Raw genomic sequence first — 72089 nt, forward strand, 5'->3', positions numbered from 1 at the left:
ATTTATTTATTTATTTTAGTGTGGCAAACACTGAGAATTGCCTACCCAATTGCCATCCTCCCCTTCTTTACTAACAACTTGAGCAATATGCGCAGTTGCAAAACTACATTTCCCAGCTACCCTTGAAAATGGTAGAGATCAGTGAAATGTAAGGTGAAGCCTGGACCTTCCCTTTTTACCTTCCTTCTTGTTTTTGCTTTCTGCCTTGAACTCAGTTGTGAAGATGTCTGGGTTTCCAGAAAACATTTTGGGTTAAACACGGCGTTGAAAATTATGTGCTAATTACAGGAAACCAGAAATCTGGAAGGAGTTAGACGTCCTTGAATGACCTATTGCGGAATTTGCTCTATGTTAGAGCTACTTTTAAAACCCAAATAAAATTTACAAAATATTCAGTTTTACAAAACTATAACATTGGTTATCATAAAAATGAAACACAACCATATGAAAGGCAAATTGAAAATTATATAAATTATATAAAAATTATTTTTTACAGACGGTTAACTTGAATTCTATTTAGTAAATTGTAAGTTTGAAGAAATACAATTAGAAATTTTAAAATAAAATCTAAAATATCAAAATAAACTCAAGAAGAGATTGAAACTAAATAGAACAAAACCATGAGAAAATAAGAAACAGTCTCAAAGAATAAACTCCGAGGGCAATGTAGGACTCAGAAATATTTATAGAGAAATTTTCCCAAATTTTTAAGAAACAGGTTATCCCTATTCTATATGAATGCTTCACAACATATAAAAAATATGAAATATTATTGAATTTGTTTTACAAAACTAGTATTATGCTATAGTAAACCTAACAAAATAAACACTCTTTAAAACACATAAAAATATTTTCTTTTTTTTTTTTTTTTTTTTTTTGAGACGGAGTCTTGCTCTGTCGCCCAGGCTGGAGTGCAGTGGCCGGATCTCCACTCACTGCAAGCTCCGCCTCCCGGGTTCCCGCCATTCTCCTGCCTCAGCCTCCCGAGTAGCTGGGACTACAGGCGCCAGCCACCTCGCCCGGCTAGTTTTTTGTATTTTTTAGTAGAGACGGGGTTTCACCGTGTTAGCCAGGATGGTCTCGATCTCCTGACCTCGTGATCCGCCCGTCTCGGCCTCCCAAAGTGCTGGGATTACAGGCTTGAGCCACCGCGCCCGGCCAAAAATATTTTCAATAAATGCATGAATAAATGTCCTATCTATTATTATTCAAGGTGTCAGAGTCTAGCTACTGAACTTAGACTCAAGGTCCAGTAGGTGGGCTAAGATCATCAAAGTAGAGAAACGAGTTCAAAAGCCTTTTCTGAAACCAAGACATTTTCCAATTTACTCACTATTTGTTTTCCATAGTATGGATCCCTTAGGAAACAACAAACTTTATTGGCTAGTGTAAGCCAATAAAACTATGTTGTGAATATAGTAATTCAGATATTACTATAAATTAAGTCTAGTTGTATTAGGAAAAGAATCATGCTGCAAGCATAATTAAAATAACTAACAAAGGTTTAAATCCACTAAATGGTTTTTATGTGTTTGCTTTGTTTTGGTTTTCTCGCTTAAAAAGTCTGGAAGGTAAACAATCCAGAACTGGTAACGTCAAGGGGCTTCAACTGATTCTCTTCGTGACATAGATATTGTCCTATTGTTATACATGTTCCAAGCATTCTAATGCCAGAAGAGAAAGATGTGTTAAATTTCCAAACACAATAGATCATATGCAATTTTTTTCCTAGAGGTGGTAAATCAATTGTGATACACATTAATGAAATGGAAAATGTATTAGAAGCTCAATCACAAATACGGGTGGTGAGGACAAATGCGCTCAGTTGTAGTGTATTATTCTTATTATAAGCTCAGAAAATAAAATAAAATAGCATCTGATTTAGGAATATTAACAAAGCAGCATCAAAACCAACACCAATATAATATGTAAATATGTATTTAATATTTTTAACTATTATTGTTGAAATCTTTATTTCCTGATATACATCATATCGGAAACAAATTATGAATTATATTCAAACCTAACTATTAAGCAGTTATCAATTAACATGAAAGGAAAATATCTACTATCAATATAAATAGCAAACATTTTTTGAGAATTCAGATGTTTCACACTCTAGACTAAGTATTTTAATTCAGATACATAAAAATCCAAGACTATGTTTTTAACTACCATTGCACTGCCTTCAATTATCTCATGTCCTCATTGCTACATTCTAACAACAACAAATAAAGAAATAAAATAATGGGACAAATGTCTGGTCATTCTCTGCAATAGTGGGCACTAACTAAAAGGTCATTGTGTGGCAGACAATGAATTCATAATAGGAATCTATTTGCCATTGGCTTGTTTCCATTTATTTAACTGGATATTCACTGGGCCTTCAGTCCACAACTTACTGTTCTGCTTACTGTTTGGGGAAATTTCTTTAAAATCTTGGAATTTTTCTTTAATAACTTTCTCATTCATTTTCTGGAAATCTTACCATTTGGATTTTGAATCCTCTTCCCTTTGCTTTTTATTTTCTGGAAAACATTTTCAGAGAAACTGCTATTGTATTTTTGCTGTTAGATTTAACTTTTCTAAGCATTTTATTCCTAAAAAAAATTTTTATTGACTATTTATTTTAATAGTATCCTCTTCCACATTTTTATATTCCACATATTCTCTTTTCATTCCAAGAATATTAGTTACAGGTGTCTTTGCATTTTTTTTCAGGTGCTTGTATTCAACCTGTCTTCTCTGAATTTCTTTTGTCATTTGTTTGTTTTGTCTGATTTTATTATTGTTGTTATGGTTAGACAATTGCCCAAATTATAAAGTAATATTTTGTCATCCTGTGATATTTAGAAGGAAATTCTTATCCAAGCTTACTAGAAGCAATATGTAATTAAACGGGCTTGTGGTGCACTACATATTGGAGAGATCAATAAGAAATCTTGTCCTTTGTTGGGACATCCTCAAAATAGTCATATTCATAGATCTCATCAGCTTCTTTAAGAAAGACTTATTGGCCAGGTGTGGTGGATCACATCTGTAATCCCACATATTGGAAGGCTGAGGTAAAATCACTTGAGGTCAGGAGTTGGAGATCAACCTGAGTGACACAGTGAAACTCTGTCTCTACAAAAAATAAAGCACAGCCAGATATGATGGCACATTCCTGCACTCCCAGATACTTGAGGGACTTAGACAGGAGTATCACTTGAGCCCAGTTTAAGGTCACAGTAAGCCATGATGTGCCACTGTGTTCCAGTCTGGCAATAGAGTGAGACCTTGTCTCAATAAAAAATAATAATAATAATTCTCAATTGTTCCCTGGATTGAAAGCTGTGGTGCTGGGATCATCATACTTAGAGTGAAACAGGGAAACATAACAAAGGTATCAATGTTTAATACATACATCTTTATTTAAATATCTGTTTTCAGTATATACCCGAGGTCTCTAAAATGTTCATTATTTTCAACCTCTGTCTTCTAGGCATCACCTAGGAGAAATGCCATTCTGCAAATGCCTTAATCATTCATTCTCCCAGTTATCCAAGCTTCAGCAAAATATATCACCATCATCAACTGCCTGTCTCTTTTGAATGCAAATAATTGCTTGTCAAATAATTCCTCAGAAATAATATGTCTAGTGATATGATTTGGCTGAGTCCCCACCCAAATATTATCTGGAATTGTAGTACCCATAATGCCCACATGTCATGGAAGGAACCCAGTGGGAGGTAATTGAGTCATGGGAGCAGTTACCCCCATGCTGTTGCTCTCATGATACTGAGTGAGTTGCCATGAGATCTGATGGTTTTATAAGAGTTTTTTTTCCCCTTTTGCTCAGCACTTTTCCTTCCTGCCATCATGTGAAGAAGGATGTATTTGCTCCCTCTTTCACCATGATTGTAAATTTCCTGAGGACTCCCCAGCCATACTGAACTATAAGTCAATTAAACTTCTTTAATTTATAAATTACCCAGTCTCAGATGTGTCTTTATTAGCACCATGTGAGTGGACTTACACAGTAAATTGGTAGCAAGTAGTGGAGAGCTGCTGTAAAGATACCTGAAAATGTGAAAGTGATTTTGGAACTGGGTAACAGGCAGAGGTTGAAACAGTTTGGAAGTCTCAGAAGATAGGAAAATATGAAAGTTTGGAACTTCCTAAAGATTTGCTTAATGGCTTTGACCAAAATGCTGATAGTGATATGAACAATAAAGTCCAGGCTGAGGTGGTCTCAGTTGGAACTTGTTAGGAACTGGACTAAAGGTCACTCTTGTTATGCAAAGAGAATGGCAGCATTCTGCTCCTGACCAAGATATCTGTGGAACTTTGAACTTGAGAGAGATGATTTAGGGTATCTGGTGGAAGAAATTTCTAAATGACAAAGCATTCAAGAGGAAGCAGAGGTTAAACGTTTGGAAAATTTGCAGCCTAATGATGTGATAGAAAAGAAAAACTGTTTTTTTTCTGGGAAGAAATTCAAGCTGGCTGCAGAAATTTGAATAAATAACAAGAAGCCAAATGTTAATCACCAAGACAATGGGGAAAATGTCACAGACCCTCATGGCAGCCCTTCCCATCACAGGTCTGGAGGCCTACGAGGAAAAAATGATTTTCTGGCAGGGTCCAGGACTCCCTACTCTGTGCACCCTCAGGACTACATCCCAGCTGCTCTAACCATGGCTAAAAGGAGCCAATATATAGCTTGGACTATTGCTTCAGAAGTTAAAAGCCTGAAGCCTTGGTAGGTTCCATGTAGTGTTGGACCTTTGGGTGCACAGAAGTCAAGAACTGAGGTGTATCCCAGCACTTTGGGAGGCCGAGACGGGCGGATCACGAGGTCAGGAGATCAAGACCACCCTGGCTAACACGGTGAAACCCCGTCTCTACTAAAAAAAATACAGAAAACTAGCCGGGCGAGGTGGCGGGCGCCTGTAGTCCCAGCTACTCGGGAGGCTGAGGCAGGAGAATGGCATAAACCCGGGAGGCGGAGCTTGCAGTGAGCTGAGATCCGGCCACTGCACTCCAGCCTGGGCGACAGAGCGAAACTCCGTCTCAACAAAAAAAAAATAAAAAAAAAAAAAAAAGAACTGAGGTGTGGGAACCTCTACCTAGATTTCAGAGGATGTATGGAAAGGCCTGAATGTCCAGGCAAAAGTTTGCTGTAGGGGCAGAGTCCTCATGGAGAATCTCTGCTATGCCCATGAAGAAGGGAAATGTAGGGTCGAAGCCCCCACAGAGCCCCCACTGGGGCACTGCCTAATGGAGCTGTGAGAAGAGGGCCACTGTCCTCTACATCCTAGAATGGTAGGTCCACCAAGAGCTTATAGTGTGCACCTGGAAAAGCCACAAGCACCTAATACCAGCCCTTTAAAGCAGCCAGAAGGGGAGCTGTACCCTGCAAAACCACAGGGGTGGAGCAGCCCAAGACCATGGGAGCCCACCTTTTGCGTCAGCATGACCTGGATGTGAGACCTGGAGTCAAAGGAGTTCATTTTGGAGCTTTAAGATCTGACTGCCCTGCTGGATTTCTGACTCACATGGGGCCTGTAGCCCCTTCGTTTTGGCCAGTTTCTCCCATATGGAATGGGGTGTATTTACTCAATGCCTACACCCACATGTTTACCTATTTAACAGACTTGTACATTCTGCACATGTACCCCAGAATTTAAAATAAAAGTTGAAAAACAAAACAAAATTAAAAAAAAAAAACTTTGGAACCAGTCATACAGCCTATCTGATAGCATCTCCATTAGCCATTCATGAAAAATAATTCTAGGATCAGAAAGGAAACTCTCTTCTGCCCTTTACCATGGAAATGGTACTCTCAACACTATGTTAGAAGAAAATTAAACATGTAAATATCTTTGACATTTAAAAGCTTCTAAAAATGAATTAAATTATAAATGGCAATAACTTATGCTTATGTAGCACTTCATGTTTTTCAGCATCCTTCTAACTACATTATGCCCCCACCCTTGGTAGAGCAGTCATGAATACTTAAAGTGACTTGCCTAAAGGAACACAGCTGACTAGCTATAACACTTATAACAAAGATCCAAGATTCACGTTTGCTTTTCTTTTCTGTGAATTTGACCTTACTAAAGGAAGCCATTACCACAAGTAGACAAATACTGTATTAGCTGTACTCACATGGGATTCCTGTTGTGGCTCTCACTGTCATTTTATCACATAGGCTCCCCCATAACAAAATCCATGGCATTTTTCAGGTCCCTCACCTGCCTTATGACTCCCCGTGAAGTGTAGAGTGGGCTATCCTCTCCATAGATGATTCTGCTACTTTGCTGTAGCCTAATCAGCACTGTAATAGTCATCCAAAGTTTGCAAGCTAAAGCTATAACTGCATGTACACACATATTTTGAAGACTTTTTTTTTCTTCTTTGGGAACTATTACAAATGTGGCCCAGGGATGAAAAATTCTCATAATTGCTACCAAATCATTTATTTTCCATGCCACACCAGTTTTAAAGTATTAGAAAATTAAGATATATGAATCTCTGTTGCTCCAAGCTAATGCATTTGTCATATATTTCAAGGTGGTCTTTTTGGCATTATGCCACATCTAAGATTTAGTTCAGATCTGTGACTAGCGTGACAACATAAAAGTGCACCAAGGTCTTTCCCTGGTATTTACTACAAATGACATTCTAGAAAATATCTCAAAACTCCCAAGGTAGGAAGATCACTAAAAAAAAAAACCTATTTTTTCATCTGGCACCTTCAAAGTGAACTGAGCCTCACTTTTGGTCTACATTGAAGCGTTTGGTCTAGATCCATCTTAGGTATATTCAAGATAGCTTTTCTCTATGTGAAAACTCAAACAAAGTATTAGTTGATGTAGAAGTCAGAAAAATGTATGAACTACAATTCTCTTACAGGTTTATTTTGATCAAAGCTATGTTCAATAATTTTTCTATTTTATTTTGATTGTTTTACTATTCAATACATAGACACAGACATACATAGAAATGGTTCACTTCTCTGTGACCAGTTTAGAACAATTTTTTAGAAAAGTTTGCCTTCCTTGGAAACGGATAAACATTGTAAGACCCATGCTATTATAACTCAAGCAGACCAATAATTTTAACAATAGAATAAAATGCTTACTTAGAACAAGAAATATTCAGGGATTGGCATCCAAGATGGCCGAATAGGAACAGCACCAGCCTCCAGCTCCCAGGGTGAGTGACACAGAAGATGGGTGGTTTCTGCATTTTCAACTGAGCCTCCGCTGCTGATACCCAGGCAAACAGGGTCTGGAGTGGACCTCAAGCAAACTGCAACAGACCTACAGCTGAGGGTCCTGACTGTTAGAAGAAAAACTGACAAACAGAAAGGACACCCACACCAAAACCCCATCAGTACATCACCATCATCAAAGACTAAAGGCAGATAAAACCACAAAGATGGGGAAAAAGCAGTGCAGAAAAGCTGGAAATTAAAAATATCAGAGCGCATCTCCCCCTCCAAAGGAATGCAGCTCATCGCCAGCAACGGAACAAAGCTGGACAGAGAATGACTTTGACAAGCTGAGAGAAGAAGGCTTCAGTCGATCAAAACTTCTCAGAGCTAAAGGAGGAACTACGTAATCAGTGCAAAGAAACTAAAAACCTTGAAAAGAGAATGGATGAATGGATAACTAGAATAATCAATGCAGAGAAGACCTTAAAAGAACTGATAGAGATGAAAACAATAACACGAGAACTACGTGACAAATGCACAAGCTTCAGTAACCAACTCAATCAACTGGAAGAAAGAGTATCAGCGATTGAAGATCAAGTGAATGAAATGAAGAGAGAAGAGAAGTGTGGAGAAAAAAGGGTAAAAAGAAATGAACAAAGCCTCCAAGAAGTATGGGATTATGTGAAAACACCAAATCTATGTCTGACTGGTGTGCCTGAAAGTGATGGGGAAAATGGAACCAAGTTGGAAAGCACTCTGCAGGATATCATTCAGGAGAATTTCCCCAACCTAGTAAGGCAGGCCATCTTTCAAATTCAGGAAACACAGAGAATTCCACAAAGATATTCCTCGAGAAGAGCAACTCCAAGACATATAATCGTCAGATTCAACAAAGTTGAAATGAAGGAAAAAATGTTAAGGGTAGCCAGGGAGAAAGATCGAGTTACACACAAAGGGAAGCCCTTCAGACTAACAGTGGACCACTCAGCAGAAACTCTACAAGCCAGAAGAAGGTGGAGGCCAATACTCAACACTCTTAAAGAAAAGAATTTTAAACCCAGAATCTCATATCCAGGCAAACTAAGTTTCATAAGTGAAGGAGAAATAAAATTCTTTACAGACAAGCAAATGCTTAGAGATTTTGTCACTACCAGGCCCGCCTTACAAGAGATCCTGAAGGAAGCACTAAACATGGAAATGAACAACAGGTACCAGCCATTGCAAAAACATGTCAAAATGTAAAGTCCATCGATGTTAGGAAAAAACTGCATCAACTAGCGAGCAAAACAACCAGCTAATATCATAATGACAGGATCAAGTTCACACATAACAATATTAACCTTAAATGTAAATGAACTAAATGGTCCAATTAAAAGACACAAACTGGAAAATTGGATAAAGAGTCAAGACCCATCAGTTGCTGTATTCAGGAGATCCATCTCACATGTAGAGACATAGGCTCAAAATAAAGGGATGGAGGAAGAACTACCAAGCAAATGGAAAACAAAAAAAGGCAGGGGTTGCAATCCTAATCTCTGATAAAACAGACTTTAAACCATCAAAGATCAAAAGAGACAAAGAAAGCCATTACATAATGGTAGAAGGATCGATTCATCAGGAAGAGCTAATTATCATAAATATATATGCACCCAATACAGGAGCACCCAGATTCATAAAGCAAGTCCTTAGACACTTACAAAGAGACTTAGACTCCCATACAATAATAATGGGAGACTTCAACACCCCACTGTCAACATTAGACAGATCAACAAGACAGAAAGTTAGCAAGGATATCCAGGAACTGAACTCAACTCTGCACCAAGCGGACCTAATAGACATCGACAGAACTCTCCAACCCAAATCAACAGAATATACATTCTTCTCAGCACCACATCGCACTTACTTGAAAACTAACCACAGAGTTGGAAATAAAGCACTCCTCAGCAAATGTAAAAGAATAGAAATTGTAACAAACTGTCTCTCAGACCATACTGCAATCAAACTGGAACTCAGGACTAAGAAACTCAATCAAAACTGCTCAACTACATGGAAACTGAACAACCTGCTCCTCAATGACAACTGGGTACATAACAAAATGAAGGCAGAAATAAAGATGTTCTTTGAAACCAATGAGAACAAAGATACAACATACCAGAATCTCTGGGACACATTTAAAGCAGTGTGTAGAGGGAGATTTATAGCACTAAATGCCCACAAGAGAAAGCTGGAAAGATCTAAAATTGACACTCTCACATCACAATTAAAAGAACTAGAGAAGCAAGAGCAAACACATTCAAAAACTAGCAGAAGGCAAGAAATAACTAAGATCAGAGCAGAACTGAAGGAGACAGAGACACAAAAAACCCTCCAAAAAATCAGTGAATCCAGGAGCTGGTTTTTGAAAAGATCAACACAATTGATAGACCGCTAGCAAGACTAATAAAGAAGAAAAGAGAAGAATCAGATAGATGCAATAAAAAAAAGATAAAGGTGATAACACCACCGACCCCACAGAAATACAAACGACCATCAGAGAATACTATAAACACCTCTACGCAAATCAACTAGAAAACCTAGAAGAAATGGATAATTTCCTGGACACTTACACTCTCTCAAGACTAAACCAGGAAGAAGTTGAATCCCTGAATAGACCAATAGCACACTCTGAAATTGAGGCAATAATTAATAGCCTATCAACCAAAACAAGTCCAGGACCAGACGGATTGACAGCCAAATTCTACCAGAGGTACAAGGAGGAGTTGGTACCATTCCTTCTGAAACTATTCCAACCAATAGAAAAAGAGGGAATCCTCCCTAACTCATTTTATGAGGCCCACATCATCCTGATGACAAAGCGTGACAGAGATACAACCAAAAAAGAGAACTTTAGACCAATATCCCTGATGAACATCGATGCAAAAATCCTCAACAAAATACTGACAACCGAATCCAGCAGCACATCAAAAAGCTTATCCACCATGATCAAGTGGGCTTCATCCCTGGGATGCAAGGCTGGTTCAACATACACAAATCGATAAACATAATCCAGCATATAAACAGAACCAAAGACAAAAACCACGATTATCTCAATAGATGCAGAAAAGGCCTTTGACAAAATTTAACAGTCCTTCATGTTAAAAACTCTGAATAAATTCGGTATTGATGGAACATATCTCAAAAATAATGAGATATTTATGACAAACCCACAGCCAATATCATACTGAATGGGCAAAAACTGGAAGCATTTCCTTTGAAAACTGGCACAAGACAAGGATGCCCTCTCTCACCACTCCTATTCAACATAGTGTTGGAAGTTCTGGCTATGGCAATCAGGCAAGAGAAAGAAATCAAGGGTATTCAGTTAGGAAAAGAAGAAGTCAAATTGTCCCTGTTTGCAGATGACATGACTGTATATTTGGAAAACCCCATCGTCTCAGCCCAAAATCTCCTTAAGCTGATAAGCAACTTCAGCAAAGTCTCAGGATACAAAATCAATGTGTAAAAATCACAAGCATTCTTATACACCAATAACAGACAGAGAGCCAAATCATGAATGAACTCCCATTCACAATAGCTTCAAAGAGAATACAATACCTAGGAATCCAGCTTACAAGTGATGTAAAGGACTTCTTCAAGGAGAACTACAAACCACTGCTCAGTGAAATCAAAGAGGACACAAACAAATGGAAGAACATACCATGCTCATGGGTAGGAAGAATCAATATTGTGAAAATGGCCATACTGCCCAAGGTCATTTATAGATTCAATGCCATCCCCATTAAGCTACTAATGACTTTCTTCACAGAATTGGAAAAAACTGCTTTAAAGCTCATATGGAACCAAAAAAGACCCCCACATTGCCAAGACAATCCTAAGCCAAAAGAACAAAGCTGGAGGCATCACGCTACCTGACTTCAAACTATTCTACAAGGCTACAGTAACCAAAACAGCATTGTACTGGTACCAAAACAGAAATACAGACCAACGCAACAGAACAGAGGCCTCAGAAATAATACCACACATCTACAGCCATCTGATCTTTCACAAACCTGACAAAAACAAGAAATGGGGAAAGGATTCCCTATTTAATAAATGGTGCTGGAAAAATTATCTAGTCATAAGTAGAAAGCTGAAACTGGATCCTTTCCTTACTCCTTATAGGAAAATTATTTCAAGGTGGATTAGAGACTTAAATTTTAGACCTAAAACCATAAAAATCCTAGAAGAAAACCTAGGGAATACCATTCAAGATATAGGCATGGGCAGGGACTTCATGTCTAAAATATCAAAAGCAACGGCAACAAAAGCCAAAATTGACAAATGGGATCTAATTAAACTAAAGAGCTGCTGCACAGCAAAAGAAACTACCATCATAGTTAATAGGCAACCTACAGAATGGGAGAAAATTTTTGCAATCTACTCATCTGACAAAGGGCTAATAACCAGAACCTATAAAGAACTCAATCGAATTTACAAGAAAAAAACAAACAACTCCATCAAAAAGTGGACAAAGGATATGAACAGATACTTCTCAAAAGAAGACATTCACACAGCCAACAGACACGTGAAAAATGCTCATCATCACTCACCATCAGAGAAATGCAAATCAAAACCACAATGAGATACCATCTCACACCAGTTAGAATTGCAATCATTAAAAAATCAGGAAACAACAGGTGCTGGAGAGGATGTGGAGAAATAGGAACACTTTTACACTGTTGATGAGAGTGTAAACTAGTTCTACCATTGTGGAAGACAGTGTGGCAATTCCTCAAGGATCTAGAACTAGAAATACCATTTGACCCAGCCATCCCATTACTGGGTATATACCCAAAGGATTATAAGTCATGCTGCTATAAAGACATATGCACACGTATGTTTATTGCAGCACTATTCACAATAGCAAAGACTTGGAATCAACCCAAATGTCTATCAGTGACAGACTGGATTAAGAAAATGTGGCACATATACACCATGGACTACTATGCAGCCATATAAAAGGATGAGTTCGTGTCCTTTGTAGGGACATGGATGCAGCTGGAAACCATTCTCAGCAAACTATCGCAAGAACAGAAAACCAAATACCGCATATTCTCTCTCATAGGTGGGAATTGAACAATGAGATCACTTGGACACAGGAAGGGGAGCATCACACACCAGGTCCTATTGTGGGGAGGGGGTACAGGGAAGGGATAGCATTAGGAGATATACCTAATATAAATGATGAGCACACCAACATGGCACATGTATACATATGGAACAAACCTGTACGTTGTGCACATGTACCCTAGAACTTAAAGTATAATTTTTTAAAAAAAGAAAAAAACCAGAAATTAAAAAAAAAGAAATATTCAAGCCACTATGTGTTTAACAAACTACTATTTAAAGGATATACTCATTAACTAGTATAAAAACCTGACTTGGGCATGTGCTTATATCAACTCATATAATCCTCACAATATTGAATTAGTTGGTCTACATGAGAATTTTCTGTTATGTGACCTCTCAAATGATCACTTGGGAATCCTGAATTCCCAGGTATTAGTAATGCATTTAATTGTGTAATGAAGTTTATCACATGATCAGCATCATATATGAACAAGTTACTATTATAATAACACTAATTATCGCTATTCATTGAATTCTTTTTTTTTTTTTTTTTTTTTTTTTTTTTTGAGACGGAGTCTCGCTCTGTCGCCCAGGCTGGAGTGCAGTGGCCGGATCTCAGCTCACTGCAAGCTCCGCCTCCTGGGTTTACGCCATTCTCCTGCCTCAGCCTCCCAAGTAGCTGGGACTACAGGCGCCCGCCAACTCGCCCGGCTAGTTTTTTGTATATTTTAGTAGAGACGGGGTTTCGCCGTGTTAGCCAGGATGGTCTCGATCTCCTGACCTCGCGATCCACCCGTCTCGGCCTCCCAAAGTGCTGGGATTACAGGCTTGAGCCACCGCGCCCGGCCCATTGAATTCTTTTAAAGAGACATTGTGCTTTCTACATGTATGCTTTTGTTTAATTATCTTAAAACTCTACTGAGTAGGTAATAGTATCCTCATTTAACTTATGAGAAAGCCAAGTCTCAAACAACATGGCATTTTCCTCAAGGTCGCAATTATAAAATGGTAAAGGAATTCAGCCCCAAATCTTTTTTACACTAAAACTCATGTTCTCATTTCACCCTGCTGCCTCTAATTTTACAGCATAAAACAGTTCCCATTTAGAAAAACATGCTTTCAAATAAAATGAAATAGGAGAAAAGATATAATGAACAGCCTGAGAATAAAATCATACATAATTTGAGAATAACCTCATAATTCACAAAAGTTTGCATCTGTTATTCTAATGTACTGCCTGTGTTATAATTGCATATTTTCATAATTTATTCATGCTGTTACATTTTTTCTCAATATAAATCAAACGTATATTTCTTTTACTTAGCAAATGTTTTCTAGTAAACCTGACAGAAAGTTTCCTACTAGCTGACACATAATAGACAATCAGCAATTCTCACTGCTGTCAACATGTTAGAATGCTTTGTCCCTATTTAAGAGTAGTTCCTCATTCTAGTTAGAAAAGACACATTTAAGAAAACTGAAAAAGATGCACTTGACATGTAGCAGGTTGTCAACAAAGAGAAGTGAGTATTGAATGAACGAGTGGTTGACACTAACATTTGACGTTCACATAAGCCAGCAGGGGGAGAAATTACAGCATTCTTCAAGTCACACGCTCATGGGTGAACGCCCTGGACACAGACTCTTGAGACAGATTTGATTATAGGACGTTTCTTGGGGAATATCCTCAAAAGCAGCACTCATGAGAGAGAGAAGAAAGAAAGATTGGGCAAAGGGAGAAGTAGAACTGCAATGCAGTTGCATCAGAGGCCTCAACCAACCACATAGGGATATCTGGAGTTAGGACAGCCCTCCAAGATGCCACACTAAGGCAGGGGGGCTGGGACTTTGAAATCCTTATCAATCAGTCACTAGTTTTAGCTCCGATCTGTCATCAGCCAAAAGTCCCTGCAGCTAGAAGAAAGAGTTCCACCATCACCAAGCAGGGAAGTTGGATAGCACATTACAACATCCAATACATACAGCCACTTTTCTTATGAGTAGAAGTGTTCCTTTTACCACATTCCACCAAATAATAATTACCACTTAAAAATATGCTATATGTTTTATAATAAATTATTGTTTTTATAATCTTCAACATAACTTTATGTGAAATATTCTTCTCAGTCCTGTTTTACAGATAAGAGTGAGATTCAGTAACATTAAATAACATATTAAAAAAATTTTTTTTCATAAGTTATTGGGGTACAGGTGGTATTTGGTTACATGAGTAAGCTCTTTAGTGGTGATTTGTGAGATTTTGATACACCCATAACCCCAGCAGTATACACTGGAAAATATTTGTAGTCTTTTCCCCTCACCCCCCTCCCACTCTTCCCTACAAGTCTCCAAAGTCCATTGCATGATCCTTATGCCTTTGTGTCCTCATAGCTTAGGCCCTACATATCAGTGACAACATTTGATGTTTATGATGTTTGGTTTTCTATTCCTGAATTACATCACTTAGAGTAATAGTCTCCAATTGCATCCAGGTCACTGCAAATGTTCTTAATTCATTATTTGTATGGCTGTGTAGTATTATATATATATATAATATAAACATATAGTATATTATATGTTATAAACATATAGTATATTATATACATAATATAAACACATAGTATATTATATATATATAAACATACACACACACACAAACACCACAGTTTCTTTATTCATTTGTTGATTGATGGGTTGTTTTTTGGGTTGGTTCATGATTTTTGCAGTTGTGAAATGTGCTGCTATAAACATCCGTGTGCAAGTATCTTTTTCAAATAATGACTTCTTTTTATCTGGGTAGATACCCAGTAGTGGGATTGCTGGATCAAATGGTAGTTCCACTTTTAGTTATTTATGATTATTAGTGATTTTGAGCATTTTTTCTTATGTTTGTTGTTCATTTGTATATCTTCTTCTGAGAATTGTCTATTCACGTCCTTACCCCCTTCAAGCTTTGAATTTCTCTCTTCTACTTGTTCAACTATATTGCTGAGACTTTCCAGAGCATTTTGGATTTCTAAAAGTGTGCCCAAAACTTTCTGAATTTTTTACTGTTTTTTCTTTAAGCTATTTCCATAAATAGTTTTCCCTTCACTTCTTGTATCATTTTTTTGCATTTCCTTGCATTGGGCTTTGCCTTTCTCTGTTCCCTCCCTGATTAGCTTGATAAGTAACCTCCCGAATTATTTTTCAGGCAATCAGGGATTTTTTCTTGCTTTTTATCCTTTGCTGGTGAACTAGTGTGATTTTTAGAGGTGTTGAAGAGACTTGTTTTGTCATATTACCGGCGGTGGTTTTCTGTTTCCTTCTCATTTGGGTAATCTCTGTCACAGGGAAGGTTGGGCTGAAGGCTGTTGTTCAGATTCTTTTGTCCCATGGGGTGTTCCCTTGAGGTAGTACTCTCCCCCTTTTCCTATGAATGTGGCTTCCTGTGAACTGAATTGCAGTGACTGTTGTCACTCTTCTGCGTCTAGCCACTTAGTGAGTCTACCCGACTCCATACTGGTACTGTACAGAGTCCTGTGATGTGAATTATCTATGGTGTCTCAGCCACCTACCAGTGCCTGTTTCCATGGAGGTGGCAAAGAGTGCAATGGACCCCGTGAGAGTCCTTAGCTTTGGTGGTCTAATGGTCTATTTTTGTGCTGGCTGGACTCCTACAAGGAGGTGGCACTTTCCAGAAAGCATCAGCTATAGTAATGTGGAGACGGGCCACCAGTGAGTGGGACCCTAGAACTCCCATGATTATATGCCCTTTGTCTTCTGTCTATTCTGGGTGAATAGGGAAGGATCATCAGGTGGGGGTGGGGCTAAGTGTATCTGAGCTCAGACTCTCCTTGGGTGGGTCTTGCTGCCGCTGCTGTGGGAGATGAGGTGAAATTCCCAGGTCACTGGAGTTGTGTATGTAGGAGGATTACAGCTGCCTCTGCTGAGTCATGCAGGTTGTCAGGGAAGTGGGGGAAAGTCGGCATTCACAGGCCTCATCCAGGTCCCACACAAACAAAAGAGCCAGTCTCACTCCCACAATGCCCGCCACCCCCCACAACAGCACGAGTCTGTTCCCAGGCAGAGGATGAGACAGGCTTGAAAACTTGCCCAAGACTATCCACTTCCCAGCTGTGAGAGAGAAGGGTTTTAGTTCTCCCTGGCCTGTGAGGTCTGTAAGCCTCATTCGCACCCTCCCCTGAGTTCTGGCGAGGAGGCTTCTTCTTCACTTCAAATTGTTACAAAGTTCAGCTACAGAATTCCTCTCCCTGTGCAGTTTTACCCCCTGCTCCTCTGGCCACTCTCCTGATGGATCCCTGTGATGCCAGGCAGGAATGGACTGCTTGGGGACCCAGTGAGCTCCCAGGGCCTTTCTACTACTTCCTCTACCCCTATATGTCACTTGGCTTGGCTCTCTAACTTGACTTGGCTCCAGCTAAAGTCGGAAACTTCTCCCGCAAATGGACTTTCAGCTTCTCCAGTGAAGGTGTGTGGTTGGGAGAGGAGGGTCTCCTTTTCCCACTTCCGCAGTTGGGACACTGACAGAATTTGGGGTGTCTCTCAAGTTCTGCAGGAGCAGTCCACTTCCTTCAGAGGATCTGTGGGTCCTCTCGGGATTGATGGTTTGTTCTTGCAGTCAATTTGAAGCTAAAATTAACAATGCAAGCCTCCGTATGCTGCTCTCTCCAGAGCTGCAATCTAGTGCTGCCTCCCGCCTGCCATGATCCCATCTAAATAACATCTTTATGATTACACAACTAGTAAATTTTTTCTCTACCATAGCAGGCCACCACCCTTTGGGGTTTCATAAAGTGATAGGAGCTTATGGAAGATCTGTTCTTTCTTGCAGAAGAAATTATAATTGCTAAAATACAGTGAATCCCAAGAGATCTCTTAAAATTTACATCTTGCATTATAACCCCCATTCATGCTGTGGTCCCTGATAATCATGCAGGACAGACACATAAGTTAATGTCTTGACTTTTCCTTTCCATTAAAAAGAAAAAAAAAAGACGAGATTTATATGTCTTTTCAAAGTTAATACTCTTTTACAACTTAATCCCTCAGGAACAGTATATCAATATATATTTTCTGAAATACTTTTGTTAATTAACTGAGGTTAGAAATACAAGATTTTGCAGATGTAATGTTTAACTCAAAACAACAGAAATTTCATGAACAGGGATGACTCTAATTTCTTCTACAGGAAAAGTTGCATGTTAAAAGTTAGCTTACTGTAAATCATATGAAGATAATGAAGAATAAGCATTGTGAATTGGAAGAAGTTCTATGTTGCATAGGAATAACAGCAGAAATTAATGGAGTATTTAGATGTAACAGTTTTAAAGGCATAATCATTTCTTTATCACCAAGAAAGTAGCTAAGAAGAGTTGCTAATTCTAAGGAATATTTTGAGTAAATTGAAAAACATTCCAGGCAACATGGAAAATAAAAATGTCTCACACACATGCACTCCATTCTCTATTTATTTATGTATGTATTTATTTATTTATTATACTTTAAGTTCTAGGGTACATGTGCACAACGTGCAGGTTTGTTACATATATATACATTTTCCATGTTGGTGTGCTGCAACCATTAACTCGTCTTTTGCATTAGGTATTTCTCCTAATGCTATCCCTGCCCTCTTCCCTCACCCCAAAACAGGCCCTGGTGTGTGATGTTCCCCACCCTGTGTCCAAGTATGCTCATTGTTCAATGCCCACCTCTGAGTCGGAATATGGGGTGTTTAATTTTCTGTCCTTGTGATAGTTTGCTGAGAATGATGGTTTCCAGCTTCATCCATGTCCCTAAAAGGGACATGAACTCATCCTTTCTTATGGCTGCATAGTATTCCATGGTGTATATGTGCCAGATTTTCTTAATCCAGTATATCACTGATGGACATTTGGGTTGGTTCCAAGTCTTTGCTATTGTGAATAGTGCCGCAATAAATATATGTGTGCATGTAACTTTATAGTAGCATGATTTATAATCCTTTGGGTATATACCCAGTAAAGGGAGCGCTGGGTCAAATGGTATTTCTAGTTCCAGATCCTTGAGGAATTGCCACACTGTCTTCCACAATGGTAGAACTAGTTTACACTCTTACCAACAGTGTAAAAGTGTGCCTATTTCTCCACATCCTCTCCAGCATCTATTGTTTCCTGACTTTGTAATGATTGCCATTCTAACTGGTGTGAGATGGTATCTCATTGTGGTTTTGATTTGCATTTCTCTAATGGCCAGTGATGATGAGCATTTTTTCATGTGTCTGTTGGTTGCATAAATGTCTTCTTTTGAGAACTGTCTGTTCCTATCCTTTGTCCACTTTTTGATGGGTTTGTTTTTTTCTTGTAAATTTGTTTAAGTTCTTTGTAGATTCTGGATATTAGCCCTTTGTCAAATAGGTAGATTGCAAAAATTTTCTCCCATTCTGTAGGTTGCCTTTCACTCTGATGGTAGTTTCTTTAGCTGTGCAGCAGCTCTTTAGTTTAATTGGATCCCATTTGTCTATTTTGGCTTTTGTTGCCATTGCTTTTGGTGTTTTAGTCATGAAGTCCTTGCCCATGCCTATGTCCGGATTGTTATTGCCCGGGTTTTCTTCTAGGGTTTTTATGGTTTTAGGTCTGATTTAAGTCTTTAATCCATCTTGAATTAATTTTTTTACAAGGTGTAAGGAAGGGATAAAATTTCAGCTTTCTGCATATGGCTAGCCAGATAAGCTTTCTGCATATGGTGGATAAGCTTTTTGGTGCGCTGCTGGATTCAGATTGCCCATATTTTCTTGAGGATTTTTGTATCGATGTTCATCAGGGATGTTGGTCTAAAATTCCATTTTTTTGTGTGTTTCTGCCAGGCTTTGGTATCAGGATGATGCTAGACTCATAAAATGAGTTAGGGAGGATTCCTTATTTTTCTATTGATTGGAATAGTTTCAGAAGGAGTGGCATCAGCTCCTCATTGTACCTCTGGTAGAATTCGGCTATGAAACTGTCTGGTCCCAGATGTTTTCTTGTTGCTAGGCTATTAATTATTGCCTCAATTTCAGAACCTGTGATTGGTCTATTCAGAGATTCTACTTGTTCCTGGTTTAGTCTTGGGAGGGTGTATGTGTCCAGGAATTGATCCATTTCTTCTAGATTTTATAGTTTATTTGCATAGAGGTGTTTATTGTATTCTCTGAAGGTAGTTTGTATTTCTGTGGGATTGATGGTGATATCCCCTTTATCATTTTTTGTTACATCTATTTGATTCTTCTTTCTTTTCTTCTTTATTAGAATTGCTAGAAGTCTATCAATTTTTTTCATCTTTTCAACAAAACAGCTCCTGATTCATAGATTTTTTGAAGCGTTTTTTTGTGTCTCTATCTCCTTCAGTTCTGCTCTGATCTTAGTTATTTCTTGCCTTCTGCTAGCTTTTGAATATGCTTGCTCTTGTTTCTCTAGTTCTTTTCATTGTGATGTAAGGGTGTCAATTTTAGATCTTTCCAGCTTTCTCTTGTGGGCATTTAGTGCTATAAATTTCCCTTTACATAGTGCTTTAAATGTGTCCCAGAGATTCTGGTATATTGTGTCTTTCTTCCCATTGGTTTCAAAGAACATCTCTATTTCTGCGTTAATTTTGTTATTTACCCAGTAGTCATTCAGGAGCAAGTTGTTCAGTTTCCATGTAGTTTTGCAGTTTTGAGTGAGTTTCTTAGTCCTGAGTTCTAATTTGATTGCACTGTGGTCTGAGAGACAGTTTGTCATGATTTCTGTTCTTTTACATTTGCTCAGGAGTGCTTTACTTCCAACTATGTGGTCAATTTTGGCATAAGCGTGATGTGGTGCTGAGAAGAATGTATATTCTGTTGATTTGGGGTGGAAAGTTCTGTAAATGACTATTAGGTCTCCTTGGTGCAGAGCTGAGTTCAAGTCCTGGATATCCTTGCTAACTTTCTGCCTCGATGACCTGTCTAATGTTGACAGTGGGGTGTTAAATTCTCCCATTATTATTGTGTGGGAGTCTAAGTCTCTTTCTAGATCTCTAAGGACTTGCTTTATGAATCTGGGTGCTCACGTATTGGGTGCATATATATTTAGGATAGTTAGCTCTTCCTGATGAATTGATCCTTCTAGTATTATGTAATGGCCTTCTTTGTCTCTTTTGATCTTTGATGGTTTAAAGACTGTTTTATCAGAGACTAGGACTGCAACCCCTGCTTTTATTTGTTTGTTCGTTTCCATTTACTTGGTAGATCTTCCTCCATCCCTTTATTTTGAGCCTATCTGTGTCTTTGCATATAAGATGGGTCTCCTGAAGACAGTACACTGATAGGTTTTGACTCTTTAACCAATTTGCCAGTCTGTGTCTTTCAATTGGGGCATTTAGGCCATTTACATTTAAGGTTAACATTGTTATGTGTGAATTTGATCCTGTCATTATGATATTAGCTGGTTATTTTGCTCATTAGCTTGATGCAGTTTCATCCTAGCATCAGTGGTCCTTACAATTTGGCATGTTTTTGCAGTGACTGGTACCAGTTTTTCCTTTCCATGTTTACTGCTTCCTTCAGGAGCTCTTATAAGGCAGGCCTGGTGGTGCCAATATCTCACAGCATTTGCTTATCTGTGAAGGATTTTATTTCTCCTTCACTTATGAAGCTTAGTTTGGCTGGATATGAAATTCTGGGTTGAAAATTCTTTTCTTTAAGAATGTTGAATATTGGCCTCCACCTTCTTCTGGCTTGTAGAGTTTCTGCTGAGCTATCCACTGTTAGTCTGAAGGGCTTCCCTTTGTAGGTAACCCGACCTTTCTCTCCGGCTGCACTTAACATTTTTTCCTTTATTTCAACTTTGGTGAATCTGACAATTATGTGTCTTGTAGTTGCTCTTCTCGAGGAGTATCTTTGTGGCTTTCTCTGTATTTCCTGAATTTGAATGTTGGCCTGCCTGCCTTGCTATGTTGGGGAAGTTCTCCTGGATAATATCCTGAAGAGTGTTTTCCAACTTGGTTCCATTCTCCCCATCATCTCAGGTACACCAATAAGACGTATATTTGGTCTTTTCATATAGTCCCATATTTCTTGGAGGCCTTGTTTATTTCTTTTTATTCCTTTTTCTCTAAACTTCTCTTCTTGCTTCATTTCATTCATTTGATCTTCAGTCACTGATACTCTTTCTTCCACTTGATCAAATTGGCTACTGAAGCTTGTGCATGCATCATGTAGTTCTTGTGCCATGGTTTTCAGCTCCATCAGGTCATTTAAGGTCTTCTCTATGCTGTTTATTCTAGTTAGCCATTCGTCTAATCTTTTTTTCAAGGCTTTTAGTTTCTTTGCAATGGGTTCGAACATATTCCTTTAGCTTGGAGAAGTTTGTTATTACCAATGTTCTGAAACCTACTTCTGACAACTCGTCAAAGTCATTCTCCTTCTAGCTTTGTTCTGTTGTTGGTGAGGAGCTGTGATTCTTTGGAGGAGAAGAGGTGCTCTGGTGTTTAGAGTTTTCAGCTTTTCTGTTCTGGTTTCTCCCCATCTGTGTGGTTTTCTTTACATTTGGTCTTTGACGATGGTGACCTACAGATGGGGTTTTGATGTGGATGTCCTTTTTGTTGATGTTGATGCTATTCTTTTCTGTTTGTTAGTTTTCCTTCTAACAGTCAGAACCCTCAGCTGCGGTCTGTTGGAGTTTGCTGGAGGTCCACTCCAGACCCTGTTTGCCTGGGTATAACCAGTGGAGGCTGCAGAACAGCAAATATTGCAGAACTGAAAACGTTGCTGCCTGATCCTTCCTCTGGAAGCTTCATCTCAGAGGGGCACCGGGTGTATTACGTATCAGTTGGCCCCTACTGTGAGGTGTCTTAGTTAGGCTACTTGGGGTTCCAGGACCCACTTGAGGAGTCAGTCTGTCCATTCTCAGATCTCAAATTCCATGCTGGGAGAACCACTGCTCTCTTCAAAGCTGTCAGATAGGGATGTTTAAGTCTGCAGAAGTTGTCTGCTGCCTTTTGTTCAGCTATGTCCTGCCCCAAGAGGTGGAGTCTAGAGGCAGGAGGTCTTGTTGACCTGTGGTGGGCTCCACCCAGTTTGAGCTTTCTGGCCACTTTGTTTACCTAGTCAAGCCTCAGCAATGGTGGGTGCCCCTCCCCCAGCCTCGCTGCCACCTCACAGTTCAATCTTGGACTGCTGTGCTAGCAGTAAGCAAGGCTCTGTGGGTATGGGACCCCCTGAGCCAGCACAGGATATAATCTCCTGGTGTGCTGTTTGCTAAGACTGTGGGAAAAGTGCAGTATTAGGGCAGGGGTGCCAATTTTCCAGGTACCATCTGTCACAGCTTCCCTTGACTAGGAAAGGGAATTCCCCAACCCCTTGTGCTTCCTGGGTGAGGCTATGCTCCACCCTGCTACAGCTCACTCTCCATGGGCTGCACCCACTGTCCAACCTGTCCCAATTAGATGAACCCAGCACCTCAGTTGGAAATGCAGACATCACCAGTCTTCTGCTTCGCTCATGCTGGGAGCTGCAGAGCAGAGATGTTCCTATTCTTCCATCTTGGAATGATCCTACACACTCCATTTTCAATGAAATTAAGAGAAAGGGAAAATCTTCCAAATCCAAAATACACATAAAGCTCTCAGAAAGATATGAGAACTGGCAAAAGACATATGGAAAATGCCATTAGAAATGTCAAGGGACTTGAGCATGACAGATTTCCAAAGGTGGCAACTTTATTCTGACAATAAAGCCCAATACTCCTCTACTATAACTTTGGTGGGATATGCTGTGAGCAAGGCTGAGCTCAGACAGAGCTGAATCTAAGCACTGTTGAGAGCTTGGGGGTTACAGGCAGAGAGATGCCAGCAGCAGATCTCAGAATTCATTAGCAATTAATTACTTGTCGAAAATGAGGAGCCTACCTTGGAACAGAGCCCATGTTCCTTAATTGCAGTAGTCAGCAGGGGAATGGGTAAAACATGGCTGGCAGCAGAGATCCTTCTAGATATTGTTTGGTTTGGGGAAACAGATGAGTTCAACTGGCTCAGGGGAATACAGCAAAGTACCATATGTGAGAAGAGTCTGTAGCAACAGAACAGAGAACTTGTGATTACAATGTCTGGAAGTTACATTTTTCCCCTCAGCCAAAAGAATGTCCTGAAAAATGGTCTTCCAAGAAAATACAACTTTCCTACCATAAGAAATAAAAAAGAAACAACACAACACCAATAAAATATGAGTAAGTTTTTATGGAAGAAGACATAAAACATATCCTTGGACACAAAGCAGATGGAAATTGCTGCAAACATTCCACCGTGTGTGTGTGTGTGTGTGTGTGTGTGTGTGTGTGTATGATTAATATATATTAAAGTTTACCTACTATGAAGGAATAACAAAGCAGAAATATAAAACTAAGGGAAGAGATATTTTCATCTATTAAGTAAATGATGGCAGCTTAATTCTGAATCATCCTACTGGAAAACATACAAAGCAAGCCCTGAAAGATAAAAGAGATAGTTAAAAACCTGAAGTACATACTTCCTAAAGATAAATAATAAGAAAACTCACAAATTCCAAATTATATGTGAGCATGGCAATTGGCAATTGAGACTATGATGATGATACCTGTTGTTAAAAAAAAAAAAAAAAAGCCATGAAGGCATTGTGTCCAGAGTTGGTTACTTCTGGTGGGTTCGTGGTCTCGCTGACTTCAAGAATGGAGCTGTGGACCTTCACGGTGAGTGTTACAGCTCTTAAAGATGGCATGAACCCAAAGAAGGAACAGCAACAAGATTTATTGTGAAGAGCAAAAGAACAAAGCCTCCACAGCGTGGAAGGGGACCCAAGTGGGTTGCTTCTGCTGGCTGGGGTGGCCAGCTTTTATTCCCTTATTTGTCCCTGCCCATGTCCTGCTGATTGGTCCATTTTACAGAGTGCTGATTGGTCCATTTTACAGGGCACTGATTAGTCCATTTTACATGTGCTGATTGGTCCATTTTACAAACCTAGCTAGCCACAGAGCACTGATTGGTGCATTTTTACAGAGTGCTGATTGGTGCATTTAACAATCGTTTTGTAAGACAGAAAAGTTCTCCGAGTCCCCACCTGACCCAGAAGTCCAGCTGGCTTCACCTCTCAATCCCCCCTCTAAAGAGGACACCCCAACTGCTGTTGGGAATTGGGTAATGACCACTCTAGCTACTTCCTGCTGAATAGGGGTGAAGAAGGGGCCCTGCAGTGGTAGTGTCTTCCAGAGGGGAATGCTGTAGGCCAAACAAAGGGTCAGTGGGTTGGTCCAGGTGTCCTCTTTAGAAGTTATAGTTAAGCTCACTTGGGGTTCCATTTGTAAGACCATCTGTCTTACAATTGTCAGACTGCAGCTAAAGCCACATTCTTTTCATTGAAGGCCAGGGTTTGATCTAACAATATCATGACATCTCTCCAAGTGAGGTTGAGGGTTTACCCTAGACCCTGTAGGACATCTATGTACTATCAGGATCATCTGAAAACTTCCCCAGGTCTGCCTTGATCTCCTGTAAATCAGAGAGGGAGAAGGGGACATGTACCTGGGTTGGACCAAATTTCCCCTCCCCCCCACAGCTTGAAGGTGACATAACCGATAGCCCAGGGGTTTTTGTGGTCCCTTAGAGATATATTTGCTTATTTCCTTCTGGGTGGGGGAGATTAGAGGAGCCTTATCATTAATAAGAAGGGGAGCTGTAAGGAGGCTAGGATATGATGGTAAGTTGAGAGGTCCTCCTGTGGGGTGTAAATTGCAAACTTTGCATAGTTGTGGATTATCCTCCAATAAAAGAAAGCTTAGACATAAGGTATTTCACTCCATTTGCCTTCCCTCTTACAGAAAAGGTCAAGCTGCAGGATAGTATTGTAATTTATACTTCTCTCAGGTGGCCATTTTTTCCATCAGAGAAAGAATATTAGGGCCAGGCCATAGTGCAGAAAAAAAAATGAGCCACCTCTTTTTCAGGGTTTGTGGGTCAAATTGGTCACAATGGCTTAGGATGCATTTCAAGGGTGAGCCTGTTGATGCCTGAGTGTTTCCCATCTGAAAGACAAAACTGCTCACAGTTTTGGTTGTTTGTCTCCCCGCCACTGGCCCAAGAACCCACAATGATCCCTGGACCCTGCTGATTGGAATAGTTGTGCTCACTGAGCAGCAGCAGAAATGCTAGTTTTCCTCATAGACCACAAGGAGGACCAAGGAAAATGGAATTTAGTGGCCCCTATGACACATTCTAGAAAACCCATTAGAGTCCTAAGCATTTTCTCCTGTTAGTGTTGGGACCTTACCCCTGTCCTATAAAGATGATATGACCCAAAAATGGAGTGGAGGGCCACACCTTGAGGGAGGGAAGGGATCTCCAGGATTGGAAGACTGACATCTTTTGTCCCCACTTCTCATCATATGAATAGGAAGGATATCATTTCTGAGGCTCCCAATATCCTAGCTTCAGAAATAGCCCTTGTTAGGCCTGCTAGTCTGAGGAAGGATCCTAAAATTCCAGAGTCTCCTATCACCCCCGATGGGGCTTTGGGCAAAAATTATGTCTTTCTGATTGGTGAGCCTGGGTGCCTAAAGAAAGGAACAGAGTCCCAAAATTTATACTAGAAATCATTCATATGGGAGAAACTAGAAAAGCACCAGAGACAGGGAGTGGTTTTTAGAAGCAAGACTAGCCTAAGAGAAGAGAGGTAGAAGGAAATTTGTCTGACAAGCATTAGGACCCAGGAGGCAAGGGTCAAGTTAGATAGGATAGATGGGTGAGTCTTGCTTAGGCGAGGTGACTTTAAGAATTCCGTTCATGGCTACAAGGTCAACCAACTTTTTGTCAGAACCCTGGAGCTGAATGGCTTTCCTCTCTGTTGACACTCAGCTCAGCCCAGAAGTACAGGAAAAGTGTAAGCTGGTTCCAGGCAAACCAACACTCCCAACTCTGAAGAGTTGGGGACAGAGAGTTCTTTATCAGAAAGTCTGATACCCATGTCTTTAGTTCTGCAGCCACGCTAGTCACTTTTAACTGGCTGATAGGTGCCCGCTGTTTAGCCCCTGAATTCTAAGGAAAAGTAGGAGAAAATGGCAAGCAAAACGGATATAATGGTATGCACCACTTGGCAATATCACAGACAAGCCCCCAAGATGTGTCTGGAGTTGGTTCCTTCCAGTGGGTTCGTGGTCTCACTGAATTCAGGACTTCAAGAATGGAGCTGTGGACCTTTGTGGTGAGTGTTACAGCTCTTAAAGATGGCATGGACTGGAGAGGGAGCAGCAGCAAGATTTATTGTGAAGAGCAAAAGAATAAAGCTTCCACAGCATGGAAGGGGACTCAAGAGGGTTGCTACTGCTGGCTGGGGTGGCCAGCTTTTATTCCCTTATTTGTCCCTGCCCATGTCCTGTTGATTGGCCCATTTTACAGAGTGCTGACTGGTCCGTTTTACAGAGCACTGATTGGTCCATTTTACAGTGTGCTGATTGGTCCATTTTACAAACCTCTAGTTAGCCACAGAGTGCTGATTGGTGCATTTTTACAGAGTGCTTATTGGTGCATTTTGCAAATCCCTTGTAAGACAGAAATGTTCTCCAAGTCAGTACCTAACCCAGAAGTCCAGCTGGCTTCATCTCTCAGCATCTGGTGGTCTGGTGGTAGCAGATCCTGTACATGCCCTAAAAACGTCTGATAGCTCTCCTGCAAGACACTTTATTACAAAAAGGAAGGACTCTACGCAGGCTGTCTTGAACAGGGATTGCCTAAGCACTGGGAGAAGCAGAGTTTGCAGACAGGGAAAGGAGCAGGAGGGCAGAGGTGGAAGATCTAGGAAGCACCAGCAAGAAAAACCTTTGAAATATTAGTGTATCATTGTGGAAAACAGGACCCATCTCCTTGGTGAAAAAACTGGGAAAGTCCAGGGATGAAGGCAGAAGTCATCCAGAACCATGTTTATGGTTCCCAGAAATGTTGGGGGAATAATTTTATTTTAAAGAGGAAACTCAGTGTAGCCCTCTTTATAAGACAGTTAAACTAAAATCAGTTAATTATATTTTCCAAAATGAACACACTTTGACCTCTGAGATGCTCTGAGAGTCTCCTCTGAGAATCAGAGAAGACATGTTAACTAGGAAGCCATCCATCAGTGTGGAAGGATGGACTGCTGGAAATTTATTCTGGCCTGATCTTACATGCTGAGGTGAACTCCGGCAAGGCTGAGTATCCCTAATCTGAAAATCTGAAATCTGAAGTGCTCCAAAATCCAAAACTTTTGAGAGCTGACATTATGCTCAAAGAAAATGTTTACTACAGCATTTCAGTTTTAATTTTTATTTTTTTGGATTAGTGAAGCTCAACTGCTATAACTGCAAATATTCCAAAATCCAAAAAGAAGCTAAAATCCAAAACACTTCTAATCCCAAGCATTTTGCATAAGGGATACTCAATTTTAGTCCCAGAAAATCCAACTCATTCCAATATGAGTAACAACAAAAGAAATAAGGAAGCATCAATACAAAGTGACAGGAAGAAAAAACATGAGAAAGAAACAAAACTTTTCTATAAATGAGGAAGACTCACCAAAAAAATAAAATAAAAATCATCTCATCACAAAGCAGATGAACACGGTAGCCCTCTTAATGAAAGATCAAGCATGAAGGAAGATTATAGGGCAGAAATAAAAGAATTTGGTGAAACGATGCTCAAAGACCAGGGGATGATCTCTATAAAAATAGATGATAAAACAGGAAATGACACAATTTCAGAAAAATAAACACCAAAATCACTTCAGAAATGAAGAAAAATTATAAGGAACACAATGGGGAATAGATCCCATGAGAGTCCAGTAAGAAACTTGTGAAAAAAAAATGATAAAGAACAAAATAAAATGAAAATGAAGTCAGAGAAAGAATGAAAAAATTGAGAGAAAATAAAAAATATAGATCATAGATATAGACAATCCAATCTAACATAAGTAGAGAGTACTGAAAAGAAAATAAAAACAATGAATCTGAAATTTAAAAACATTCAAGAAAAAAATTATGAAATTAAAAAAAAGACTTGGTTCTTCATATTGAAATGACTCATTATCTGTAGAGGAAAATTAACCTAAAGGTCAACACTAATACATATGCTACAAAGGTAACAAATTTTAATGATAAAGAAATAATGTGTATGTCAGATACTTAAAGAGATCAAATCACTTAAGAAGAAAATCAATTTGGCACGAGGCTTTCACAGGAACATTCAATACTGGAAGACATTGAAGCTACACATTGATTGTTCAAGAAAACAAAGTATTATCCAACCTGCCCTTTAAGTAGAACAGCTATAAACAGTTGTGAAAAATAAGAATTAGAACACGTTGTTTACAAGAGTCTTGAGAAAACTAGTACAAGATGAACTTTAGCCAAGCAAGAGATGAGTAATAAAAACTTAGCAAAAAGATTTATGATTAATACCTTCAGAAAGTTTTATAATTAAACAGTAAAATACTCTGGTGGAAGAAACATCTGCGAATAAACCAGAGTTAGCTGATATTCTTCTGGTTTATGCCTTTGCATATAATGAGAGTGGGGAGCAAGTATGTAACACCTGCTGGGGAGGGGTCAGAAATTCTGCTACTAACTAGCCATGAAATGTTGCTGACATACTCACTGTCCTATGCTTTGGAATTTTTATCTTACGTGTGGACAAATTTAAAATCTGATATGCCAGAGAAATTAAAATTAAAGGGGCCGGGCGAAGTGGCTCCTGCTTGTAATCCCAGCACTTTGGGAGGCCGAGGTGGGTGGATCACGAGGTCAGGAGATCGAGACCATCCTGGCTAACACAGTGAAACCCCATCTCTACTAAAAAATACAAAAAACTAGCCGGGCGAGGTGGCGGGCACCTGTAGTCCCAGCTACTCGGGAGGCTGAGGCAGGAGAATGGCGTAAACCCAGGAGGCGGAGCTTACAGTGAGCTGAGATCCCACTGCACTCCAGCCTGGGCGACAGAGCGAGACTCTGCCTCAAAAAAAAAAAAAAAAAAAAGAAAAAGAAAAAGAAAAAGAAAAAGAAAAAAGAAAAAAAATTAAAGGTCAATTGCTTAGCTTTGGGCAAGAAAGACCATATATAGCAAAACAACAAATGGACCAGAAAACTACAAACTATAGTCCTTGTCCCATCTATAAGACTCAGAAGTGAAATGTTGGTCACTTTCTTTGTCTCTATTTTCTCATTGTAAATTGTGAGGAAATTGACAATAACATGGTCTTATTTTATGCTTTTATTTGTATATTATTTTGTTATTATTGTTGCCACAAAGGCTGAAATAACAAACTTTTGTTTATTCATTCAATATTTATTTAGCACCTACTATATGTCATGAACAGTTCTAGTGAATAATCAAAGACAAAATCTCTACTCTTATAGACTTTATATTTTAGTTGGGGCTAGGGAAAAGAAAATAAGCCATAAACATCATAAACAAACAAATTCCATAGTGTGTTACAAGTATTACAGAAACAAAGAAAGCAGATTAAAAAGGGCAAGGAATGCTGGGGAGATAATTTTTTTTTTTTTTTTTTTTTTGAGACAGAGTCTCGCTCTGTCGCCCAGGCTGGAGTGCAGTGGCCGGATCTCAGCTCACTGCAAGCTCCGCCTCCTGGGTTTAGGCCATTCTCCTGCCTCAGCCTCCCGAGTAGCTGGGACTACAGGCGCCCGCCACCTCGCCCAGCTAGTTTTTTATATTTTTTAGTAGAGACGGGATTTCACCATGTTAGCCAGGATGGTCTCGATCTCCTGACCTCGTGATCCGCCCGTCTCGGCCTCTCAAAGTGCTGGGATTACAGGCTTGAGCCACTGCGCCTGGCCAATAATTTTGTTTTTAAAAGGAAATTTAGTGTAGGCCTCATTATAAGACAGTTAAACAAAAATTAGTTAATCACATTTTCAAAAATGAAAACACTTTGACCTTTGAGATGTTCTAGAATAATTTTCAAATTATGTCTCCTTTATGAAAAATTGGACTATTTATTTGACATTATATTTTATCTGACAGAATTAAGTCAGGATTTTCGCCAAGTCTCTTATTTTACAATGCCAATACATTGATTCTGATTTTAAATATATTTGTTTCTTTTATATTTTCTCCTTAGATAAATTTTGTTATTATTTTTCTAACTGTTTGTGCTAAAACTTCTCTTGCTTTCTTTTCATTTTTCCTGTTTAATAGCAGCTTATAAAACTGTAGATTTCATTTGAGTAGTTTTGATCATATCTCATACATTTTTATAAAGAATGTACTAATTATTATTCTCTGTTTTATAATTGCAATTTAGTTTTTTATTATACCCAAGAGTTATTTAGGATAGAGCTTTATTTTTTAATTTCCAAGACTCTGTGTTTATTTTAGTTATTAATTTCTGGTTTGTTACATTGTGGTCAACAAAAAGATATTTGGACCATTTTGTATTTTGTTTCTATTAAATTTTTCTTCATCATCTCATATGTGGTAAATTTCAGTAAGTTATACCTAGAAACTTGAAAATGAAACATATTCCTGTCAGTAGGAAGCAGATTTGTATGTATGGATATATGACTACTGTTCGTATGACTATGCTTTTGTGAATTTTTTGCATATCTCCAATAGTTGGTGTGATATTTATTTTAAAAATGTGTCTCAATGTAGGTTCTGTTTTTGACTAGTATAAAGACAATTCTTTGCATGTTAATAAAAAATAATTTAGCACAGAAGTGGAAGACAAGTGGATATGAAATGTGAGTTAGCAGAACTCACACTCTCTCTCTCTCACACACACACACAAATAGACCAAAAAACACACAAACACACAAGAAAAATAACAACACTGGAAGGAGTAAAAACAGACTAAACACTAGAAAAGATAATAAAGGACAATGAGAGGAAATTTTTAATGGAATTTTTAAACATTTCTGAAGTAAATATATACTGTCAAACAAACACTAACATTCACATAATTTAAATTCCCTGAGGAAAGTAAAATCAGCTATACATACATGAAAGCCACTATCAAGTTAGGTATTCATGCATTCCGATTTAAAAAAGAAAAACCTGGGTTACACCTGTTTTTTTAGTGTCCTGTGCAGTTATTGTTCTATTCCCTATAAACAGTGTGTTTTTCTTGAAGACATATTACCAAATCACCCTAGGAATGAAGGGGAAAGTCACCTTGGCTTCAGATTTCTACATAGCAACATTCAGTATGAGTTTGCGTCCTTTGTAGGGACATGGATGCAGCTGGAAACCATCATTCTTAGCAAACTATCACAAGAAGAGAAAACCAAACACCGCATGTTCTCACTCATAGGTGGGAACTGAACAATGAGATCACTTGGACTCGGGAAGGGGAACATCACACACTGGGGCCTATCATGGGGAGGGGGGAGGAGGGAGGGATTGCATTGGGGAGTTATACATGATATAAACGTCATGCACATGTACCCTAGAACTTAAAGTATAATAAAAAAATAAAAAAATAAAATAAAATAAAAAAAGAAAGTGGTTGAGCAACATTTACAAGGTACCCAAGTTGTAAAGTTTGATATTTATATCCAGCCAAATTTTACCTCTGTTATAAACACTACAACGAAACAGTTTTGAATACACACTAACTCTGGTAACATTGCACTCGTGAGATTTTCCTGAAAAAGTTACTAAATATCTAATATTAGCCAATTAAATATGACTAGAGAAATTCAAAAAAAAAGACTAGGAATAAGGCTTTAAAATATTTAAGTGCAGAAGACCAAAAAAGGGTAGGACAAAGGTGGTGACAAATTATAATGTAACTTTTTATATAGAAATAATATGGTTTTTAACACTTTAGAAGAAGAAGGGGAAAAGTTGGGGCAGAATAAGGTTGCAGTTCGCATTTCCAGAACTAGAGACAACAAAATATCATTAAAAATAAACAAGCAACAAGAGTTTTAGCAAATTAATAAATCAATCAAGGAATAAGGGTATTAGTATATTTAAGAGAAAAAGCATATTTAAGGAAATGCATACTATTGATTAAAATTGAATCATGAAGAAGAGAAGAGAGGTAGAGAAAAATAGAAAACTTTCTAACTATAACAAGAATCACGAGAACATATGGACTCATGAAGGGGAATAACACACTGGGGGCTACTGTCGAGTGGAGGGCTCGGGGAGGAAGAGCATCAGGAAGAATAGCTAATGGATGCTGGTCTTAATACCTGGGTGATGGGTTGATCTGTGCAGCAAACCACCATGGCACACATTTACCTATGTAATAAACCTGCGCATCTTGTACAAGTACCCTGGAACTTAAAATAAAAGCTGAAGAAAAAAAAAATCACAAAAATGAAAAATAAATAAAAACAAACCATGAAGAAAAAAAAAAAACTTTACAAGCCATCTAAAGAGAAAATATCACATATGACAAAATTAAAACTCAACATATCTGTCATAGAATTAAATATAAATGAGTTTGACCTATTAATGAAAGAAATGAAAGAGAGACTGTAGTAGTAAAATTTTAATTCACTCTTCATTATACTACATATGAAATTAAAGAAAAAATAAATATAGAAGATGAATAATATAATTAATAAGATTAATCCGATGTATATAAGTTTTGGCTGCAGAAAATAGGGAATACATCATTTTTTTCAAATACCCATAGAACAGTAACATTCAATGACCACTGAGGAGATGAGAAGACTATAGAATATGATCATAAGGTAGGTCTGATTGATATGTACAAATTCTAGCCAGAGGAAAAAAAATTAATCCGTGGTTATACAATGTAACATACATAATTCTTGAATTGAATAAGATATTACCAGACCATGCCAAGATACAGAACCAAATAATTTAAAAACAAAAGAAAAAAATGGCACAGTGACAGACCCAACTGGTTCACATATTGCAATTATTAGACACTAACTTTAAACAACTATGCTTATATTTGAGTATATATGAAAAGTGAAGAATTTAGCATAGAATTAGAATATATTGGGAAAAATTTAATTAACATTATAGAAATTTAAAACACAATAACTAAGCATTTAATAGATGAATTTAAAATCAAATGAGACATAGCAGAAACTATGACTAATATAGCTATAAAATGGAAAATACATAAAAGATACATAATGAATGGAGAGTTTTGGGGGCCCCAGAAACTTCAGAGACAGAAAGAATAAAGAAAACTAGCCATGAGTTTTTCAAAACTGATGGGAGCCATTAGGTCAAAGTTTCAAGAAACTGTTCATACTTCCAAGCAGGGAAAAATAAGAAGAAAAAAAAGCAGGGGAAGAAAGAAAAACAAAATCATACTCTAGTCACATTCTCTGAGCCATGGAATAGGTAGTGTCTGGGAGGGAGTCTGAGTGAAATATCCCGGATGTTATTAATATTTTACATCTTAACCTAGGTGGTAGTTATACAGGTATTATCACCGTTTACAGTATGCATGTTACACTTCAATTTAAAAGTTTAAAGAATAGTTCTAAATTTTTGTCTCTTATTTAACAAGCTATCCCTCCCTTTACTGTGTTCTGGTCATAATGGACTTTATAGAGGAAGGCAAGATAAACAACACATTAGGAAAAACAGGACGTAACACCAGATATGAACTGAACAGTAAAATCCTGTCTCTTCTTACCGGGCATATTTCACTTTAAAAGAAAGACAGGAGGAGGCACGAGTGGGTATAGTGTTTGTTCCTGTTTTCATCCTTTGCTAGCAGAACTCCAAAGAGGAATGTCCAGAAAACCATATTAAACTAGGTTTAGAAAGCTCAAGACCATTGGCAAGATGGTAGATGCTGCTAGAATTCTGTCCCTGGCATGTTCGGGCAGCTTAAATCCCCTGGGAAAATTCCCTCACATAATTAGTATTAACCTACTACAGGATAGTACTGCTGCTCTAGTTCTGGAAGATGTACAGACAAATGACCTGGAAGCAGTCCTCCAGGCTCCTCATTACCTGTGCAGTATGTGCAACACACCTACGAGTTTCCAAACCCATTGGTGAGAGATTGTGAGCACTGCAGGAGCACTTCAAGGAGAGCAAGGAGAGATATCGTGGCATGACAAAGTGACTTGTGTGTGTGGGATTTACTATTCAGGGTATACACTTTTGTAGGGCATTCAATAGTCACTCCCCAAAGCCAGAAGTCATCAGTAGCATTAGTCATATCTCAGTTTTCACTAGCACAAAAATCAGAACCAAATTAGCCACTCCAGCAGCAATTAGTGAGTGTCGAAGGGGCAGGCAATAATCTGAAGCTTCCCTCTGCCTTTCCTCCTTATGGATAAAACAGTCCCTCTTAGATTTCTACATTCCAACATGCAAAGAGGGAGGTGGTCGGGATGAAACTGTAAGAGACTAAGCATTTATCTAAAAGGGCCTGAATAATCTTAAAAAGCAAAGTCAGCGCTAATAGAGAATTTAATTTTGAATAGAATTAATATTTTAAATACTTATAAACCTTAGTAAAATATAAGGAAGAGACACTATATGAACTGGCACATGAGAAAAATCAGGTCACCATAGGAAATAAAGATGCATGTGTTTTTAGCACATTAGAGCATAGGGCATCAATTTATGACAGTTAATGATCAATTTATGACATCAAAGAAACCAATTAAATAGCAGATACCATTTTATACCTTTTAAACTAACAAAAATCTAAAAAATGCTTATTCCAAATATTGGTAAAGTTATGGTAAAATTATTACACATATATACCAATGACAGGTTAAATTAGAACACAATTTGGCAAAAGAAAAGTTATATATTACAAGTAGATACATGACAATATGTCTTAAGAAAATATTTCATGAAAATCTACTGCAGTGTTATTTATGAAATAAAATGAATGAGAGCAATACAAATGGCCAAAATGAACAAATAATTAAATAAATTATGGTATATCAACTCTATGAAATATTAGACAGCCATTAAAAGTGTATAATTATAAAAAGTTGCATCGATATATAAAAAGTACTTAATGGAAAAAGAAAATAGATAAAAATAAAGTTATATATTATACTAAAGCTCATAAATATTTAAAAATTCTGTATTTTAATAAAGTCTAAAACAAAAATGGAAAAATAAAAATTGTTTAACCACAGAGGGTGAGAAGATACATTATAAATATAAAATAAGAGCCAATCATCATTATGAAAAATCAGACTCTGACTTCATGCCTGGGTCTCGCTCATTGGCTGTCCACTCTCCAAGATCAGCAGCCTAGAGGAGTTATGAATTCAGGGCTTGATTCTTGGCTTCTCTGCCCCACTAACCAGGGGACTTCAGGCAAGTTACTTAATCTCACTTTGCCCTAGTTTCCTCATCTATAAAATGAGATTATGGTAGTACTTACCTAATAGTGTGGTTGAGAAGCTTAGATAACTTCTTCTGTTAGAGCACTTAGAAAACAATCTCAGCAATCCATAAGCATTCTGAGAGTTAACTGTTCTTGTTTTCCTCTGTTGGATGATATGAGCAAGATATCACGGTTCCTAAACAAAGCATGCGGCAAATACTGAATCACTCTTGAATTGAATTAGCTTTATAATCTAATGAAAGAATGTGAGTGCATCTGTCTTTTTGTTTTGATTCCTTTTGTTTGTTTGCAGCATAGTTAATGTGTACAATCTTTTCTGTTGGTATTGAATGGGTAATTTTGGTAGCAGATAAATTAAGTTATTTAGAATAAGAATGTTCTTCTTAGCAGTGTCTTAAAGGCAAAACAAACATTGAGTCCATGCAGCTGCCTGATATTCAGACAAAATGTTTAAGTCTCTATATTTCCCACTTTTCAACATATGTTGTAGTAGTTGTCATCATGCAAACAGACTTGGTATGTTTCACCTCACTTTACATTAGTTACACTTGCCGAAGAGTTAGAATCAGTGGTCTCTGAATTTCCCACAGAAGCAATTAAGACCACAATCAGTTATTTCATGCTGGAACATAACATTTTATAGGTTCTTTTACTCTCTAGTCATCCAACGTGTGTACAAAATTAACAGGGGAACACAGTTAAAGTTTTCTGCTTTTCTAAGTTATTTTTTATAATGTACTCTTTACAAGTAAAAAACAAATACCCTAGAGAAAAATTATTTGAATGTAAAATAATCAAAATATATTCTAGTTTTTCTCTTCCCTCTAAATGTTCTTCTTTCTCCTCCCTTTACATCACCTCCACCTTTCCCTTGTTCTTTTGCCTTTTTTTTCTATTTCTGTCCTCTTTTAGACTCTGAGCACATGAATGGATATAAGCTGTCTGTCTATGTGGATTCTTCCATAGACAGTACGTGAGATGGGACTCCATCAATAAAGGCTTAGTAACACAACACCCCCTCTCAGTAGCTTTAAACAAAAATGTGTTTCTCATTCTCCCTCCTTATCCATCTTGAGATAGCTGTGGCTCTGCACCATGTCCCCCTCACCCTGGGAACCAGGCTAATACAGCCAACCATTGCCTGGAGTCAACACACCAGGAAGAAAGGCAAAAGCAAGTAACACACCAGCTCTTAAAACTTTATTCTAGAATTGACCCATATGGGCCAGGCATGGTGGATCACACCTGTAATCTCAGCACTTTCAGAGGCCAAGGTGAAAGAATCACTTGAGGCCAGGAGTTTAAGACCAGCCTGGGCAACATAGCCAGACTGTTTCTATAAAAAATAAAAAGAAGAATAAATTAGATGGGCATGGTGGTGCATGCCTGTAGTCCCAGCTACTCGGGAGGCTGAAGCAGAAAGATTGCTTAAGTCCAGGAGTTCTAGGTTTCAGTGGGCTATGATCACACCACTACACTCCAGTCTTACAACAGAGCAAGACCCTGTTTCTAAAAATAAGAAAGAAAGAGAGAGAGAGAAAGAGAAAGAGACAAAAGAGAAAGAGAGAGAAAGAGAAGTGACCCATATAACTTCTTATACTTCATTGACCAAAGCAAGTCACATGGCCACAATTAATTTCAATGGACTGGAGAGATCCATTCCACTGGATCTCAGAAACCAGAATGGCAAATATTTTTTAGACAGCATTACTGACTACTACAAAGAACAAACCAAAAAGTTAGAGCATGTGATCCACTACAGCTGATCATACGTATTAATACATACATACATATCAGTAACAAAAAGTTTGATCCTTCCTGGTACTATTGACCAAATATTTTAGGGTAATATTCATTTTTTTATTTGAAGTTAATTTTTTTCTATAATAGTCCCTTCTTTTATATTGTTTCATATTACATAATTTACTTTTATGAGATGAGAAATCTATAACTCCTTCAGATATATAAAAGATATGTATTTTTTCTCCTCATGGAAAAAGAGTTCAGTACCAAATTATGTTTGCTTGTTGGTCAGTTTGTTTGTACGGTGGGTTCATTGGTAGGTCGATTATATTTGACTTACGTATTTCCCAAAGCTTAGGAAACTATAAAATAAGAGGAGGTGTGATGAGAGAGATTCCCAAGACACCATAAACGTTTATCCAAAAAGAAACCTGAGTCCACCCCAAAGCAGAATTTAGAACTTTTATTACATGGCCATTTGGATTAAAATAATAAAAACTACCTTACCTGCTTGTTATGATTCATACTGTATTATAATTTTTCAGTAAGTAATAAAATTCTTGTGACCAGAGTTGAAAACCACTGAAATAGATTTTACATGCAGGTGGTTTCCTTCAATCGTCAGAATTTGAGCATGCTCATCTTTGTTTTCCTTCTGAGATGAAAGGAGAGTTTGACTCTACACATAAAGGAAATAGTTTTCTAACTGACAAATTATTAATTATTGGTTTATATTGTCTCTATTGGAGCATCTTAAACTGGAGAAATACAATTTAAGTGCTACCATTTATTTATTTCTACTTTTACCTCACTTTTACAACTTTCTCTATGCCTGTAAGAACACTCTTCCCCAAAGATCTCAAAATAAGTACTTGAATAAAACTAAAATCTAAGCATAGCTATAAAGAATGCATTTAATTTCAAGTGCTGCTATAAAGAATTTTACAAATGGCATGACAGGGTCCTTTTATTGTCCTCAATTTCATTACATAGCCTTCCTAACAGCTCTCCTGAGAGCAAAGCTAGTCTAGTGTCAATCCTTTTTATCAATTCACTCAGTTACAAAAGAAGAACATTATCCTGACATTATGGGTATTTTTCTACTTATTTGCAGTGTCCCCATTGTACTTTCTCTGAAATGTAGTGCTGAACACAGATGCAGTTTCTGAAGAACCTGCAAGTATTGTCAGCATTAATGATGTAAGTTCAAATTTTGTCCAAGTAAGCTAAAAGAAAACAATCCATTAGCTAAAATAAAATGTGTTCTGGAATCAGCACCAGTCCTCAGACAAGTTAGAAAGTGGTATTTCTTCCCTTCTTCTGAAAAAGTTTCTCAATGAAAGGCCCTTAGCAGGGCTTTTACTCATATGTCCGTCAAGGTTAATTTAATTAGGTATTAGACTATTTCTTCTTTTAAATCAGTATATTCCAAACTGGGGTTTTCAGATTTCACATATCCATAGATGACTTATAATCATTAGAAAATTTTTAATTTTGTACTTTTGTGATAATTATAATCTAAAAAAATTAGACAAAAAATGGTGGAAGAATTGCACAATCACAAGGCAAATGTTAATCTAGGAATGACAAATGCACAAAGCATTGGCCTTGGCCATCAGTCTTGTGCTCATCTTTCCAGCAAACAAATGCATCTTAACAAAACCCAATTATTTGTTATATTACCAAAATATTGTTTGGGAGAATCTCAAAGATATACAGAGGGAAATAAAGAAGACACAAAAGCATGAACTGCTTTATTTATATGAATTTGTGGAAGAAGCAAAATTAACCTCCAACTGTCAGAGGTGTTTAAACCAGAGTGCCTCTATCTTGAATACATGCTGGATAAAATAAGGTTGAGACCTACTAGGTTTCATTCCCAGGAGGTTAAGGCACTCTTAATCACAAGCTGAGATAGGTGGTCGGCACAGGATATGGATCATAGAGACCTTGCTGATCGAACAGCATGCGGTAAAGAAGCCAGCCAAATCCCACCAAAACCAATATGGCAACAAAAGTAACCTCTGGTCGTCCTCATTGCTCATTACAAGCTAATTATAATGCATTAGCATGCTAAAAGACACTCCCACCAGTGCCATGACAGTTCACCATTACCAAGACAATGTCAGGAAGTTACCTTATATGGTCAAAAAGGGGGAGAAAACCTCAGTTACAGGAATTGTCCAGCCTTTCCCAGAAAACTCATGAACAATGTATACCTTATTTAGCATATAATCAAGAAACAACTTTAAGTATCTTTAGTCCAGCAGCCTAGCGCTGCTGCTCTGATAATGAAGTAGCCATTCTTTTACTCCTTTACTTTACTTTATTATTATTATTATTTTTCTTTTTTTTATGAGAGGTAGTCTCGCTCTGTCGCCCAGGCTGGAGTGCAGTGGCCCGTGATATCGGCTCACTGCAACCTCCGCCTCCCGGGTACAAGCGGTTTTCCTGCCTAAGCCTCCTGCATAGCTGGGATTACAGTCTCAGCCACCACATCCAGCTAATTTTTTGTGTTTTTAGTAGAGATGGGCTTTCACCATGTTGGCCAGGATGGTCTCGATCTCTTGACTCTGTGATCCACCCGCCTCAGCCTCCCAAAATGCTAGGATTACAGGCGTGAGCCACTGTGACCGATCATTTTTTTTTTTTCCTGAAATGAAGTCTCACTCTGTTGCCCAGGCTGAGGTGCAGTGGCGCCATCTCGGTTTACTGCAACCTCCACCTCCCAAGTTCAAGCAACTCCCCTGGCTTAGCCTCCCGAGTAGCGGGGTCTACAGGCACACGCTGCCATGCCCGGCTAATTTCTTTTGTATTTCGGTAGAGATAGGGTTTCATTGTGTTTCCCAGGCTAATCTCGAACTCCTGAGCTCAGGCAAACCACCCACCTCTGCCTCCTAAAGTGCTAGGATTACAGGCATGAGCCATCATGCCCGGCCTATTCCTTTACTTTCTTAGTAAACTTGCTTTCACTTTACTGTATGGATTCGCTTCAAATCCTTTTTTGTGTGAGATCCACCCTTTTGGGGTCTGGATTTTGACCCATTTTCAGTAACAAAACTAGTGGTTACATCTGTGGCAAGGTGGATGGTGGACTGTGCTGACTGACAGAGGGAATGAGGAAGTCATCTGGGGTTTTATATAGGCGTGCCTCAGAGATATTGCAGGCTTAATTCCAGACAACCACAATTAAACAAATAAAGTGAATCACACAAATTGTTTGCTTTCTAAATGCATATAAAAGTTTAGTCAAGTAAGTGTGCAATAACATTATATCTAAAAAGTACATATTCTAATTTTAAAATACTAGCAATCATCTGAGCCTTCAGCCAGTTGTAATCTTTTTACCCATGGAAGGTCTTGTCTGTGTTAATGGCTGCTGACTCATAAGGGTGGTGGTCACTGAAGGTTAGAGCATCTATAGCAATTTCTGAAAATAATACACTGAGGTTTATGGCATCTATTGACTCTTCCTTTCAGAAAAGATTTCTCTGTAGCATGTGAAGCTATTTTACCCAGAGAAGAACTTGTTTCAAAATTGGAGTCAATCCTCTCAAACCCTATTGCTGCTTTATGAACTAAGTTAATGGAATACTCTAAATCCTTTGTTTTCATTTCAACAAGTTCACACATCTTCACCTGGAATAGATTCCATCTCAATAAACCACTTTTTTGCTTATCCATAAGAAGCAAGTTTTCATTCATTCAAGTTTGATAATGAGATTGCAGCAATTCAGTCATATCTTCACGCTCCACTTCTCACTCTGCTTCTCTCACTATTTCTACCACATTTGCAGTGATATCAACCATCGAAGTCTTGAACTCCTCAAAGTCATCTGTAAAGGTTAGAATTAACTCATTCCAAACTCCCGTGCTTGTGGGCATTTTGACCTCCTCTCATGAATCACTAATATTCTTAATGGCATGTAGAATGGTGAATACTTTCCAGAAGGTTTCAATTGACTTTTCCCAGATCCATCAGAGGAATCACCATCTATGGCAACTTATAGCCTTATGAAATGTATTTCTTAAATAATGAGACTTGAAGTCAAAATCACGTTTTGATTCATGGGCTACAGAATGGATGTTTTGTCAGCAGACATAAAAACAACATTAATCTTTTTGTACATCCAAATAAAGCCCTTAGAGTACCAGGTGCATTGTCAAAGAGCAGTAATATTATAAAATGATTTTTTTTTTCTGAGTAATCTGTCTCAACAGCGGGCTTAAAATATTTAGTAAACTATGCTTTAAACAGAAGTGCTGTCATCAAGACTTTATTGCTCCATTTATAGGGTGCAGGTAGAGTAGACTTGTAATTATTAAGGATCCTGCAATTTTTGGAATGGTAAATGAACATTGGCTTCAGCTTAGTCACCATCTAGCCCCTAAAAAGATTCAGCCTGTCTTTTGAAGCTTTGAAGCCAGGCATTGACTTCTCCTCTCTAGTTTTAAAAGTACTCAATGGCATCTTTTTCCAATAGAAGACTGTTTCGTTCACCTTGAAAATCTGTTCATCAATGATTTTAGCTAGATCTTCTGGATAACTTGTTGCAGTTCCTCCTACATTAGCACTTGCTGCTGCTTCACTTTGCACTTTTACGTTATGGAGATGGCTTCTTTCCTTAAACTGCATGAACCAACCTCTGCTAGCTTCAAACTTTTCTTCTGCAGCTTCCTCACTTCTATTAGCCTTCATAGAATTAAAGAGAGTTACAACCTTGCTCTAAATTAGGCTTTGGCTTAAGGAAATGTTGTCTCTGGTTTGATCATCTACCCAAACTACTCAAACTTTCTCCAAATCAGCAATGAGGCTGATTTGCTTTCTTATCATTTGTGTGTTCACTGGAGTAGCACTTTTAATTTCCTTTAAGAAATTTCCCCTTGAATTTATAACTTGACTAACTTTTTGACACAGGGCCTAGATTTCAACCTTTCTCAGTTTTCAACATGTCTTCCTCACTAAGCTTAAATATTTCTAGACTTTGATTTAAAGTGAAAGGCATGCAACTCTTCATTTTGCTTGAGCACTTAGAGGTCATTGTAAGATTTTTAGATGGCCTAATTTTAACATTGTGTCTCAGGAATAGAAAGGCCCTAAGAAGGAGAGAGATGGGAAAATGACCAGAGAGTCGAGCAGTCAGAATGCACACAGTATTTCTTAAGTTTGTCATCTTACATGTGCATGGTTGTAGCACCTCAAAACAATTACAATAGTAACATCGAAAATCACTGATCACAGATCACTATAAGAGATATTATAATAATGAAAAAGTTTTAAATATTGTAAGAATTACTAAAATGTAACATAGAGACAAAGTAAACACATGGTTTCAGAAAAATGGACCAATAGATTTGCTTGATGCAGGGTTGCCACAAACTTTCAGTTCATAAAGAACTTTATATCTGCTAAGTGCAGTAAAGTGAAGCAGAATAAAACAAGGTATACCTGTAAATATTTTGCATAGTGACCCATGAGGTTATTACTCAGGTGACTATAAATAGAAATTCGTGTATATAAAATTTATATAACTTTACACATGACTTATGTAATTGTATGTCTGTTGTCCTTCAATAAGACATTTTAAAATATGCATATTGTTAGTTTTAAGTAGTTTTAGTTTGTTATATTGTTTGTATATCTTTGTAAATAATTTGTTTCTTCCCTGTATTAGAACTATAAACGTGTGGCTAGGCACAGTGGCTCATGTGTGTAATCCCAAGGCTTTGGGAGACTGAGGCAGGAGGATCACCTGAGGCCAGGAGTTTAAGATAAGCCTGGACAACATAGCAAGATGCTGTCTCTTCCAAAAAACAAAACAAGAAACCACCAACAACGACTATAAACATAAAGAATGTATACCTATTGTTAAGTTTTGTACCCTTTTAAGTTATACTATAATTAAGAGACTTTACCTTAGCATTGGGACACATGAGAGAAATTTCCCTTTGGAGAGGGTTTGTACATATATAAATTTGAGATTTACTTCCTTGAACAACGACTAAGAATGAAGGACTTTAGTTTTAGATCCTATGCCAGTTTATAGACAAGTGGTTTGACCTTGAGCAAGTTATTTAATCTGTCTGAGCCTCAGGGTTTTTTTTTTTTTTCTAATGAAGAAAAACTTATTTATAGGGATTACCTAATTGTTAAGATTTTTATGTAAAACATATAAAGCACCCTCTACAGTAACCAGCAAAAGAGGTGTTCAACAAAAAAAATAACTTCTATACAATAATTAAATTAGAGATAGTAAAATTGATTAAAGGCTTAAAGTATAAAATTCATGGTTTCATCAAGGCTATTTCAAACCTACTTTTTAAAGGTTCGGAGGATCAATATCCCCTTAATCTAAGTTCCAGGCTGTGTTTCCAAGGACTGAAAAGGTAGAAGACTTCAATATGGGTGGGAAGTACTGTAATGCATTTCTTGTGGTTTAACTAGTATGACTTGCAGATATTCAGATGATACAAATGTAAAAATATGTTTTGAAGCTTTGTTCTAAGAGATAGGAATTCTCTACATTAGTGAGTAGAAAGACCTTAGCAATTAATGGCTAAATTTAATTTATATCTTGAATAATTATATTTCCTATTATTTTTCTTTTTGTGTTTCTATAATTATTTAGGAAACAAATACAGGAAACCAGAATTATGCTGGAAGAAACCAAAGATGATTATATAAGTCCTGACAAGAAAAGCTAATGAAGAGAGAATAGGTCACTAAGCACCTCAGATTACAGAGATCTTCACGAGGATTTGTTAGGTGCTGGATCATAGGCCATATGACATGATATAAAGACAGGACCTATAGTTACTAAAAGCAAGGAAGAATCTCAGTTATATTTACTAGTGAATTATGGTAATCCAACAAGGAGGAATCTACCAAACCCCATAAAGAGCTGATTGGACTGATTTGTGAGATATATTTTTTATACAATTGAAATAGACCTGATTTTCCTTATAATAACCAACTGTACGCCCTACTGCTCATTAGTATTTGGCAAATGCAGTGTGGTCCCTTTTTACATATCAGCATGATGCTAAAATATCATTAAATGTCTTATTCCTAGTTCCAAGCATTTTATTTTCAAAATTATCATGTGCCCAGATATGTAGGAAGTATAGATATTATTTTAAGGGTTTTTATTCATTTTTATTGAAATGTATGGAATGGCATAAACAAATCTTATTCATCGGAGGTACTTTTTTTATTATTATACTTTAAGTTCTAGGGTACATGTGCACAATGTGCAGGATTGTTACATACGTATACATGTGCCATGTTGGTGTGCTGCACCCATTAACTCGTCATTTACATTAGGTATATCTCATCAGAGGTACTTAATCACACCTTTACTTATACAGCTTTGCCAGTGCTTGGAATACATTTAATTTAGACTGCAAAATTGCTTCAAGATTTCTCCCAAACTGCTATAATTAAAGAATTTTATAATAAATAAATAAATAAATACAACTCCAAGATTAAACAAATAAATATACAAAGAATTTCTAATATTTTTCCCACATTCTAAACAACCATCTTCAGTGCCCCAAATACCCTTCTGCCCCTTCTCCCCTGGAAAATACTTATAAGCACATACAAATGTTTGCTTACATTTCAAGGATTTCACAAACCTCTTGAACTATAGATATGGATATAGGTTCATGTAGTCGAAGTCAGAAATCTTTGTTCTTGAATGTAGATTATAAGGAATTTCAAATCAAGAAATCATTCAACAATTTTATCATATATCTGCTACATGTAGGAACAGGGTCAAGCCCTGGTAATATTATATGGTGAAGACTCAATCCTTGATGTTTGATAAGTCAGATATTATCAATCAGCCAAAAAATAAAGTTCATCTGCAAATTTGCAGCTGTGCACCATAATTCCTGAAGAGTGGAAAAACTGGGCATGCAAATACCAAATATCTACACAAACTACTTGGTTTTTCCTTTTTTTTTTTTTTTAAGTGCTTTTCAAATACAGATTTGTATGGAAAATTTCCAATATATTGCATTTCAAATATTTATTTCATGGATTTTTACATTTATTTTATTAAATTTAAAATAAGACATGTAGATACACAGAAGTTTCTTGTGAGTAAACCTAATTTGGAAGGATTCAGCACTTTCTCTTCATATGTTAATGCTAGCACTCATTTCTATCAAGACGCCAATCCTTAGTGGACCCTGAAATTCTCATCAGCAAACATCATAAGCTTTGCCGCCTAATATCAATTGTCCCCACAAAATAAATACTTTTTTAAAAGAAGGAATGTAGGAATGAAAAATGCAAAGCAGCTAAAGTTTTTTACAAGTTGACAAAAGCATACTAATACATCCTAAGTGAAAAAAAAAAAAGAGAAATCCCAAAATTAAGCAACTCTATTATTAAAAGTTATGTTGTAATTTAAATAGGAAAACTACCCCTGCCAAGAAAACAAAGTCAATTTTTAATTTATTTAGTTAAGGATGAATAGAAGTGTACATGCAGTATTCTATTACTGGAGGGCGTTGGCAAGGGATCCCAATTAAGTAAGGTTTCTAAGATGAATAGAAGTAATTTATTTTTTAAAATAAAACAGTCTTGGTCCTTGTCCTCTCATTATTAATTTATTTGTACCTTATAGTTATAGGAGTAGCTTTATGATAAGAAAAGTGTGTTAAATTTTGTACTAGTTCCCTATAAATTATTTTCAGGATGATGATTTTATTCACTCAAAATTCATTATTCTCAAATCTATTATATCTTATATGAAATATTCACACATACATTTGTTCTGTATATTTTAATTTACATTTTGTTTTGTTTTTAAAAAAGGGTTAACATTATACAGAATTCCAATAATCAAATAATCAGATGCATCATTGCAATCTGGATACTGCATAGCCTAGCCTTGTTTTAAGGTACATTTTTTCCTGAAATTAGAAGAATCTTACAGAGGAAAAAAAACCCTTCATAAGAACAATGCCAAGAATATAATCTAAAGCAAATAAAAAATCAGAATATGGCAAGTTATAAGATTTAAGATAAGTATATGCCTCTGGTATGAAGCTTCCAGAGGAAAGATCAAGCAAAATTATTTGCTGTTCTGCAGCCTCTGCTGGTGATATCCAGGCAAACAGGGTCTGGAGTGGACCTCTAGCAAATTCCAACAGACCTGTAGCTGAGGGGTCTGACTGTTAGAAGGAAAACCAACAAACAGAAAGGAATAGCATCAACATCAACAAAAAAGACATCCACACAAAAACCTCATCTGCAGGTCACCAACATCAAAGACCAAAGGTAGATAAAACCACAAAGATGGGGAGAAATCAGAGCAGAAAAGCTGAAAATTCCAAAAAAACAGTGTCTCTTCTCCTCCAAAGGATTGCAGCTCCTCACCAGCAAGTGAACAAAACTGGATGGAGAATAAGTTGATGAGTTGACAGAAGTAGGCTTAAGAAGGTTGGTAATAAAAACTAATTTCTCCTAGCTAAAGGAGTATGTTCTAACCCATCACAAGGAAGCTAAAAACCTTGAGAAAAAAAAAAAAAAAAAAGGTTAGACAAATGGTTAACTAGAATAACTAGAATAAGCAGTGTAGAGAAGACCTTAAAGGACCTGATGGAGTTGTAAACAAAGGCACAAGAAATTCATGATGCATGCACAAGTTTCAATAGCCAATTCAATCAAGTGGAAGAAAGGATATCAGTGACTGAAGATCAAATTAATGAAATAAAGTGAGAAGACAAGATTAGAGAAAAAACGGTGAAAAGAAATGAATAAAGCCTCCAAGAAATATGGGATTTGTGAAAAGATCAAATATATGTTTGATTGGTGTACCAGAAAGTGACTGGGAGAATGGAACCAAGTGAGGTTATTATCCTGGAGAACTTCCTTAACCTAGCAAGGCAGGCCAACATTCAAATTCAGGAAATACAGAGAACACCACAAAGATACTCATCAAGAAGAGCAACCCCAAGACACATAATTTTCAGATTCACCAAGGCTGAAATGAAGGAAAAAGTGTTAAGGGCAACCAGAGAGAAAGGGCGGGTTACCCACAAAGGGAAGCCCATCAGACTGACAGCAGATCTCTTGGCAGAAACCCTACAAGCCAGAAAAGAAGGGGGGCAATATTCAACATTCTTAAAGAAAAGAAATTTCAATCCAGAGTCTCATGTCCGATGAAACTAAGCTTCATAAGTGAAGGAGAAATAAAATTCTTTATAGACAAGCAAATAGTGAGAGGTTTTTGTCACCACCAGGCCTGCCTTGCAAGAGCTCCTGAAGGAAGCACTAAACAAGGAAAGGAACAACCAGTGCCAGCCACTGCAAAAACATGCCAAATGGTAAAGACCATCAATGCTATGAAGAAACTGCATTGATTAACGGGCAAAATAACCAGCTAACATCATAATGACAAGATTAAATTCAAATACAACAATCTTAACCTTAAATGTAAAGGGACTAAATGCCCCAATTAAAAGACACAGACAGGCAAATTGGATAAAGAGTCAAGATCCATTGGCCTGCTATATTCAGGAGACCCATGTCACGTGCAAAGATGCACATAAGCTCAAAATAAAGGATGGAGGAAGATCTATCAAGCAAATGGAAAGAAAAAAAAAAGCAGGGGTTGTAATTCTAGTCTCTGATAAAAGAGACTTTAAACCAACAAAGATAAAAAAAGACAAAGAAGGACATTACATAATGGTGTAGGGATCAATTCAACAAGAAGAGCTAACTATCCTAAATATACATGCACCCAATACAAGAATACCCAGATTCATAAGGCAAGTCCTTAGAGACCTACAAAGAAACTTATACTCCCACATAATAATAATGGGAGACTTTAACACCCCACTGTCAATCTTAGACAGATCAAAGAGATAGAAGGTTAACAAGGATATCCAGGAATTGAACTCAACTCTGGACCAAGTGCACCTAATAGACATCTAAAGAACTCTCCACCCCAAATCATCAGAATATACATTCTTCTCAGCACCACATCACACTTATTCCAAAACTGATCACATAGTTGGAAGTAAAGCACTCCTCAGTAAATGTAAAAGAATGGAAATCACAACAAACTGTGTCTCAGACCACAGTGTAATCAAATTAGATCCCAGGATTAAGAAACTCACTCAAAACTGCTTAACAACATGGAAACTGAACAACCTGCTCCTGAATGACTACTGGGTAAATAATGAAATTAAGGCAGAAATAAAGATGTTCTTTGAAACCAATGAGAACAAAGACACAACATACCAAAATCTCTGGGACACATTTAAAGCAGTGTGTAGAGGGAAATTTACAGCATTATATATCCACAAGAGAAAGCGGGAAAGACTAAAATTAACACCCTAACATCAAAATTAAAAGAACAAGAGAAGCAAGAGCAAACAAATTCAAAAGCTAGCAGAGGCAAGAAATAACTAAGATCAGAGCAGAATTGAAGGAGGTAGAAACACAAAAAAATCCTTCAAAAAAACCAATGAATCCAGGAGCTGTTTTGTTTTTTTTTTTTAATCCTCCCTAACTCATTTAATGAGGTGAACATCATCCTGATACCAAAGCCTGGTAGAGACAAAACAAAAAAAGACAATTTTAGGCCAGTATCCCTGATGAACACTGAGTCGAAAATACTCAATAACACACTGGCAAGCTGTATCCAGCAGAACATCAAAAAGCTTATCCACTATGATCAAGTTGGCATCATCCCTGAGATGCAAAGCTGGTTCAACATATGCAAATCAATAAACATAATCCATCACATAAACAGAACCAATGACAAAAACCACATGATTATCTCAATAGATGCAGGAAAGGCCTTTGACAAAATTCAACACCGCTTCATGCTAAAACCTCTCAATAAACTAGGTATTGATGGAACATATCTCAAAATAATAAGAGCTATTTATGACAAACCCACAGCGAATACTATACTGGATGGGCAAAAGCTGGAACCATTCCCTTTGAAAACCAGCACAGGACAAGGATGCTCTCTCTCACCACTCCTATTCAACATAGTGTTGGAAGTTCTGGCTAGGGCAATCAGGCAAGAGAAAGAAATCAAGGGTGTTCTGTTAGGAAAAGAAGAAGTCAAATTGTCCCTGTTTGCAGATGACACGATTGTATAGTTAGAAAACCCCATTGTCTCAGCCCAAAATCTCCTTAAGCTGATAAGCAACTTCAGCAAAGTCTCAGGATACAAAATTAATGTGCAAAAATCACAAGCATTCTTACACACCAGTAACAGAGAGCCAAATCACGAATGAACTCCCACTCACAAAACCTTCAAAGAGAATAAAATACCTAGAAATCCAAGTTACAAGGGATGGAAAGGACCTCTTCAAGGAGAACTACAAACCACTGCTCAGTGAAATAAAAGAGGACACTAACAAATGGAAGAACATACCATGCTCACGGATAGGAAGAATCAATACTGTGAAAATGGCCATACTGCCCAAGGTAATTTATAGATTCAATGTCATCCCCATTAAGCTACTAATGACTTTCTTCACAGAATTGGAAAAAATTGCTTTAAAGTTCATATGGAACCAAAAAAGAGCCCCCATTGCCAAGACAATCCTAAGTCAAAAGAACAAAGCTGGAGGCATCACGCTACCTGACTTCAAACTATTCTACAAGGCTACAGTAACCAAAACAGTATGGTACTGGTACCTAAACAGAGATATAGACCAATGGAACAGAACAGAGCTCTCAGAAATGATATCACACATCTACAGCCATCTGATCTTTCACAAACCTGACAAAAATAAGAAATGGTGAAAGGATTCCCTATTTAATAAATGGTGCTGGGAAAATTATCTAGCCATAAGTAGAAAGCTGAAACTAGATCCTTTCCTTACTCCTTATAGGAAAATTAATTCAAGATGGATTAGAGATTTAAATGTTAGACTTAAACCATAAAAACCCTAGAAGAAAACCTAGGTAATACCATTCAGGACATAGGCATGGGCAAGGACTTCATGTCTAAAACACCAAAAGCAAGGGCAACAAAAGCCAAAACAGACAAATGGGATCTAATTAAACTAAAGAGCTTCTGCACAGCATAAGGAACTACCATCAGAATGGGAGAAAATTTTTGCAATCTACTCATCTGACAAAGGGTTAATATCCAGAAACCATAAAGAACTCAATCAAATTTACAAGAAAAAACCAAACAACCCCATCAAAAAGTGGGCAAAGGATATGAACAGACACTTCTCAAAAGAAGACATTCATACAGCCAACAGACACATGAAAAAATGCTCATCATCACTCACCATCAGAGAAATGCATATCAAAACCACAATGAGATACCATCTCACACCAGCTAGAAAGGCAATCATTAAAAAGTCAGGAAACAACAGGTGCTGGAGAGTATGTGGAGAAATAGGTATGCTTTTACACTGTTGGTGGGACTCTAAACTAGTTCAACTATTGTGGAAAACAATGTGGCAATTCCTCAAGGATCTAGAATTAGAAATACCATTTTACCCAGCCATCCCATTACTGCGGATATACCCAAATGATTATAAGTCATGCTGCTATAAAGGCACATGCACACGTATGCTTATTGCGGCACTATTCACAATAGCAAAGACTTGGAATCAACCCAAATGTCCATCAGTGACAGACTGGATTAAGAAAATGTGGCACATATACACCATGGAATACTATGCAGCCATAAAAAAGGATGAGTTCATGTCCTTTGTAGGGACATGGATGCAGCTGGAAACTATCATTCTCAGCAAGCTATTGCAAGAACAGAAAACCAAACACTGCATGTTCTCACTCATAGGTGGGAATTGAGCAATGAGATCACTTGGACACAGGAAGGGGAACATCACACACTGGGTCCTATTGTGGGGAGGGGGTAAGGAGGGAGGGATAGCATTAGGAGATATACCTAATGTAAATGATGAGTTAATGGGTGCAGCACACCAACATGGCCCATGTATACATATGTAACAAACCTGCACATTGTGCACATGTCCCCTAGAACTTAAAGTATAATAATAAAAAAACTATTTTGTCTGATAAGTATAACTACTCCTGTTCTTTTTTGGTTTCCATTTGTGTGGAATATCTTTCTCTATCCCTTTGTTTTTAGCCTATGTGTGTCTTTATAGGTGAAGTGTGTTTCTTATAGCAAGATTGCTGGGTCCTCTTTTTATATCCATTCCTTCACTCTATGTCTTTTGATTCTAGTGTTCAGTTCATTCACATTCAATGTTATTATTAAGTAAGGACTTACTCCTGCCATTTTGTTGTTTTCTGGGTTGTTTTGTGGTCTTTTTTTTTTTTTTTCCCTCCCTCCCTCCCTCCCTTCCTTCCTTCCTTTCTTCCTTTTAATAAAAGTGATTTTCTCTAGTGGTATGTTTTAATTTCTTTCTTTTTTTTTTGTATCTGTTGTAGGTTTCTTGTTTTGAGGTTATCATGAGATTTGCAAATAACATCTTATAGCCCATTGTTTTAAACTGATTACAACATAACACTAATTGCAACAAAAATAAACTAACAAAGAGAAAACTAATAAAAATTCTTCACTTAACTTCATCCTCCCCATTTTCTACCTTTTGTTGAATCTGTTTATATTGCATGATTCTCTCTATGCCTTAAAATGTTATTGTAGTTATTATTTTTGGTATGTTCTTCTTTTAGTCTCTCTACTGAATATATGAGTAGTTTACACACACCACAATTACGGTATCATAATATTTTGTATTTCTCTGTGAACTACTATCAATAAGTTTTGCATCTTCAGATGATTTCTTATTGCTCATTAACATCCTTTTATTTCAGACTGAAGAACTCCAATTAGCATTTCTTTTAGGACAGGTTCAGTGTTAATAAAATCCATCATCTTTTGTTTGTCTGGAAAATTATTTATTGCTCCCTCATGTTTGAAGGATATTTTCTCTGGATATACTATTTTAGGATAAAAGAATTTTTCTTCAGCACTTTAAATATGTCACGATTCTCTCTCCTGGCCTGTAAATTTTCCAGTGAGAAGTCTGCTGCCAAATATATAGGAGCTACTTTGTATGTTATTTGCTTCTTTTCTCTTGCTGCTTTTAGGATCATTTCCTTATCCTTGACATCTGGAATTTTGATTATTAAATGTCCTGCACAGTCTTAATGGGGTCAAACCTGCCTTGTATCCTGTAGCTTTCTTGTACTTAAATATTGATATCTTTCTCTAAATTGGGAAAGATTTCTGTTATTATCTCTTTAAGTAAAATTTTTAACCCTATCTCTCTTTCTACCTCATCTGTAAGGCCAACAACTGGTAGATTAGCCCTTTTGAGCCTATTTTCTAGGTTTTGTAGTTATCTTACATTCATGTTGAGCCTTTTTTCTTTTGCTCCTCTGTGTATTTTCAAATAGCCTGTCTTCAAGTTCACGGATTCTTTCTTCTGCTTGATCGATTCTGCTGATGAGAGTCCCTGATGCATTCTTCCATATGTCAATTAATTTTTTCAGCTCTAGCATATCTGCTTGATATTTTAAAAATTATTTCCATCTCTTTGTTAAATTTCTCTGATACAATTTTGAATTTCCCCACTAGGTTACCTTGAATTTTGTTGAGCTCCCTCAAAACAGCTATTTTGAATTCTCTGTCTGAAAGGTTATGTATCTTTGCCACTCCAGGATTGATTGTTGGTGCCTTATTTAGTTCATTTGGTGAGGTCATATTTTCCTGGATGATCTTGATGCTTGTTGATGTTCATGACATCTGGGTATTGAAGAGATGGGTATTTATTGTCATCTTTGCAGTCTGGGCTTGTTTGTACCCATCTTTCTTGGGAAGGCTTTCCAAGCATTCAAAAGAAATTGAGTGTTGTGATGTAAAGCTTTGGTTACTGCAGACATGTCTGTGTTAGGGGGCACCCCAGGCCCAGTAACATTGTGACTCTTGCAGACTACTAAAGGCTCCATCTTGGTGGTCTTGGGAGAGATCCAAGAGAATTCCTGGATTACCAGACATAGTCTCTTGTTTTCATCCCTTACTTTTCCCCAAACGAACAACCTTTTTCTCTATCCTAAACTGCCTGGACTAAGGAAGGGGTGACACAAACACCCTGGTGGCCGCCACCAATGGGACTGTGCTGGGTCAGTCCTGAAACCACCACAACACTGAGTTTTGCACACGGATTGTGGTGACTGCAGCCTGGCTGCCACTGATGTTCACTCAAGGTCCAAAAACTCTTCAGTCAATAGGTAGTTGTGGTAAATCCAGCTAGATTTGTGCCCTTCCCTTCAGGGCAGCAAGCTCCCTTCCCAAGCTCAGCTCAAGTCTAGAAATGCTGTTTGGGAGCCATGACCTGGAGTCAGCAACCTTAGGACTCTACTTAGTGCTCTGTTCCACTGGAGCTGATCTGGCATCCAACCTACAGGACAAAATACTTGCCACTCTTTGCTCCCCTTTCTACAGGCAGAGGAGTATCTTCCCAGGGTCACTACAACCCCAGGTTCATGGCAAGTTCTGCCTGGCTACCGCTGATGTTCATTCAAGGCCCAAGGGCTCTTCAGTCAGTTGAGTCAGTTGCTGCCAGGTCTTCAGAGAGTTGCTACCATGTCTGGGTCTCTCCCTTCAGGAAAGTGGGTTCCCTTCTGGCCTAGGGCAAGTCCAGAAATGCCATACATGGGCCAATGCCTGGCATCGAGGACCCTAAAAGCCTGTGTGGTCTATTGCATCGTGGCAGACCTGGTACCCAAGCTGCAGGGCAAAGTCCCCTTTAGTCTTTTCTCTCCTTTCCTTGAGCCGAAGGAGTCTCCCTGTAGCCACCACCGTTTGAAATGTGCTAGGTCATGCCTTAAGTCAGCATGGCACTGGATCTTACCCAAGGCCTGTGGCAAGTGCTGCCTGGCTATCATTGATATTTATTCAAGGCCCAAGCTCTCTTTAGTCAGCAAATGATGAATCTTGCAGGAAATGGGTTCTTCCCTTCAAGGAAGTGTGCTCCCTTCTGTCACAAGGTGTGTCTATAAACGTCATCTGGGAGCTAGAGCCTAGAACACATAGAACATAGTCCTCAGGACTCTCCCTGGTGCCCTATTCTACTGTAGGGCTGAGCTGGCACCCAAGTTGCAAGACAAGTCCTCTTTATTTCTCCCTGTCTCCTCCTCAATCAGAAGGAAGGAGTGTCTCCTTGGGCTTCATGAAGGAAGTGACCCTTTAAGATTTTCCTTTTAGTGTGAGTAGGACACTGACAGGGGGAGAATAACACACACCAAAAAATACATTGATGGAAACATGCAATGTATATTTAGGGAATGGTCAGCAGGCCTACCTCACTGTAGCAGAGTAGAGTTAGATTCAATACAACAGTATTTTGGGAAATGGATTAGAGCATAAAGAGACTAGAATTATTTATTCATAATCCAGAACAAGAACACTGAAAACGAATATGGCAATGGAATAGATGCCTCAAGTCATATCTAGAGACATTACAGAAGGAGAATTACAAAAATTGGTCACTAGTTAGTCATAGGCATGGATGATAAAGAATTAAAAATGAGGCCACAGTTTTGAACTTCGTGATCAGCAAAATTGTAGTATCATTAACAAAAATAAGAAACTCCAAATTTTGAAGGTCAAAGAGAATTTAAACATCACTTGTTTGAGAACTTTCTCTTCATTTGTGTGTTATTATGTGGTCCTGCAAGAGTTTAAAATACAGGGATTGGGCCGAGCATGGTGGCTCACGCCTGTAATCCTAGCACTTTGGGAGGCTGAGATGGGTCAATTGCCTGAGCTCAGGAGTTGGAGACCAGCCTGGGCAACATAGTGAAACCCCATCTCCACTAAAATACAAAAAAAAAAAAAAATCAGCCAGGCATGGTGGAGGGTGCCTGTAATCCCAGCTACACAGGAGGCTGAGCACGAGAACTGCTTGGACCCAGGAGGTGGAAATTGCAGTGAGCCGAGACTGTGCCACTGCACTCCAGCCTGAGCAACAAAGTGAAATTCTGTCTCAAAAAATAAAAATAAAAAAATAAGATACAGGGATTGGAGAAGGAATATTCAAATTGTAATCCTGTTTCTGCCATTTGGTAGTTGTGTCACCTTGGGCAAATTATATAAACTCTCTTGTTCAGCTCCATCATCTATAAAAATGAATAATAATAACCTTCACTACTTCAGAGGGCTGTAAAGTACATTGTCTGACACATCCTTGTCAAGTGCTCAATAAGTGTTACCTAGCATTATTATTACGATTTTAGCAAAAATTTATGATACAGTGATTGGCAGATACTTGAAAAATACATTCCCTAGATATGGACTATAAGGTGAGACTATACTACTGCACCCCAAAGTAAGTATTCCAGCTTTCAAAGGGACTACAGCCCAAACAATGAAAACTATGACAACCTTTAGTTGAGAAATTAGTCACATAGACAATCAGTCAAATGTTTAAAATGGCATATGGAGAATCAGAAGTTGAATCTAAGTGTACTTTAAATAAATACAAGAGATACAAAGGGTAAAGGAAAGCAATTTCACAGGTATGAGAAATAAGTATTCTTTTATCTCAGTAAATTCACATATTAACCCTTTAAATCCTGCTGCTGGAAGCTGCTTCTAATTGAATACACCTGTGGTTTTTCAGATTTTCAAGATTAACACTTCTATCTGAACCCTACATAACTTTTATACTCTTTGCTGGTGGTCTGCATCATACTACACACTAAAATGTTTTTCCATCAGTTTACTGTTCTCCAAGAATATAAACAATTTTTGTAATTGAGTATCATATTAGTAGTGCTACTGAAGGAGAAGTGGTGTTCTAGAGACTGTCATTCTACATTATCAAGGATGTTATATCATTAAAAATGAATTCATTGGTCTTTTTATTTTTGTTCATAATCAATGCCTTGGGAAATGGTCACATTTTCAAAGGCTGTGGAAGAGATAATCCTTTTTCGTGATAAATGTGCCACACATCTTAACAAATCCTGTGGCTGTGTGCTTTGTACTTATTCATCAGACCATGGAGATGTAGACACAACTCAGTTGTAATTTAGTACCAACAAAATTATTCTACTCTTTTGAAAATTTTTTTGAAATCAGTTCTCTCCTGATTTGTACACTTTTCATTAGCTTTGAAAATACCATATTGTGTTCACCAATATGAACATCTGGAATACTGCATGAGTGATGCATTTAGTTTCTTTTAAAAATAAAAATTTTTCAGATATACAAAAATTATTATAACTCTATACTTACGAAAACATAAGTAAAAGTGTAATGTTCAGTATAAGCATCCAGATGGACATGACTTTAACAACTTGGGACTTTGGCAGTGACTACCAATGGGTAGTTTCCTTTGAAAAATGATAATAAACACTCCATTTCCCCTTCATTAAGTAAAAAGTGGTTGAGTCAAAGTCACTTCTCATCAATTTCTACAACTTGATATTGAACTAAGCAAGAAAAAAATTAGAAATTTAAGACATTTGCTGTTTTTGAATTAGAATTATATAAGCTTCTACTTGAACTCTGGGAATTTGGTTTAAAAAAATCAGATAGGTAGTCAAAATGGATAATTCAGAAAAAAAAAATTCTTTTTTCCTCAATATTTTCACACCCATTACTCTTAGCTTTCATTTCCTCCCCCAAACTCTCCTGATTTGTAATCAGAAAAAGTAATTGGACAATAAAATATTATTGACAAAGATTTATGCATCTCTCTAGGCACTTACTGTGTTAAAAGCAGAATAGTCTCGGACAGAGTAGTATTTTATCTAAATAATTATTTCAGTTTAGTTTTTTTGAGTTTATAGAGAACATAAGTTTTTCCATGGATCAGATGAATATATCCAAGTCATGTAAAAATAAATTAAAATGGACTACATAATATTATCTGCAATTCATTAACGCTATAGGTTAAAAAAAGAAAAAGTTAAAAATTTCTAAAACCGCAAGTTGGCTATTATCACTAAAATGAACACTTTATTTGTGGGTCACACAGTCACCTTGTGAACTATAGATGAGGCACTGGCCTGAGAACTGAAAGGTCATCTGAATGTGTGTTATCTTGCTGAACATGATGATGTTTAAACTAGTTTCCACTGAATTGTAATCTGCTCCCAGCAAAAAATAAAATAAAATAAAATAAATGATGCTTTTTCTGTAGAAACAGGGCATCCATTTACACTGTGCTTTTTAGTTGAGGAGAGGGGAAGAGGTCAGTGGCCCATCATGTTTTAGTATGCCTGGGCATATGGGTAATATAATGGAGCTGTCAACATACATTGCTTAGGGAACATAGTGTGTGTTCATTTTCATGCCTTGTATGAGATAAAAATTCCTGTACTCTTCTAAGAAAAATATAAATTTCCCAGTGATTTTATAAATTCAACCATGAGATGATAAACTGTCTGAGCTCATTACAATACAAGGTCTATAAACATTTTTTAAATGTTTGTTTTGTAAGAGGATGAACAACACAAAGATGAAATAGCAATAACAAATTTTAGTACATGTAAAAATATTGTTTTATTTATTATTTTACATAATAAATACAAATACTGCTATTCTAGGTATTTAGTATCTGAAATTTACATATCTTTATGTCAGGGCCTCTGTCAATTAGGTTAACTGATTTCATTTGCCTTAATTGCTTCTATAATGTAACAGTCTCTTGATTAAGATTAAGATTTGGTCTTGACTATTAAGTGCTCTTAGACTGCTTAATTGAGCCTATATTTGCAGTATATATAAATGTAGTATATTTCCCTCTAATGCTTATGGTGACTTGAGCAATCCAAAGGACTTTAGAATCTGACTGGAAATCCCTACAGTATACTCACTGGTGTCGCATGGTATTAAATGTCTACAAACCTTATCTCCAGGGAGAGCAAGGGAGGTAGAGAAGATGAGTGGTAGCATTTGCTTATTTCTGTGGTATAAATACTCCCAACATGGATAATTTTATGCAGCTAACATTATGTCATGTAACCCAAAATTGAGAGAGAATAACATGCCAATGTGAGCTGATCCTGGCACCTCACTGACTTCTTATTTTGTAACCTCAATGCCTGATGGTAATGACATGCAGATGATCTTTGCAAGGGAGGACACTGAAAGCAGGATCTCATCTATTCTCTAACAGAAATATTAAAAAGTTAGTCAGGTGCAGTGGCTCACACCTGTAATCCCAGCACTTTGGGAGGCCAAGGTTAGTGAATCACTTGAGGTCACAAATTTGAGACCTGCCTGGCCAATATGGTGAAACATCTTCTCTACTAAAAATACAAAAATTAGCTGGGAGTCATGGCATGCGCCTGTAATTCCAGCTGTTCCAGAGGCTGAGGCAGGAGGACTGCTTGAACCCAAAAGGAGGAGGTTGTAGTGAGTTGAGATGGCACCACTGCACTCCAACCTGGGTGACAGAGCAAGACTCTGCCTCACAAAAAAAAAAGAAAAGAAATATTACAAAGTTGTTAATATGTTTCGTCTCCCAAGACAGAAAGTAAGAGATAAAAGAAATTCTATAGAACCCTTCATACATTTCTTTCTTTCATTATTGCCTTACAGTATCATAGTCTAGGAATGCTGGTGACACTTTAATTAAGCTCATTGTCCTCCAGATGAAGATAAGGTTGCTATTTGACCAATGGTAATAGGCCTCCCCTCACCACCAGCATCAGCATACAATATTGAATTTTCCAAAGGTTTTCTCGCATAGGAGTTACTCTTGGCCTCGTGAAAATCAAGAAAAAGCATTGTTAAAACTAGACAATTTGCCTAAAGCTTCAAGTCCAGATCTACCTGACTGAATATCTGGAGCTTTTGACTTTTATGTAGTTGAGAGACCTGCACTGGGGTCTATACTGCCCACACTGCTATCATTTTGACCTGGAATTTGATTTAACTCTGGCTTAAAATTGATTCCAGTATCACTAGATCCTAGCTATTTATGCTTTCTGATAAAGCATTAAGACTGTCCACCTTTGCAATAAATAAGTATATAGATATTACTTTTCCCCAAAAGGACTTATTGTCAGCAAGTGTTTTTTTCCTCCTGAAATTATTCAATTTGTTAAGAATGCCTCTACAAAAAAAGAATTATGGTAGTAAACACCTCGTGCTTGCATAGATATTAGTAACTTCTGTATTAAAAGTGCGATTATCTAACGCCATTATTTAATAGTATGTATTTTTCTTTGTTATCTCTTCTAAGAAAATTTAAATAAAATAAAATATCAGGAAACCAGTAAGTGATTGAACAAATGGGAGACAGACGATTTCTAGTGGATGTTCTAGAGTTCATTCAGATTAATAATCTCATTTCTAAGAAATTATTATTAGTATCATAATAATGATGATTCTGGTGTATGACAGAATCTTGATTTATCAAATAAGATTCTTACACTCAGAAATTACCAAAGCAGGTATATAATATTAAAACTTTAAGAAGTATTCTCAGCTCCACACATTGAAACAAAATGTTTTTTCTGGTTAATTATACGACAATCAGTAAATACTATCAACTAAAAATTTCCTGTCCTTAGGAACAGTAAAGTTTACATTTTTTTGGTAAATCATTTAGAACAGGCATGACAAATATGTGGCATGCCTGCAAGTACTCTCCTGTCTTACATCCATTGCAGGCATCACTACTCAATCAACTTCTTGCTGAGCTTAGATGTAATCTCAGAAAACAATTTTTCAGAAAGTGCTAGAGAGCTTCAGCCATTGATGAAAATTTAACTTGCTATTCCTAGTCTGGATTGTCATAATTCAATATTAAGAGTTTATGCAACATCCAGTCAGCTTCTGATCATTAAAGGATTTCTCTGAACATATTAAAGAAGGAAAAATTATATTACTAATCAGGGGATCTCTAGGTATTTTAGTTTTTAAAAAATAAAGTATGTCAATACTTAACACTACTTAATGCACACAGAAGTTATTTTTAAAATCTAATAATTAAATATCAGAAAATGTAAAAGAAAAAGACTAAAAATAGCACAGAAAGAAAAACTTGTCAATAGTGCTAGTAAAATAGAGGTAAAATATGTTAGAAGTGAGAGTTAAAAACTTAAGACATCTTTGTGTAAAATGCATTATGTTAACAAAATAAGCATTTTTTTGTAAAGATATTTTTCTGTATGTAGATTATGTAGAGATTATTTCTATATATAAAGATTATTTCTTCTATATGTAAAGATTTTTTAAAGATTTTTTTCTATATGTAAAGATTATTTTCTTACTAAATATGTGTATATTTTTTCATATACTGGCAAAGAAAAATGTAACTTTATTTTTTAATTTATATTATCAATTCTCAATAAACTAATGTTTTAAAATATTTTTTACCCATACAAAAAAAGGAATTGCAATTAGAAGCTATATCATTATCTTAATATTCTCTATTATATTAAAAGGCTTAAATAACTTCCCCAACTTTAATAATCATTTTACTTAAATGTCATCAGAATTTTTTGAATGAATTGTCCTTGGTTTTTGAAATTTACAGAAAATCTCCATTAGGTAGAATATTACATGGAATGCTCCCTCAATTAAGAGTCAGAAGATCTGGGTTCTAAACAAAGCTCTACCATAAACTACTTACATGAACAAGGAGAGACTAGTCCTCTGTAAAATGCATGGGTTTGGTTAGAAAATCTCTAAGACCCTTTCAAGTTCTAAAATGCAATTTCATTATACTTAAATAATCTATACATTTTCAGTATTTTATAACCATCAAAGAAAATTGACATTTTATTCTGTAGTATCTGTATGGACCTAGTTGTTTTGGGTTTTTTAAAATAAGATGTATTTTTATGTGGTGATGTATAAACAAAAAATTTTTTAATTGAAATGATTTAATGCTTTTTCAATTTTTTTAATTATTGAGGATCATAGTATAGTACTGTTGGACTAAAAGTCTGTAAAAATACACTTTAGGAACAGCATGTGTGAATCTGCTGAAATCATTAGCAAAATTGTTTGCATGTTTGTTCACATAGTGTTCGTTAAGTTATTAATAGGGCCCATGGCCCAGAAAAAGTCTAAATGCTATCTGGGTCAGACTGTCATGCTTTGAGGGTATAGTATCAAATCTATAGATCATCCTGACTTCAAGAATATACAGGTCAGTAGATTTAGATTCAGAACATATACCCCTGCAGTTAGCAGAAAAATGACCCTGAACACATGAACATCATCTGTCTAACAGAATAATTAGCCATTCTGAGCACTTCATTACTATTAGTGATCCACATGAATGGAACAATGGGACTTCCTGTTGATCAACAGGCATATAAAAATACACTATCTGATTTGGAATCCGGAAGGTAAGGATTTGAATTTTTACCCTATTGCTTGCTTGTTGTGTGATCATAGGCAAATTAATCTTTCTGAGTCTCAGTTATGTCTCTTGTAAAATGTAACGATACAAATTTTATCACCTGCTATTAATTTTTAATCTTCAAACATTTCTCAATTTGTACTCTACCCACCCATGCCCACCCACTCTTTGGTCACTATCATCTCTTGCCTCACTGCAGCCCTTTCATTGATCTCCCTGCTTCCACTGTGGCGTGTGGCTTCTCTCTAACCATTAGTGTACTGGCAAATAGCTTACACACAAAAAGTTAATAAAATGAAATTAAAATTAAAATCCTCATTTCTAGCATTTGCCAGTTTCAGCAATATAAATACTCCTGTTATGGCTACCCTTCTGGCCTGTATCAATGAGCTCCCTTGTACTTCAGCTTTTGGGTGCGTTCGGCCAGGGAAACATGAAGGGGAGATTGGAAAGCAAGAGGAAAGATATATATTTCTCTATCTGGCTCCCTCCCTGACTCTCTGTGTGCTTATATTCAAAAGTCACAGTTCCTATCCAGCAACCTTCCTCTGTAACTACACATGAGACACCTGGTAGGAAAAGATGACCACTGAAATGGAGCAAGTAATAAGAGTATGTGAAGGAATGATATATAAGGAGGTATACAAGTTTAAAGGAAACTAACAAAGGATGATGAAGCACCCTAAAGATAGCAATAGTGAGGACCCTTTACCCCCCTTGGTCTGGAAGCACAAAGAGAGAGAGCAGTTATATGTACATATCCCTAGATGTAGCTGTAGCTGTGACTGTAGGACGGGGGCCTATGAAGGCACTGCCAATCCGTAGCCAGGGAAGTGCAGTGCTAATGAAATAAATACCCCAACCCTACACTTTAGTAATTATTCTTTCACCATGTAATTCTTAAGGATATCATATTATAATGACATTACATAAGAAATGATAGGTATTCTTTAATAACAGAAAAGTGGTCACAGTATATTGTTAAATAAAATAAACCCTTCAAAAGGGTGACAGTGTTGGGTACAGGAATTTGACAAATATTCTTTAACTTTTTAAAAAATTGTCATTCCTCTCTCTTTTTCTTTGTTTTGCCAAAGTCTACTAAGTCCAAAGGAATTAAAGACCAATTATAATTATAGAAAGTAACTTTTTTAAATTTTCTAAGAAAATAGGCAGAAGCAGTGGCTCATGCCTGTTATCCTAGCACTGTGGAAAGCAAAGACAGGCAGATCGTTTGAGTACAGGAGTTTGAGACCAACCTGGGCAACATGGTGAAACCCCATCTCTACAAAAAATACAAAAATTAGCTGAGCATGGTGGTGCATAACTGTTGTCCCAGCTAGTCAAGAGGCTGAGGCAGGAGGTTCAGCTGAGTCTAGGAGGTTGAAGCTGTAGTAAGCCATGATTGTACCACTGTACACCAACCTGGGTGACAGAATGAGACTCTGTCTCACAAAAAAAAAAGAAAGAAAATATATAGAACAACTTTGTAAACTTAGGCAGAAGAAGAAAATGTATAAATCATATTTTTAAATGTTAATAAATTAGACTATATTCGAATTTAAAATTAGATACAAAATATATAGAGAGGGTTAAAAGACAAGTCACAATCTGGGAGAAAATGTAGGTAATGTATGTTATTGATAAAGTAACTAAAATGTATATAAAACTCACACAATCAAATAATGCAATACAAAATGAGATGCCATTCACAGTAACAGTTAAAATTATACTAAAAAGTAGCAAAAATTTTAAAAAGTGAAACTATTCCATTTAGCACAGATGTTAAAGTATACACTCTGGATACAAAGGGTCTGAGTTTGAATCCCAGTCATATCAATTACTAACTGAGTAACTTTGGTCAAACTATTTACTTTTTCTGTATCTTTATTTTTTCATCCGAAACAATATCAGATAATAAAAGCATTTGATTGGTAAAGTTTTTGTGATGGGGAAGGGAATTAATAATTTATGTAAAAATGCTCAGAAAAATCCCTAGCTCATAGAGCCATATAAATGCTAGTTTTTAACTTTTCTATTATTTTTGTGAATGAACCTTCTTTTGGGGAACTCAAAAATTATTCTAAAAGGTATATGAAAGACTAAAAGTCTACAAATTCCTAAGCCAAATATGAAAAGAAAAAAAAAGAGTGAGAATTGTCCTCCTAAGTGCTAAAACATACTGCAAAGCAATTGTAATCAAAATATTATACAGCAGAAAAAAATACAAATGAGTCAATGAAAAAGTTGATGTGTAATTTTTCAAACACATAGGGAAATGAACAACTTAGGGGCATAAGGAACTACACAGTCATCAGTGTTCATGTGACCAAATTATGTGGTAAGGTTTCCAAAACCTTTAATCAGGGAACTCTTGTGTGAGAGTGTAGGGTTTCACCATAATCCCTAGTCTATAGAGAATGGTATAGGGCCCCTGGCCTGGATGCAACTATCAAGGAATTAAACTTTAGAGATACTCCCAAGCTTGTACTAAAACATGCCATCCTAGAGGAATACCAGCATACTTTTTCACACACATTGGGGCACTAAATCATCTATCTTCCTTCATATAATTCATGTAGATCAATATTTCTAAAATGAAGACAATTCTCCTGCCTGGTTTCTCTTATATAAAAAGAGAGATTAGTAGTTCTAAACAAAAGGACATATTCTATATGTGCAAATCTGCAAATCTGTAACCATTGTAGAATAAATCATTGATAGATTGCTCTTCCAATAGGTTGAACTACTATGGCAGCTATCCCCAAACATTCCTTCTCTATCACCAAAAAAAAAAAAGTAAAAATTCTCCTTTGTGGTGCCCTCAGTTTTTAGCTATGTTATAATGAAAATAGTTTGCCAAAATTTATTGAGGTCTCTGACATTACATGATAAACATAGCAATCCAAAGGGATCTGCTGCTAAATTTTATATATATATACATATATATATATCCCAAACTATAAGTCAGAAAGACTGCTGATGGAACCATGGCTGTTTCTCGCTTGTCTACAAGTAAAGGGCTCATGTTTACTGTAATTATGAACAGTGTCACCAGTAGAGCATAGATGCCTACAGAACAGTGGCACAGGTGAGCTCATGCACTCAGGGGATAGTGGTGAACATTATCCCCAGTTATTTATTCTCTCTGCCAAAGGGCATGAAGAGATACAAGATATGCAAGAAAATCAATGTACAGAAGTATGTTTCTAACAAGTCTCTGCCAGCTTGACAAACTGCCTTACCTTTTTTGGTGGGAAATAATGAAGAGTGATAAACCAAACAAGTTTCTCCACATACAGGGAATATCCCTGTTATTTAGCACTAAGTGGATAGGTATATATATTTATCATACAATCTCAGAAAAGCAAAATCTTGAGGAGTAATAGTTTTCTTAGTTAAGGCAAGCAATGGTAGAAAGGACAATCTTGTGTATTCGAATAAAATCAACCACCACAGATCCATGCCTGATGAGTAATTCACAATAGTGAATTAACTCATGGATTAAAGAACTAAAGAAAGTAAAGAAAAAGTGGTGTAACATTGTCTCCTGGTACACATCAAATATCTCTATGATCCTCCATATTGTGGAACCTCACATCTAATTAGCTATGGGTCATATGATCATCTCTGGCTAACCAAATGTGAACAGAAATAGCTTATGTTATTTCTAGGCCAAGATAGTAAAGGCTCTATGTCCTTCCTCTATTTATCTCTTCCTTTTTTGTAGTAGTTTCTAAGCTCTGTGTTCCAGATGGCACACTTACAAGATTGAGAACTGCCTCACCCACATCAGATCTTGTTTGAAGAAAATGTAAACTTTTACTGTACGAATTTACTAAGATACTGAAGTCTATTTGTTTCTGAAGCACAACATAATCTGTTCTTACTAATGCAATGGGTACATAGCCTTCTAACCTGTCCATGGGAAAGAAATTTATAACTATGAACCTGAAGACAGAAGCTATTAAAAGAGAGATTTGATTACATAAAATCTGTTACTGTTTTATGTCAAAAGTACTAAGAACAAAATTAAAAGATAAAACTGAGAAAAATATTTCATTCCTCTTGCTCTATCTCTGTATATATACACATATACTTGTGTGTATATATATATACATGCACACATATATGTAACATATATATGTAACAAAAAGTATTGTTCTCTTTAATATGTGAAGAATTCTAAATGACCAATAAAAATTACAAACAGGAATATAGGCAATGAAAATTAATAGATGTACCACAGATTGCATTTTATTGCCAATAACAGAGACCAAAATTAAGCAAATTAGAATTTCATCCTTTATGTGAAAGAAATCTGGAGATAAGAGATCTAGGATTGTTAAGGCATTTAGGTATTGATATGGCTTGTCTCTGTATCCCACTTACATTTCATGTTGAAATGTAATTTCCAGTGTTGGAGGTGAGGCCTTGTGGAAGGTGATTGGGCCATGTGGGTGGTTTCTAATGGTTTAGCACTATCCCCCTAATTCTGTCTTATGACAGAGTTCTCACAAGACTTGGTTGCTTACAAAAGTGTGTAGTACCTCCCCCTTCTCTCTCTTTCTCTCTCTCTCTGTCTCCTGCCAGCCATATGAAGATCATTCCTGCTTTCCCTTCCCCTTCTGCCACGACTGTAAGTTTCCTGAGGCCTCTCCAGAAGCAGAAGCCTGTACAGCCCACAGAACCAGCCAATTCAACCTTTTTTCTTTATAAATTACCCAGGCTCAGGTGTGTCTTTATAGCCGTGTGATAACTGACATAAAAGTATTATCATGGACCCAAGCTCTTTCTTTGTTTTTCGTTGTTAGTATGTGGCTTCCATTCACAAGGTCAATCAATGTTGATTCAATTTAGCTATTAAAGCTTAAACCATCTCATCTGCATTTCAAGTAACTGTACCAAGAATTTTCCAAAGCTTATACGTACATCTCATTGGCCATCTCTATATCCAGGGCTGCTGAAAAGTTTCCAATGTTATGTCAGTAATGAAGGAAAGAATAGACATGGTATAGGTAAATTTCCCTCTTTATCCAACCAAGCACTCATACCTTCTTTTCTTATAAAAAGAACACACACTTTCTCCTTCCTTAAACAAGTAGCCCCAATGTTATATTCAGTTGCAGCACCCAAACCAATATCCAGAACCTCTAGTCAACACTCAGTCTCTTCCATAGGGTCCTAAGGAGTTGTTTTATGGTCAGGCAACCTGTAGACTAAAATATGTTACCTATACTCAAGATTGACAAACAATGGTTATGAAGGAATAAGACACCCTGAAGGACACACACACACACACACACACACACACACACATCTTCTTAACAGAAAGAGTGAGAGTAGAGAAACATGGTAATCTCTGGTCCTGTCGGGCAGGAGTAAGAAAAGGTCCCAATCCTGGCATGAAGTGAGTGCCTAATTAGCCAGTGGGAAACTCCTAGTAATTCCTCTAAGAGGATCTCCTTGGTTCATTGTTCTCCATGGTCTCTGGTTCGTGGGGGACGGAGGAGGGCTCCTGGGAGTGCTTTCTTTCTGGTGCTTACACAACTTCCAGCCCATGTTGGTACTGACTGCCCAAACCACAGATTGTTTTAGAAAGTAAGACACTGGCTGTTGCAGGAAAAATTCATGGGTTTTCTGGCAAGACAGTTCTGTAAAAACATATTAGACTTCTTCTCTCTTAGCTTCTAATTGGTTCCAGTGTCTATCCATAAAGATTTTGACTTGTAATTTGTAAACGCTGTGCTTTGCCTCAGTGGGAACACATTGTCATTCATTCTTAATTTTAAGGCATTTTTGTGGTAAGTGCCTTGCAACAATTCAGACTGCCAAAAGTAAAGAAGATAAATGAAAAGTTTAGACAAATGATAAATATTGCTACAGCTAGGTAGTGGGTTCATGGAGGCTTTTTGAATTATCACCTCTACTAATGTATGTATTTAACATTTTTCATGATTAAAGGTTTTTTTTTTTTTTTTTAACAAAACAAAAATAAAGGAGAAATAAGATACTCATTCCTTCTCCTAAAAAACTAATGCAGGCTCAGGACCTACACAAGACCAGCTGAATAAAAATCTCTGGGAGAGCATTTTTAATAAGTGTTTCTTCTGAGTCTTCTGCACCCTAAAATTGAAAACTACTACATTAAAAAGGTAAGGGGAAACCATTTACAGTTTTATTCCTCATTTAACAGTGTGTCACACATATTTTATAGAACTCTAGAGTATTATAATTATCACTTTATTTCATTTGCCTCTTCTTTTTTCCGTAAGTTATTGGGGTACAGGTGGTATTTGGTTACATAAGTGGTTATTTGTGAGATTTTGGTGCACCCATCACCTGAGAAATATACACTGCACCACATTTGTAGTCATTTATCCCTTGTCCCCCTCCCACTCTTCCCCCCAAATCCCCAAAGTCTATTGTATCATTCTTATGCCTTTGCATCCTCATAGCTTTAGCATCTGTGTTCATCAGGGATATTGGTCTGTAGTTTTCTTTTTTTTGTTATGTCTTCCCTGGTTCTGATATGAGGGTGACACTGGCTTCAAAGAATGATTTAGGGAGGATTCCTCCTTTCTCTATCCTGTGGAATAGTGTCAATAAAAATGGTACCAATTCTTCTTTGAATGTCTGATAGAATTCAGCTGTGAATCTATCTGGTCCTGGCCTTCTATTTTTTGGCAATTTTATTATTAATGTTGCAATCTTGTAGCTTTTGTTATTAGTCTCTTCAGAGTTTCTCTATTTTCTTGGTTTCATCTAGGAGGGTGTTATATTTCTAGGAATTTATCCATCTCCTCTCAGTTTTCTGGTTTATGCATGTTCATGGTAGACTTGAATCATCTTTTGTATTTCTGCAGTATTGGTAGTAATGTCTCCCATTTCATTTCTAATTGAGCTTATTTGGATCTTCTTTCTTCTTTCTTTGTTAGTGTCACTAATGGCCTATCAATTTTATTTATCTTTTCAAAGAACCAGCATTATGCTTCATTTATCTGTGGTAATTTTTGTTGTTGCTGTTGTTTCTATTTCATTTAGTTCTGCTCTGATTTTTGTTATTTCTTTTCTTCTAGAGGCTTGGGCTTGGATTGTTCTTCTTTCTCCAGTTCCATGAGGTGTGACCTTACATTGTCTACTTGTGCTCTTGCAGACTTTTTGATGTAGGCATTTAATGCTATGAACTTTCCTCTTACCACCACTTTTGTTGTATCCCTGAGGTTTTGACAGGCTGTGTCACTATTATCATTCAGTTCAAAGAACTTTTTAATTTCCATCTTGATTTCACTGTGGACCCAATGATCATTCAAGAACAGGTTATTTAATTTTCATTTATCTGCAAGGTTTGAGGGTTCCTTTTCAAGTTGATTTCCAATTTTATTCCACTGTGGTCAGAGAGAGTACTTGATATAATTTTGATTTTCTTAAATTTACTGAGGCTTCTTTTGTGGCCTATCGTATGGTCTATCTTGAAGAATGTTCCATGTGCCTATGAATAGAATGTATATTCTGCAGCTGTTGGGTAGAATGCTCTGTAATTATCTGTTAAGTCCATTTGTTCTAGGGTATACTTTAAGTCCATTGTTTCCTCATAGACTTTCTGTCTTGATGAGCTATCTAATGCTGTCAGTGGAGCATTAAAGTTCCCCACTATTATTGTGTTGCCATCTATCTCATTTCTTAGGCCTAGTAGTAATTGTTTTCTAAATTTGGGTGCTCCAGTGTTAGGTGCATATATATTTAGAATTGTGATATTTTCCTGTTAGACTAGTCATTTTATCATTATATAAAGTCCCTCTTTGTCTTGTTTAATTGCTATTGCTTTAAAGTTTATTTTGTCTGATAAAAGAATAGCTCCTCTGGCTCACTTTTGGTGTCCATTTGCATGGGATATCTTTTTCCATCCCCTCCTACCTTAAGTTTATATGAGTCCTATGTGTTAGGTGAGTCTCAGGAGACAGCAGAAAGTTGATTGGTGAATTCTCATCCATTCTGCCATTCTGTTTCATTTTAGTAAAGCATTTAGGTCATTTACATTTAACATTAGTATTGAGATATGAGGTAATATTCTATTCATCATGCTATTTGTTGCCTGAATACCTTGTTTATTCTGTTGTGTTATTGTTTTATAGATCCTGTGAGATTTATTCTTTAAGGTACTATTTGTGTGTATTTTGAGAATTTTTTTCAAAATCTAGAGCTCCTCTTAGCAGTTCTTATAGTGCTGGCTTGGTAGAGGCAAATTCTCCCAGCATTTGTTTGTCTGGAAAAGATTGTATCTTTTCTTCATTTGTGAAGCTTAGTTTCACCGGATACTAAATCCTTAGCAGATAATCGTTTTGTTTGAGGGGGTTAAAAATAGGGCCCCAATCCCTTCTAGCTGGTAGGGTTTCTGTTCAGAAATCTGCGGTTAATCTGATAGGTTTTTCTTTATAGGTTTCCTGATGCTTTTGCCTCACAGCTCTTGATCCTTTCCTTTGTCTTGACTTTAGATAACCTAATGACTATGTGCCTAGGTGGTGACCTTATGATGAATTTCTCAGGTGTTCTTTGAGCTTCTTGTATTCAGATGTCTAGATTTCTAGCAAGACTGGGAAGTTTTCCTTGATTATTCTCTTATATATGTTATCCAAACTTTCAGATTTATCTTCTTGCTTGGGAGCACCAATTATTCTTAGGTTTGGATGTTTCACATAGTTCCAAACTTCTTGGAAGCTTTGTTCAATTTTTTTATTCTTTTTTATTTTGTTTGATGGATTGGGTTAATTTAAAAGCCTTGTCTTTGAGCTCTGAAGTTCTTTCTTCTGCTTGTTTGATTCTATTGCTGAGAATTTCCAGTGCATTTTGCATTTCTCCATGTCCTTGATTTCCAGACATTGTGTTTTTTTATTTATGCTATTTCACTCAATAATTTTCCTTTTATATCCTATATCATGTTTTTTTAATTTACTTAAGTTGAACTTCACTTTCTCTTGTGCCTCCTTCATTAGCATAATAATGAACTTTCTGAAATCCTTTTCTGTCAATTCAGTGATTTCCTCTTGGCTTAGATCCATTGCTGGTGAGCTGGTGTGATCTTTTGGGGGTGTCAAACAACCTTGTTTTGTCATATTACTAGAATTATTTTTCTCGTTTCTTCTCATTTGGGTAGACTAGGTCAGAGGGAAGAGCTAGGACTCAAGGCCTGCTGTTCAAATTCTTTCGTCCCATGGAGTGCTCCCTTGATCTGTTCTCCCTCTTCCCCTAAGGATGGAGCTTCCTGAGAGCCAAACTCCTGTGATTGTTTTTGCTCCTCTAGCCACCCAGCAGAGCTACCAGCCTCCGCGCTGGTACTGGAAATTGTCTGCAAAGAGTCCCATGATGTGATCCATCTTCAAATCTTGCAGCCATGGATACCAGCACCTGCTCCAGTGGAAGCAGCAGGGTAGTAAACTGGAATCCGTGAGGGTCCTTGGTTGTATTTTTGGTTTAGTATGCTGGTTTTGTGTTGGTTGGTCACTAGCCAGGAGGTGGTGCTTTCAAGAGCCCATCAGGTGTGGTACTATAGGGAGGATGCAAACTCACCCTAGGGTCATCATGCTATGTATTCAGAATTCTCAGGTGGTAGGAAAAGCCACAGACCTCCAAGAGATTATGTCCTTTGTCTTCAGCAAACAGGACGGGTGGAGAAAGACTACCAGGTGGAAACAGAGATAGGCATGTCTAAGCCCAGACTTTCCTTGGGCAGGGCTTGGTGCAGCTGCTGTGGGGGGGTGGGAGTGTAATTCCCAAGCTAATGGAGTTATATTCCCATGGCATTAAATTTTCAATAAAGTTCATTTCTGTTACATAAGGCCAAAGTTATATATTTATAAAATTAGTTCTTACCAAAAAAAAAAAAAAAAAAAAAAAAAAATCAACCCAGTAGGGTATGAAGATTCATAGCTTTTCAAAGTAGCAACTATTAAAGCTGATGGGGGCGGGCGCGGTGGCTCAAGCCTGTAATCCCAGCACTTTGGGAGGCCGAGACGGGCGGATCACGAGGTCAGGAGATCGAGACCATCCTGGCTAACACTGTGAAACCCCGTCTCTAATAAAAAATACAGAAAACTAGCTGGGCGAGGTGGCGGGCGCCTGTAGTCCAGCTACTCGGGAGGCTGAGGCAGGAGAATGGCGTGGACCCGGGAGGCGGAGCTTGCAGTGAGCTGAGATCCGGCCATTGCACTCCAGCCTGGGTGACAGAGCGAGACTCCGTCTCAAAAAAAAAAAAAAAAAAAAAAAAAAAAAGCTGATGGAATGTGACAGAAAAACTGCAGAAACACTTGTTTAGAAGGTCGACTATTCTTAAGACACAACTATTTTTACATTCAGAAAACTAAGGTATTAATTCTCATTATCTACATTTTTTTCCAAAACAAT

The sequence above is a fragment of the Trachypithecus francoisi genome, unplaced genomic scaffold (assembly GCF_009764315.1).
Source record: "Trachypithecus francoisi isolate TF-2019V2 unplaced genomic scaffold, Tfra_2.0 Lachesis_group10, whole genome shotgun sequence".
NCBI classification, from domain to species: Eukaryota; Metazoa; Chordata; class Mammalia; order Primates; family Cercopithecidae; genus Trachypithecus; species Trachypithecus francoisi.